Raw genomic sequence first — 72,089 nt, 5'->3', positions numbered from 1 at the left:
ACAGGCCAGTAGGGTCAGGGTCACAAGAAAACAGGCAGAGTCAAAATCCAAGCAGGGGGTCATACACAAGAAATTCAACAGAGTATCCACAGGACAGGGACAAGGAAAGGAGCAAGTCAGCAAGACTGGAACAGCAAAGCTATAAATGGCAGTGAGGCTCAGTCCTCTGTTATGAGCGTTTTGTCGCTATCCAATAACGATTGTCGAATCTCGATTTGTGTTTCCTACGCACAAAGATTTATTCTATTAAAGTAGCAGTATATATATGTAAGCGAAATAATAGTATGTACAGCCGTTACTTATCGCAGGCGCTCTGGATCCAGTGAACAGTCATTCAGTCCTGAAGTCTGTGGTCTAGGTGACTGAACTCTGGATGAGGAGCTGCTGCTTATATGCAAACAGAGATACAGTAAAACAATGCAAAGGTGTGGCTTGCTTCTATTTGTCCAGGCATCAGGATGGTCCAGGGGGTTGCAGATCATAGGCTAGTTTAAGCTCAGGAATCCAAAGGAGGGGGTCACCTCTCCAGGGGATGAGCTCTGATCTTCTCGCCAAGATTACTCATCATAATAGTCCATAATTCCTTAACATTAATAACTTGCGTATGCACTCTGCAATTCCTTCGCAGAGTGAACCGGTCAGTTGCAAATGCGAAGAGGATTAGTATGATACCACACATGACTAGATTCCTTCAACGTGTACCATATGTTTTACTGATATGCATATAACTCATGATATTACACATAAATACTACTATATTTCGACATAAATGAATATATATTGCAACTACCATTAATGTGTACTATTTTACAAGTGTGCGTGTTTGTGCGAATGTATGTAAAAGACTAAATACTGTTGTTGCCACGTGTTGCAGCTGCGTACGCCCTTCCACGACGTAGCGTGCCCTTTCACGCTGTAGCAACCCGTACGCATCTTTTCAAAGACTACCAAGTTTGCTTGATTTTATTTGAAATGACTTTATCCAATTTGCTGACTTCGACAGCTCTACCCTTTGATAGTATAATAAACTATCACCTAATCACCGTTTCAAGTTCAGGGTTATACAACACTTCTTCACACACCATGATCTCGGTGTCTTGCACCACCCTTTCTGTCTCGCTCTCAGTGTTTCTCCTAGAAGATTGTTTCCCACACTTCAACACAGTAGGAACACATTTGACAAATAAACCAATTGCTAAGATGACACGCAGTATAAAGAGAAGGAGCTTACCTACACTAGCAACCATTTCCTGTACCCACTCCCCCAGACCAGAGAACCATTTCACAGGGTTCAACCATGAGAACCAACCTGCCACCTTTTCCCCGACCTCATATAACGAAGAATTATGGTTCGAAATTCCCATTTCAGTTGCAGAATTTCATCCATCTTCCGGTCTATAACCTCCTTAGGGTCATCTGTATTATTGGTGATGTACGTGCAACATTTGACACCGAACTGGGTGGCCAGTGTTACACAGTACCCACCAGTTATAGAGGTGAGATAATTTAGTACCAGTCTATGTTGCACCAACTCCTTCTTGTACGCTTGTAGCTCCCTTCCAGTATACCTGAAAGTGTCATCATACATCTCGGTGATATTATCCATTAATTTAGCTAGGTCTTGGATATATTTAAAGTTTAATGTTCCCCGAGCGGTCCTGGTGAGATCTAGAGCAACCATAACTTGAAACCCAGCGGTTTCACTAATCAATTTTGTAGCTATGGGCTCCTCACCAGGAATCATAATTTTCTTGCCACGGTATTCATACTGTGTGTGTATGTATGGTGGTGATGTAGTCTTGTGAATACCAACCATTTCTTCATGAGTAATAGTCATGATTTCAGGAACCAGTTTAGCTAACAAACACAAGCCCTTGGAACTCGGAGTCACCCAGGAATAAGTTTTTCTCCCACAAACAAAGTACACATCATCGGGGAGAACATAAGGAACAGTATGTCCATTAATTATATCACACAGAGTTTCGATAAAAATATCCATGCCTAGTGTCTCCATTTGTTCAAGACACGTGTCAGCATGGATGACATTTTTACAATTATCTATAGAGACTCTTCCAATGGATACTTTCTTATGTTTGGTTACACTCCCTAATTTGTGACTTCCAACAACATTCCTGCTTATTGGTGGCCTTAGTCTCCCTCCAAAATGAGCGTGGCGAGCCATTGTCTGTTCTGATAGGTCAGCTTCCCAATTCTCCAGACGCTTTGCATGAGAGATATTTAGACACAGCAAAGATCTGTCTACAGAGTATTGTCGAAGCGTTAGACTAGGGGACCTAGTGTTATTGTACCTCCCCTCTATGGGCCTCCCACCCCTCAATTCAAGTACTTCGGAGATGTTTAATGGGAACGGCACTAGTCCTATGTTATGCTGCCCTTTCGGCACGTGAGAGCAGACCCAGCACTCGGTTTGGTTTAGCACTTTACCCACCAGGGAGTGATAATCCTCCAAAGGATGCCCGCCCACATTCAGATTACCGGTGGACTGACATCGCTGGATGCATCTCTCTTCAACTAGGGAGTCACAGAACTTGCAGATACAATACTCATCAGACAATAGCCCCTCACACTGTCTCCGAGTTCCCGAGCGAGCAGACCTTTTCATAACCCCTGGACCAAGCTTAATAATGGACTGCTCTGGGTATTCTAAAAACTTTTCCTCGATTTCCATTTCATCCGTATCACCGCCAGAACCTTCCTCTGTCCTCCATCCTCCTTCACAAAAATAGAATGTCCTAGAAAAAGTAAAAACAAGGAAAATCCTGGAACAAAAGAAAAACAAAATCCGCCACTCCGTAACTGGAAAGATAGTTCTGATGCAACGTCTCTGGCTCAGGTGTCTTGACTGTGGGCCTTAGGGCTCCCGGAACAGATTTACGAGTGACAGATCTGTGTCGTCAGTCTCCGTTTTATCTCGCACTTTCTCCGGGTTATTGACTCTCCTGCAGTGGGTGGAATGGACCCAAGTGTCTCTCTCTGCAACCTTCAGTGATGTGGTACTGGTCAGCAGCACTTGGTATGGGCCTTCCCAACGGTCTGTTAAACAACCTGAACGTAAGAAATTGCGGATCATAACATAGTCCCCAGGTTCAACATCGTGACAATTCGTTTCTGGCATACCAGGTGACAGCATTTTGAGTTTTTGTTGTTGTTGTTTCAGCTGTCTGCTCATTTTTATAAGATATTGGACAGTCACTTCATTATTACACTTTAAGTCGTCTTGCGGACTCACGATCAAATGAGGTTGTCGTCCGAACAGTATCTCAAAGGGGGACAGATTAAGAGGAAGTCTAGGAGTGGTTCGGATGCTATGGAGGACTAGTGGCAAAGCTTCAGGCCATGCCAACCCAGTTTCAGCCATTATTTTACCAAGCTTGTTCTTTATAGTACCATTTACTCTTTCCACCTTACCACTGGCTTGTGGTCGGTAAGGGGTGTGAAGTCTGCTACTGATTCCCATGAGCTTACACATATTCTGGAAGATATCACCAGTAAAGTGGGTACCCCTATCACTTTCAATGATTCTAGGGATACCGAACCTACATACAAAATCTTGTACAATTTTCTTTGCAGTGAACACAGCAGTATTAGTGGCTGCCGGATATGCTTCTACCCAACCGAAAAACACATCAATACACACTAACACATACTATAGATTCCTGCACGGTGGTAATTGGATATAGTCAATTTGTATTACCTGAAAAGGTCCGTCTGTAGGAGGGATGTGGGATGGCTCAGTTGGAATAGTTTTCCCGACATTTTTCCTCAAACAAGTAAGACATGACATTGCTTTCTTACCAGCCTGAGAGGAAAATCCAGGAGCACACCAGTATGCTCTCACCAGTTTGCACATACCTTCTTTACCCAGGTGAGTCAGACCGTGTGCTGCTTCAGCCAGGCTTGGATAGTATGTTCGGGGAGCTACAGGCTTACCTTGTCCATCCCTCCAGAGTCCTGAGGACTCTTGACCACATCCCTTCGCCTTCCAGACCGCCTTTTCCTGCAGGGAACACAAATCTTGCATTTCAATTAGTTTCTGCATGTCTAATGTCTGAAAAACCATCATAGTCTCGGTCGATACAGTCATAGGTTGCCCTGCTGCCCATTTAGCAGCTTCGTCTGCCCTGTTGTTGCCCAATGACACTGGGTCTTCTTCAAAGGTATGGGCTTTGCACTTTATAACGGCTACAGTTCTGGGTTATTGTATCGCTGTCAGAAGTCCTTTCATGTGTTGTGAGTGTGCCACTGGCGTACCTGCTGCTGTCGTAAAGTTTTTAAGACGCCAAAGGGCCCCAAAATCGTGCACTACCTCGAAGGCGTACCTACAGTCAGTATATATATTGGCTGATTTACCCTCTGCCAACTCACACGCTCTCCTTAATGCTACTAGTTCCGCCACTTGGGCTGAGTGAGGTGGGCCAAGGGGTTCAGCTTCTACCACATCTTGATCGTCTACCACAGCGTAACCAGTACATAGCTCTCCCGTCTCTGTCTGTCTATGACAACTCCCGTCTGTATAAAATGTAAAATCTACATTTTCTAAGGGGGTGTCATGTATGTTGGGCCTTGCAGTAAAGGTCTGGTTCAGGTGTTCCATACAATCATGCGTGTCAGTACTCTTGTCTAACTCATCATCAACCAGGGTCTCCTCACCTCCCACCCTTTGTGTCTCTAGAGACACATATGGAAGGTATGTAGCTGGATTTAAGGTGCTACATCGTTTGATGGTGATGTTTGAGGGTGCCATCAGGGCTAGTTCCCACTTTGTGAATCTAGCTGAAGAAACATGTCTAGTTCTGGCTGAATTTAACAGAGCTGATACAGGATGGGGTGTATAGACAGTTGAATTGTGTCCTAATACTATGTCCTTGCTCTTACTTACCAGAAGAGCAGTTGCTGCTATGCTTCTGAGACATGTTGGCAGTGATCTTGCCACAGTGTCAAATTGTGCACTGTAGTATGCTACCGGTCTGCTAGCGTCACCATGTTTCTGTGTGAGGACACCTGCTGCACAACCATCAGCTTCCGTACAGTATAGCTCAAAAGGCTTTTCATAATCAGGTATTCCCAATGCAGGTGCTCTAGTCAGACTATCTTTAAGATTAAAGAACGCTTGCTCTGACTCTTCTGTGTGTACAACACGTTCTGGTTTTGAGGAAGAGACTAGCTCCTGCAATGGGAATGCCAGAATAGAAAAACCTGGGATCCAGGATCTACAGTATCCACACATCCCCAGGAAAGAAAGAATTTGTTTCTGGCTCTGCGGCAGAGTCATGTGTTGTATGGCCTCAATCCTGTCTGTTGTCAGGTGTCTTAGCCCCTTGGTGAGGCAGTGTCCTAAGTATTTGACCTTAGTCTGACATGGCTGTAATTTATCCTTTGCCACCTTGTGCCCTGTTTGTGAGAGATGAAGCAACAACAATTTAGTATCATGTAAACATGACATAAAAGAATCAGAGCACAGCAACAAATTGTCCACATATTGAATTAGAACAGACCCATTGCGGGGTTGAAAGGATTGCAAACAGTCATGTAAGGCTTGGGAGAAAATACTGGGGCTGTCAATGAACCCCTGGGGAAGTCTGGTCCATGTATATTGCAATCCCCTGTTGGAGAATGCAAATAGGTATTGACAGTCAGGGTGAAGAGGGACTGAAAAGAAAGCAGAACATAGGTCAATGACAGTAAAATGACTAGCAGACGGTGGAATCTGAATGAGGATGACAGCTGGATTCGGCACTACGGGGAATTGGCTCTCAACAACTTTATTAATTCCCCTTAAGTCCTGGACTAATCTATAGCCCCTCCCCCCACTCTTCTTCAAAGGGAAAATGGGACTATTTGCTGTGCTTGATGTATGAATTAAAATCCCCTGTTGTAACTGCCTTTCAATAACAGGATATACCCCTAGTTCCACCTCTGGTTTTAATGGATACTGTGGGATTTTTGGAGCTATCCTACCACTTTTTAGATTTACCATGACAGGGGCTACGTTTGCCATCAGTCCAGTGTCCTGTCCATCTCTGGTCCATAGTGAACCTGGTATTTCCAGCAACATCCCCTTTACGTGAGATGGACTTTGTTCTATAACAGTAGAGTGTAACATTAACCTTTGAGGGGTGTCCAATATGTCCTGTACCTCATGAGCGAACTTCTCGGGTATATCTACGAACACACCATCTGAATTACAGTATATGACACATCCCATTTTACATAACAAGTCTCTCCCTAGCAAGTTAGTAGGAGCCGCTGCAGCCAAGAGAAACGAATGCTTAGTATGCAGGGGCACGATAGTAACTTCAGCGGGTTTAGTTAGAGGATAATGTAACACTCTTCCCGTTACCCCCATAGCTTGAATAGTTTTACTGGTCACCTGTAGATTAAAAGGAGAGGTTATCACAGATCTGGCCGCCCCTGTATCTACAAGAAAAGTTTGTTTCCTACCAGCTATGTCAACTATCATTGTTGGTTCTTCTCTCAGACTCTCAGTTAACCTCACTGGCTGTAGACTACAGGTATGACCTGACCCCTAGCGCTAACTATTGCTTTCCCGCGCAGCATTTGCTGCTGTAATATGCGCAGGCATGTGTGAGTGTTCTAGTCTATGTGAATCCCTCCTTGGAGGATATCTATGTGACCCTTCATTAGGATTATACCTTCCCTTAGTACAATCTTTTCTCATATGTCCTTCTTCTTTGCAATTATAACATCTCAACATTCTGCGTTTCCTGTTATGTGGGTTATAGGCTGGTGGTAGTGTATGCATTCCCTCTAATGCTTGTATACTCACCGTCATCAACTTGTCACTCTTTTCTTCCTTTTTCCTAAAGATATTTTTATCATGCTCCACAGCAGACTCCCTAAGGGAATCTACCATGATGCCTCTCCAATTAGATAATGAGGTTTGTACTCTGGTTTTTAAATTTTCCCTAAGACCATCCATTAGTACTCCTACAGCTACTTCCCTGTGATGTGGGTCCTCACCTATGTTTGATATCCCAGTGAACCGTGTTATTGATGCAAGAGCTCTACCAAAATAGTCCGCTGCAGTTTAACTATCTTTTTGTGTTATGGTGAAAATCTTACTCCAGTTTACCACTACTGGAAAATAGATGGCTAAATGTTGGATAATTTGTTCTATATTCTCTTGATTCACCTCATCTGTCAAGGTATCATCTTCCTCCAACGAACAATCTTTAATAAACTTTTGTACGTTAGTATTGGGAGGAAGACATGCCCTCAACACTACACGCCAATCCTTATTGGTTGGTTCGTGTGCATTTCCTAAGTCTTTAACAAATTTCTGACACTTTGCCAACTCTTTTCTAGGATCTGGGAATTCAGTCATAATGGAATGTAATTCTGATCTAGTCCAGGGACAATGCATTGTAACATTCTTTAAAGGTACTACACCATCCTTGACCACCTTCCCATTGGGAACTGATATTGTGCGGACTGGATATGCACCCACTGGTTCACTGTCTTCAGAAGACACTACAGGGTTTGCTGTTTCAGTATTTTGAATGCTATCACTTCTAGTGGTCACACTACTCTCACCTATCTCAGCCATTGCTCCTTTCTCATACTTACGCTGAACCTCTAGCATATTAACAGCATGAGCCATGGCTGAAATTACAGTGGGTTCATCTTCATCTTCTGATACTCTTGTTTTAAACTGACCTAAAACAGGATATAACTTAGCAATTTCTCTTTTTTCAGTTTTAATAAGGGCTGTACTTACCCCTCCCGCCACATAAGGTGGCGGGGGCGCGCTTGCGCTGAGTTCGCCACGCTTCTCAATGGCCACTTTCGCCGCACGTGCGCTTTTTGCCACGCCTACTTCCGCTGTGCATTCGCTACTCTGCCACGTGTTACCTTCCATTTGCCACAATTTCAAACAATCATTATTTTTATTCCTCACTTTCGTTGACTTAATCAACCATACTTTATCTTTTACAGTACTTAGTACCTCTGCATTAAAACTCCCTATTGTTGGGAAAGGCCTATCACAATCTTTGGTCATCTTGACCCACGTGTCGCAATACGCAGTTGATATTACACACAAATACTACTATATTTCGACATAAATGACTATGTGTTGCAACTACCATTAATGTGTACTATTTTACAAGTGTGCGTGTTTGTGCGAATGTATGTAAAAGACTAAATACTGTTGTTGCCACGTGTTGCAGCTGCGTACGCCCTTCCACGACGTAGCGTGCCCTTTCACGCCGTAGCGTACCGTACGCATCTTTTCAAACAAAGACAACCAAGTTTGCTCGATTTTAATTGAAATGACTTTATCCAATTTGCTGACTTCGACACCTCACTGCCTTAAATACTACAGTCAGCCAATCAGAGCCTAGCTCTGAAATCACTCACAGCCCCGGGACGCCAGGAGGAGACACAGTGAGTCGCGGTGGTGTCCATGGCCGCGGTGATTGTCTAACAGTATCCCATCCTCTTGAGGAGGGGTTAAGGAACCCCAAAACCAAGGTTTCCTAGGGAATATTTAGAAAAATTTCTTCATATGTTTTAAAGCATGATGTTGTCTTCACGGGACCCAGGACCGCTCTTCCAAACCACGATTCCTCCACTGCACTAGGAAGTGCACCTGACCATGTACTCTCTTAGAGTCGAGAATCTTCGGAATTATGTATTTTTGAGGTTTGTTCCAATTCTGTACATGCGAACTTGAAGGCTAGGATTGATCTGGGTATAGCACAGGCTTAAGCAGAGAGCAATGGAATGTGTTGGGGATCCTCAATGAACCAGGAATTTTCAATCTGAAAGCTACAGAATTAATCGGCTTGAAAATGAGGAAGGGACCGATGAATTTAGGCCCCAGCTTCCTGCAAGGCTGTCTGAGCCTAATATTGCATGTAGAAAGCCACACTTTCTGGCCCACTTTGAGGGAGCAGGTGGTACGGTGGCGATCCGAAAAAAGTTGGCAAAAAATGAGGCTCGTCTTAACAAGGACTATACTTTCTTCCAAATGGCTTTAAGATCAATGGCTGTGGAATGAATATCCGGAATACCAGCGGATTTGAGAGAATACAAGGAATTGGACCTAGAGCTAGATGTGCTCACCGGTACTCAGATGGCCCCAGGATTTAACTCCAGATGTAGTGTGGGTTGGTAATGCAGGACCACAGCAGCAGGCCAGGAGACTGGTAGAAAGCAACGGGTAGTCAAACGATAGCCAAGGTCAAGGGTCACAAGCAAGCAGAGTAGTCGGTTAACACGCCTGAGGTCGAGGTCATGGGCAAGGTTGCAGAATCCGAGGCACAGGCCAGCAGGGTCAGGGTCACAAGAAAACAGGCAGAGTCAAAATCCAAACAGGGGTCATACACAAGAAATCCAACAGAGTATCCACAGGACAGGGACAAGGAAACAGGAGCAGGTCAGCAAGACTGGAACAGCAAAGCTATAATCGGCAGTGAGGCTCAGTCCTCACTGCCTTAAATACTACAGTCAGCCAATCAGATCCTAGCTCTGAAATCACTCACAGCTCCTGCCTAATATACCAAATATATTAATTAGCCTGCAGGCTAGTACATATAATAGGCTACTTATTCAGCCCACAGGTTTTGACATTTGCTGTGCATGCACCCAGCTATTCAGCCTGCCGGAGCACCTAGAGACAGTTTTCGGCGTCCGGCCCTTGCCATGGCAACGGTCGGGCCGAATTTCCCGAAGTGACGTCCTGGTTGTCATAGTGACGGCCGGGACGCCAGGAGGAGACACAGTGATTCGCGGCGGTGCTCGCGGCCGCTACGACTGTCTAACAGTATATGGGCGGAAACACAAGAATATGTAGCTAATCAGATCGATTTAGTGTTACGAGCAGCAGGGTGCCATGGCTCGCTTCTTCTCATCCCGATCATCACCATGGCAATGGCCGGGACGCTCTGTCAGTCATCACCATGGCATGAAAGACAGCCAGCCACGTACGCAGATGTTATTAATTAATTACCTTCTGAGGTATAGGAGGCACCCAAAAATTAATTATTAGCCTCCTGGAAGTATAGGAGGAGTATCACTCTCACCTGCTTATTGGCTATCATTAGTATAGCACTCAATGTATGACAGGAATTGCTGACCAGCTACCCTGTACCTTTGGATACTTAGCTATCTTACCTGATTTTCCTGTTGTGACCTCAGCTTGTTTCCTGGACCCTGCTTGTATTCTTGTGCTCTTTTGACCTTTGCCTGTTTCTTGATGTCTGCCCTGATGTCTTCCTGTACCTTTTCTTTCCTGCTTGCTATAGACCGACGACCTAGGCCTGTTCCCAGTTTCTGCCTCCAGTATTCCGGTTTCTCTACCCTGTGCTGTGATTATTCTGATAAGCTTCTATTACCATAAAATTAGATAGTAATGCACAATTGCAGATTAGCATGAATGAATGGATATATATATATATATATATATATATATATATATATATATATTAGGGATGAGCGCACTCGGATTTATGAAATCCGAGCCCACCCGAACGTTGCGGATCCGAGTCGGATCCGAGACAGATCCGGGTATTGGTGCCAAATTCAAAAGTGAAACTGAGGCTCTGACTCATAATCCCGTTGTCGGATCTCGCGATACTCGGATCCTATAAATTCCCCGCTAGTCGCCGCCATCTTCACTCGGGCATTGATCAGGGTAGAGGGAGGGTGTGTTAGGTGGTCCTCTGTGCTGTTTAGTTCTGTGCTGTTTAGTTCTGTGCTGTTTAGTTCTGTGCTGTTTAGTTCTGTGCTGTTTAGTTCTGTGCTGTGCTGTGCTGTGCTGTGCTGTGCTGTGTTCTGCAGTATCAGTCCAGTGGTGCTGTGTGCTGTGCTCTGTCCTTCTGAGGTCAGTGGTGCTGCTGGGTCCTGTGCTGTGTCCTGTTCAGTCCAGTGGTGCTGTGTCCTGTGCTCTGTGCTTCTAAGGGCATAGTTATTTCCCCATTATTCCCAAGTTTTTAAAAAATAAAAAAAAAGTAAAAAAAAATAAAAAATTAGAAATTAAAAAAAAAATATATAATTATAACCAAATGTGCAAAACCAATCCAGCAGTATAAGTCCATTGGTACTGCAATATTACCAAGTTCACACATTCTGCAGTATCAGTCCAGTGGTGCTGTGTCCTGTGCTCTGTCCTGCTGAGTTCCGTAGTGCTGCTGGGTCCTGTGCCGTGTCCTGTTCAGTCCAGTGGTGCTGTGTCCTGTGCTCTGTGCTTCTAAGGGCATAGTTTTTTCCCCACTATTCCCAAGTTTTTAAAAAATAAAAAAAAGTAAAAAAAAATAAAAAAGTAAAAAAAAAATAAATAAATATAATAATTATAACCAAATTTGCAAAACCAATCCAGCAGTATAAGTCCATTGGTACTGCAATATTACCAAGTTCACACATTCTGCAGTATCAGTCCAGTGGTGCTGTGTCCTGTGCTCTGTCCTGCTGAGTTCCGTAGTGCTGCTGGGTCCTGTGCCGTGTCCTGTTCAGTCCAGTGGTGCTGTGTCCTGTGCTCTGTGCTTCTAAGGGCATAGTTATTTCCCCATTATTCCCAAGTTTTTAAAAAAAAAAAAAATAAAAAAAAATAAAAAATTAAAAAAAAAATAAAATATATAATAATTATAACCAAATTTGCAAAACCAATCCAGCAGTATAAGTCCATTGGTACTGCAATATTACCAAGTTCACACATTCTGCAGTATCAGTCCAGTGGTGCTGTGTCCTGTGCTCTGTCCTGCTGAGTTCCGTAGTGCTGCTGGGTCCTGTGCCGTGTCCTGTTCAGTCCAGTGGTGCTGTGTCCTGTGCTCTGTGCTTCTAAGGGCATAGTTTTTTCCCCACTATTCCCAAGTTTTTTAAAAATTAAAAAAAAGTAAAAAAAAATAAAAAATTTAAAAAAAAAAAAAATATATAATAATTATAACCAAATTTGCAAAACCAATCCAGCAGTATAAGTCCATTGGTACTGCAATATTACAAAGTTCACACATTCTGCAGTATCAGTCCAGTGGTGCTGTGTCCTGTGCTCTGTCCTGCTGAGTTCCGTAGTGCTGCTGGGTCCTGTGCCGTGTCCTGTTCAGTCCAGTGGTGCTGTGTCCTGTGCTCTGTGCTTCTAAGGGCATAGTTATTTCCCCACTATTCCCAAGTTTTTTAAAAATAAAAAAAAAGTAAAAAAAAATAAAAAATTTAAAAAAATAAATAAATATAATAATTATAACCAAATTTGCAAAACCAATCCAGCAGTATAAGTCCATTGGTACTGCAATATTACCAAGTTCACACATTCTGCAGTATCTTGTGCTACATATAATGGAGACCAAAAATTTGGAGGATAAAGTAGGGAAAGATCAAGACCCACTTCCTCCTAATGCTGAAGCTGCTGCCACTAGTCATGACATAGACGATGAAATGCCATCAACGTCGTCTTCCAAGCCCGATGCCCAATCTCGTAGTACCGGGCATGTAAAATCCAAAAAGCCCAAGTTAAGAAAATGTAGCAAAAAGAGAAACTTTAAATCATCTGAGGAGAAACATAAAGTTGCCAATATGCCATTTACGACACGGAGTGGCAAGGAACGGCTTAGGCCCTGGCCCGTGTTCATGACTAGTGGTTCAGCTTCACCCACGGATCTTAGCCCTCCTCCTCCTCCCCCCCCCTACAAAAAATTGAAGAGAGTTATGCTGTCAGCAACAAAACAGCAAACAACTCTGCCTTCTAAAGAGAAATTATCACAAATCCCCAAGGCGAGTCCAAGGGTGTTGGTGGTTGTCAAGCCTGACCTTCCCATCACTGTTCGGGAAGAGGTGGCTCGGGAGGAGGCTATTGATGATGTAGCTGGCGCTGTGGAGGAACTTGATGATGAGGATGGTGATGTGGTTATTGTAAATGAGGCACCAGGGGGGGAAACAGCTGATGTCCATGGGATGAAAAAGCCCATCGTCATGCCTGGTCAGAAGACCAAAAAATGCACCTCTTCGGTCTGGAGTTATTTTTATCCAAATCCAGACAACCAATGTATGGCCATATGTAGCTTATGTAAAGCTCAAATAAGCAGGGGTAAGGATCTTGCCCACCTAGGAACATCCTCCCTTATACGTCACCTGAATAACCTTCATAGTTCAGTGGTTAGTTCAGGAACTGGGGCTAGGACCCTCATCGGTACAGGGACACCTAAATCCCGTGGTCCAGTTGGATACACACCAGCAACACCCTCCTCGTCAACTTCCTCCACAATCTCCATCAGATTCAGTCCTGCAGCCCAAGTCAGCAGCCAGACTGAGTCCTCCTCAATACGGGATTCATCCGAGGAATCCTGCAGCGGTACGCCTACTACTGCCACTGCTGCTGTTGCTGCTGTTAGTCGGTCATCTTCCCAGAGGGGAAGTCGTAAGACCGCTAAGTCTTTCACAAAACAATTGACCGTCCAACAGTCGTTTGCCATGACCACAAAATACGATAGTAGTCACCCTATTGCAAAGCGTATAACTGCGGCTGTAACTGCAATGTTGGTGTTAGACGTGCGCCCGGTGTCCGCCATCAGTGGAGTGGGATTTAGAGGGTTGATGGAGGTATTGTGTCCCCGGTACCAAATCCCCTCGAGATTCCACTTCACTAGGCAGGCGATACCAAAAATGTACAGAGAAGTACGATCAAGTGTCCTCAGTGCTCTTAAAAATGCGGTTGTACCCACTGTCCACTTAACCACGGACATGTGGACAAGTGGTTCTGGGCAAACGAAGGACTATATGACTGTGACAGCCCACTGGGTAGATGCATCCCCTTCCGCAGCAACAGCAACAGCTGCATCAGTAGCAGCATCTACAAAATGGCTGCTCATGCAAAGGCAGGCAACATTGTGCATTACAGGCTTTAATAAGAGGCACAACGCTGACAACATATTAGAGAAAATGAGGGAAATTATCTCCCAGTGGCTTACCCCACTTAGACTCTCATGGGGATTTGTGGTGTCAGACAATGCCAGTAACATTGTGCGGGCATTAAATATGGGCAATTTCCAGCACGTCCCATGTTTTGCCCACACCATTAATTTGGTGGTGCAGCATTACCTCAAGAGTGACAGGGGTGTGCAGGAGATGCTTGCGGTGGCGCGCAAAATTGCTGGACACTTTCGGCATTCAGCCAGTGCCTACCGCAGACTAGAGGCACATCAAAAAAGCATGAACCTGCCCTGCCATCACCTCAAACAAGAGGTTGTGACGCGCTGGAACTCCACCCTCTATATGCTGCAGAGGATGGAGGAGCAGCAAAAGGCCATTCAGGCCTACACAGCCACCTACGACATAGGCAAAGGAGTGGGGATGCGCCTCAGTCAAGCGCAGTGGAGACTGATTTCCGTGTTGTGCAAGGTTCTGCAGCCATTTGAATTTGCCACACGAGAAGTCAGTTCCGACACTGCCAGCTTGAGTCAGGTCATTCCCCTGATCAGGCTGTTGCAGAAGCAGCTGGAGAAAGTGAGGGAGGAGCTGGTAAGCCATTGCGATTACACCAAGCATGTAGCTCTTGTGGATGTAGCCCTTCGTACGCTTTGCCAGGATCCGAGGGTGGTCACTCTTTTAAAGTCAGAGGAATACATTCTGGCCACCGTGCTCGATCCTCGGTTTAAAGCGTATGTTGTGTCTCTGTTTCCGGCGGACACAAGTCTACAGCGGTGCAAAGACCTGCTGGTCAGGAGATTGTCCTCTGAAGAGGACCGTGACATGCCAACAGCTCCACCCTCATTTTCTTCCACATCTATGGCTGCGAGGAAAAAGCTCAGTTTTCCCAAAAGAGGCACTGGCGGGGATGCTGATAACATCTGGTCCGGACTGAAGGACCTGCCAACCATTGCAGACATGTCTACTCTCGCTGCATTGGATGCTGTCACAATAGAAAAAATTGTGGATGATTACTTTGCTGACACCATCCAAGTAGACATGTCAGACAGTCCATATTGTTACTGGCAGGAAAAAAAGGCAGTTTGGAAGCCCCTGTACAAACTGGCTCTATTTTACCTGAGTTGTCCCCCCTCCAGTGTGTACTCGGAAAGAGTTTTTAGTGCAGCGGGGAACCTGGTCAGTGAGCGGCGAAGGAGGTTGCTTCCTCACAACGTTGAAAAAATGATGTTTCTAAAAATGAATAATCAATTCCTCAATGAAGTACAGCACTGCCCTCCAGATACTACAGAGGGACCTGTGGTTGTGGAGTCCAGCGGGGACGAATTGATAATGTGTGAGGAGGAAGTACACACTGTAGGGGGAGAGGAATCAGAGGTTGAGGATGAGGACGACATCTTGCCTCAGTAGAGCCTGTTTAGTCTGTACAGGGAGAGATGAATAGCTTTTTTGGTGTGGGGGCCCAAACAAACCAATCATTTCAGCCAAAGTTGTTTGGTAGGCCCTGTCGCTGAAATGATTGGTTTGTTAAAGTGTGCATGTCCTATTTTTAACAACATAAGGGTGGGTGTGAGGGCCCAAGGACAATTCCATCTTGGACCTTTTTTTTTGGCATTATATGACCAATCAACAGTCGTTTGCCATGTTCAAAAAGTAAAACCAAATTTAAAAAAATACAAGAAATTAAACCAAAAGTAAAATGCCGTGTCATAATTTAAAACAAGAGGTATTGACGTGCTCTAAAACTACTGTATTGTTGTTTATATTTTATAAACACTACACTTTTAAGCTTGAGTCTTTCAATAAAAAAGTAACTGTCCATTGCACGAATATTTGCAACAGGGACAATTTTAGGGTTAAGAAAGTCAACTAATAACACTTCGACGCTGTCTGTCTTTATAAACACTACACTTGGAAGTTGGAGGAGGTATTGTGGCCCCGGCACCAAATTTACTACCGGGGCCACTCCACTGTGCAGTCCATATTTAGGTGTATCAGATATTAAACAACGGTGACAGTTGATGCCCAATTTTTTAATTACATTGTGGCCTCGGTACCAAATTGTGTACCGGGGCCACCACACTACGCAGTCCAGATACTTGTTTGGTGGAATTCAGACCAGTTGAGGGTTTTATTATTATATTGTGTGGACCACTCTATCTATACCACACTACAACTCTATACCACTCTATTTCATACTTTAATTCTATTTCATACTTTAATTCTATTTCATACTTTAATTCTATTTCATACTTTAATTCTATTACTAATTACCATAAAGAGGAACAAAATAAACCAATTTTACCAAAAGTATAATATGACTTAGACTTACAAACACTACACTTGAAAGATCGTGCCTTTAAATGAAAAAGTCAGTCTTCATTGCACGACTATGTGCAACAGGGACAGTTTTTTGGGTTTACAAAGTCAAACAATAACACTTTGACCCTGTCTGTCTGGGATCTCAATGACGAATTGTCTGTACCATGTTTGGAGGAGGTATTGTGGCCCCGGTATCAAATTGGGTACCGGGGCCACCCCACTATGCAGTCCAGATACTTGTTTGGTGGAATTCAGACACGTGGAGGGTTTTATTATTATTATATTGTGTGGACCACTCTATCTATACCACACTACAACTCTATACCACTCTATTTCATACTTTAATTCTATTTCATACTTTAATTCTATTTCAAACTTTAATTCTATTTCATACTTTAATTCTATTTCATACTTTAATTCTATTTCATACTTTAATTCTATTACTAATTAATTACCATAAAGAGGAACAAAATAAACCAATTTTACCAAAAGTATAATATGACTTAGACTTACAAACACTACACTTGAAAGATCGTGCCTTTAAATGAAAAAGTCAGTCTTCATTGCACGACTATGTGGAACAGGGACAGTTTTTTGGGTTTACAAAGTCAAACAATAACACTTTGACCCTGTCTGTCTGGGATCTCAATGACGAATTGTCTGTACCATGTTTGGAGGAGGTATTGTGGCCCCGGTATCAAATTGGGTACCGGGGCCACCCCACTATGCAGTCCAGATACTTGTTTGGTGGAATTCAGACACGTGGAGGGTTTTTTAATTATATTGTGGCCTCGGTACCAAATTGTGTACCGGGGCCACCACACTACGCAGTCAAGATAGATAGATGCGTATTGCGTATCATAGATAAAGTACATTCAGTGGTGTGGGGCAAATTGAAAAATATTCAAAATGCACTGACATTATCAAAAACAAGAGGTTGTCACACGCTAAAACTCCAACATGTATATGATGGAGAGGATGGAGGAGCAGCCGTATGTGTAGTGTAATGCAGATCTGTTGAAGGTTTTTTATATATTTTATTGTGGTGCCCAGTGCCCACTCCTCTACGCAGTCCAGGTACAATTATTGGTGCGAATCATAAAAGTTCAGGGTTTTTAATATATTGTGGTGACCCACTCCTCTACGCAGTCCAGGTACAATTATTGGTGCGAATCATAAAAGTTCAGGGTTTTTAAGATATTGTGGTGACCCACTCCTCTACGCAGTCCAGGTACAATTATTGGTGCGAATCATAAAAGTTCAGGGTTTTTAAGATATTGTGGTGACCCACTCCTCTACGCAGTCCAGGTACAATTATTGGTGCGAATCATAAAAGTTCAGGGTTTTTAAGATATTGTGGTGACCCACTCCTCTACGCAGTCCAGGTACAATTATTGGTGCGAATCATAAAAGTTCAGGGATTTTAAGATATTGTGGTGACCCACTCCTCTACGCAGTCCAAGTACAATTATTGGTGCGAATCATAAAAGTTCAGGGTTTTTAATATATTGTGGTGACCCACTCCTCTACGCAGTCCAGGTACAATTATTGGTGCGATTCATAAAAGTTCAGGGTTTTTAATTTATATTGTGGTGACCCACTCCTCTACGCAGTCCAGGTACAATTATTGGTGCGAATCATAAAAGTTCAGGGTTTTTAATATATTGTGGTGACCCCCTCCTCTACGCAGTCCAGGTACATTTATTGGTGCGATTCATAAAAGTTCGGGGTTTTTAAGATATTGTGGTGACCCACTCCTCTACGCAGTCCAGGTACATTTATTGGTGCGAATCATAAAAGTTCAGGGTTTTTAATATATATTGTGGTGACCCACTCCTCTACGCAGTCCAGGTACATTTATTGGTGCGAATCATAAAAGTTCAGGGTTTTTAATATATATTGTGGTGACCCACTCCTCTACGCAGTCCAGAAAGATACCTTGTTGCAACGTTTTGGACTAATAACTATATTGTGAGGTGTTCAGAATACACTGTAAATTAGTGGAAATGCTTGTTATTGAATGTTATTGAGGTTAATAATAGCCTAGGAGTGAAAATAAGCCCAAAAACTTGATTTTTAAACTTTTTATGTTTTTTTCAAAAAAAATCCGAATCCAATACCTTAAATCCGAACCGAGACCTTTCGTCAAGTGTTTTGCGAGACAAATCCGAACCTCAAAAATAACGAAAATCCGGATCCAAAACACAAAACACGAGACCTCAAAAGTCGCCGGTGCACATCCCTAATATATATATATATATATATATATATATATCTGTAGCTCAGTGTTTATCTTTAGCATTATGATCACTGCTTGAAACAAGACAGTTATTCCCCAAGTTTGGTGGCAGCTGTTGTCAATGAGGAGGCAGAAGAGATTACCCAAGGAGGGACATTGCTTTTAGCACTTTCACTTTCAAACAAAGACTACAGATTTAGAAGACCAAGTCTGCCAGACCTATTATTTGTATTTCAGCAATGACAATTAGCAATGGCGCAATGGAGCTCTCCTGAATGTCACTGGAGGCTTTGAAGAACACTGCTACCCCTCCTCTTTCTTTTCTACCCGTGACGCTGCCCAACTGCACGAGAGACTGCCAAGAACTGTACTACACCTTCTGTGTCCCTCTGTGAAATGGCACTGGATCGCGGTGGAGGGCAGTACTTATAGAATCCAAAGCTCGTGAGATCCAATATCCGACGATGCAACAATGACGTTTTGCCTCGTTTTCAATTCTGAGGACGCGCGGAAGTACCGAGCCGGCTTGGCTTGGTACTTGGATCTGCTAAGTTCAGGTGTGTTCGGTTCTCGGGGAACCGAGCCTGAGTATCCCTAATATAAAAAGGTGCATTACTAAATCAGGCATTGTAATTAGTAACAAAAAGTACATAGCACATAAATATGAACATAATATTGTAGAGTCCAGTCCAAGATGGGGCAAGGAGTCTTTAAGGATCCCCAGCATACACAAGAGGTTTAGCATAGAGGCCATATGATGTCGACTTGGTATAGGAGATCCTGGAATGTCTCATTAATTCAATTTTGGAAGACTGATGGGGCATTGCAAAGCCCTAATGGTATTACAAGCAACGTGGAGTATCCATTTTGAGTATTAAAAGCACTTTTTCATTTGTTCCACTGCCACAAGCAACTTAAATTATGGGCTCCATAAAGCTCAAGCTTGGTGAATATGAATACTTCTAAGGTCTGATTAAAGACAGGTACAGGCACTACATAAACACTTGAAACCATAACACCAAAGTGTCCAAAAAAGAGGCCTGAAGAGCATCCATGCGGTTAGAGAGACATTGCAGAGAATGGATTAACTTGTCCTGCTTATTTTCCTGTGTCTCTGCACGCTCAGATAGATCCTGCAAAGTTGAAGCTGTAAGCAGAGTTTCATGGCCTAAGTAAATTCTACCATCCAAATGTGGGCCTGCTATGTTATTAGCAATTTGCACTGGTTAACTAGAATAATGGAGAACCAAGCTTTGATATGGGTATTAAATGCATTATTGTTGCTAATTTTATTTTTAAACTCTTTTTTGCACGAGGAAACTGGAAAATGCAAATACAAAAGACATATGAAACAACACAAAACGATTGCCACTAATTTTGATAATTTGTGTCTTTACAATCTTTAGGAAAAAGTTTTTGATATAAACATTATCAGTTAAAAAGTCTGTTATGGGAAAATTGTGACAATAGAAAGATCAATCAGCAAAAACAAAACAGAAAAACTTAAATAAATTAAATAATAACAATGTTGATAATAATAGGAAGAGGAAGAAGAAACAGAAGAAGGAAAAGGAAAAGGAGAAGGAGAAGGAGACGGAGAAGAATAAAAGAAATACAAGTCATTTCTCTATTGCCCAGATCTGTGTTCTCCTAGGCCTATGCCTCCCACAACTGTACTTTTCATATGCCTGTTCCTATAAATATGTACACTTCGGATAAACATTCTGTCAATGAAAATTAATTATGTATGTCCTTTATTTTTATTTATGAAGTCAGAACATTCTGAAACAACTGATATATACTAATTATAATATAATTTTACTTAATTGGTGAGATAAATTACACAGTTCCATGAAGCTCTCGTCGAAAAAATATGCATTGAATAACAAAGTTAGTATTAACTTTAAAGCATGTCACTTAATGCTAATTTATTTTTTAAATGACAGATAATTTTTGTAATCAGTCTGTGATTAATTACATATCAAGCATGCAAATGTGACATGTTCCTGAAATCAAAGCGCATACTAACATAAGAAATTGTCCCCAGACCAGCAAAGCCCTACAAATCACAGGTGCAGAAGCATGGAAGATTTATGCCAACAGACTGCATGCTTTAGTTATATTCCAATATCAGAATTTATTTTCTTTCACATCATTAATAATTTTTTGGGATTATTTACCCATGAATAAATTGCCAGAGCAGGGAGAGAGAAATGCAATCTTTTCTTGACAAATCATACTTTCCTATAAATCAGATGATATACTACCCACACTTGTGTATTCTTTGCAAGTCTGCAACTTTGCAAAAATAAGAATGTTCTGTACAGAACTGCAATTAATTCCTAATTGATAAAGGAATTAAATAAATAATAAAAAAAGGAACAATTGTAGTTTTTTACTAAAGTGTTTACACAGGCAAGCCCTGGGGGTGCCTCAGAAGTCGCGCTACCCGTTGGGCATTGAGACTGCACCCCCACTACTTCTTATCTCTGACATCATAGCCAAATGCTACACTACACTACCACACTCTCACTCTCCCATCGTAACACTGGCATAGAGGATCAACAATCGGCATCTTCACATGTAAGATGTTGCTGGCTGCTTCTTCTTCTAAATGATAATAATAACAACTATATGGTCTTTCTCTGAGTAATTAGCTAATGATACCTATAGGAAAATAAAATAATAAATAAAAATAAATAAATAAAATGTAAATAAAAATAATTAAAATAAATAAAAAATTAAAATAGATTAACAAAGTATAATGATTATATTCACTTTAATAAACAGATGTATGTAATAATAACTATCACTAAATAATATCTATACACAATCTAACACTTATAAAATAAAAATATATATTTATAATTACCTCGATAGTCACCTTTAATATCATTATTTCTATTATTTTTTATCACGTATTTATCACACCCTATATTATTACTTTTGCACATATAATTTATTTAGAGATAGCCACTATACAGAATTAATTAATATTAAAAGGATAGGACCAATAATAAACCTCATCAGTTAAATAATAAAAGACTGAAGTAAAAATATCACCTAGAATCATAAAGAAGATTTATCTATAATAAACGCCGGAATCACATAGATATAAGGTGTTAAGTATTCTGAGCTTGAGAACCTAATTCATTAGAAACACTAACTGAGAAAATAGGAAACCTATCAAAATTAACAACAAATAAATGAATTAAACATGTTTACTATCCAAATGAGATAGAGATGCACTTACATAACATAATCCAAAGGACAGACCTATATAAATAGAGGACCAATAACACGCCACAAATATGGTACACCTTTGAAATGATATAGCCAGATTGGGTGTAGCTCTGATTAGATGACCGGGAAGAAATGATCCGGAAAATATACAAAGGTCGCTAAACTGATGAGAACTGCGAGACTCTCCCCTTTTTCTCTATAAACGAGTATCCTAATATACATTTATGATTTCCTCACAAGAGATTGAGATTGATTCCAATAAGATAACGTAAAAGGCGAGTCTAAATAATTGAAACATAAGACAGCGTATACGCAGATCACACACCTCCAAAATAACATAGTCGGATTGGGTAAAGTTCCGATCACGTGACCATGAAGGAGTATTCCTCAGTGTATTTAAGAGATGTCAAATCATTGCCTCAGCTTGCCTTGGAAAAAGCAGACCTTAGCGAAACGAGCGTCAGCGTCCTCGCTGTCTGTTTACTTGATATCTCTCACTTTGGCAGCTGCTATAATACCCCGATATACCCAGAGTCAGTTCGGTGGTATTCTTTAGGTAGATAGCAATTCACTCCCCGTATTACTTAGTTATTTCACTACTTTTCAGGCTAATAGGCTATACCTTCTTAACCACGTACCTCGGTACTGATTAGTAATACTATAGCCTAATTTAACACTAGGGGAGATGTTAGCTTGATGTGGTTACCAACAATAGGAATATCTGATATAATAATTACCACAGTGCTACTATAATTCCTTACCAGCATAAGTCCTAATATTAAAAGAGATTACATATACAGATAGCGAGTATTTTTATCTATTTTAACCTATATTTCGCTTAATTTTAACCAATACTTAATAAAAGTTATATCTTACATTTACAATTTAATACGATCATCAGAAAGTGTCAGAGCACCTACAATATAACTTCTTTCTCTTTCTGCTTCTTCTTCATGCCAGCAACTGGCACTGCATATTGGAGTGATGTGGAGGAATTAAAAACACTGGGTGAGTTACATTATGTCACTCCTTCAATGTTTTAGGTGCTCCCTAACCATAGGTGCCCTTGCAACACCTGAGGTTATTGCCTTTCTTCATACCAATTATCATTGTGTGCATGGGACAAGAAATAGATCGACATAGAGGAAAAAAGGGCTGTCAAACTTGTAGTAAACAAAGGTAATTCATACCTCCCAACATTTCAGTCCCATGAGGCCATGATTTCAATGTTTTCTCACCCCAGGTTCAGCCTTTACTAAGCTACACCCCCCTCCAGAAACAACTGCTGATCATTTAGTGTTGCTGGAAGGCTTGTCAGCAAGTGCTCCGCTGACTCTCCCGGATCTTGCTGTGGCACAGGTTGCATTTTCGCCTCTGCTACTTGGTGGTTCCTCTTGTGACAGCAACTGTTTTGATGGAAGAAGCTATTTTACATCACTCCCCTTTTTAGGTCTTCCACTTTAAACTCATCATACTTGCTTACAGTCCTATGTAACATTAATTATTCCATTATAAGCTGATCTCTATTACTATAACAATTGTCCTTACCGGGCAATAATAAAAAATTTCCAGTCTTGCTTTGACAATCCATGCCAACCATTCCCAGTATTATGTAACATAATAAAAATAAAGACTATGACACAGAAGTACAAATTTATGAATTTACTTATCATAATCAGTCTTCCCCACTTTTGTCTTCTCCTGCTAGTCTACTACTCCTGCTGTTGGTAACTCAGTTCCCCCACGGGGGGCAATTTCCAGTCAACAAGGGACCAGATTGGGTTGTTTGGTGCCTTCACACCACCCCTTCATTCCTTCACTCTGGTACCCACGTCCATTTATTGGGGGGGATGCAGACAACTAACCCTCCCAGCATGATTTTATCAGCTGCACCTCCTTTGCCCCAATTCCCCCCACCCCCTTACAGGCAGTTTTCACCATTCCTCTGCCCATCCTCCAGCTACCTCTGCCTGACGCAGGGTGTCATGCAACTCAGGGGCACCTTTGTCCAACACCCTCCCTGCAGTTCCCCGCCCTAATGCCATTCCCCACAGGCCACTCCCTCTATCCACTCCCCACTCTCTCACCCCCCTTCCCAGCCCTTACCCCCCCCCCCTCCGCTTCCCGCCATCTTCCTCCAGGTTGCCCATCCTCTCCTATTGGGCACCTACAGATTACAGGATTACACTTTGATGGTGTGACCGGATGGTCCATCTATGCCACCCTGTCTGTTGCTCCTGTGAACCAGCTGGGCTTACTTTGTCACCATTCCCTTTCTTTATCCCATTTGCGCCCTCTAGTCGCAGTACAAGGGGCTTAAGCTGCTGACACCACTGGACTCCTTAACGGCATCCAGAACTATGTTCCTTCTGGGTAACTGTCCCTGCTAGCATACCCCCATGCTGGTGCACCTGGGCTGGTACCCCTGACCTCTTACTATAGATCAGGGTTGCTGTGGATTGATCCCCCCTGGCCTATCACACTGGCTAGAGCTGCTGAGTAGCGGGCAGACCGGTGGTACTGGAAATCTGGGTCCAAACCTCAAAACAACCAGAGAACGGATTAGATTTGGGTCTAATCTGTAGGTCAAGGATTTACAGCAGGGTAAGTAGTCGTCAAAGTAGGTTTTTGAAGCAAAATGCTGTTATTAGCTCCAGTTGTTCTAACAAGGACAGTTCACAGTCACTAGTTGAAGGTACTAGTGACATCCAGAGGGGTACAGATGGTACAATAATGATACATTTCAGCACAAACCAGTGCTGCTTTATACAGTTTTGGACACAGCCTAACAGGGGGTAAGCTAGCCCCCTGAACTCTATGCTGGCTCCAGTAAGTCTGAGTTATTTTTAGTATCAGGAAGAAATATATTTCCCTAAACATGAATTTAAATACAATTTATACTTAAGAAAATTTACACTTATCTGCTATATCCCAAAACCTTCTGTGTGCATTATTCGGACAGGATCTGCGATGCATGATACAAGCGACACAGACAGAGAGGCAACGTCCCCCCTGCTGTGTATACAGGCTGAACAAACGTGTTGGCCACTGAGATCAACAGGTTTAATTAACATGAGGGACTTTCTTTAGAAAAGTTATACAAATCCAATCATGACATCCTGTATCAGAAGTTACAATCAATACCTCAGAAATTAAGGCATTTTCTATACAAAGTGCCACACGATATAATAAAATAAGTACATTTCCAATACACAGTATCAAGAATCAGTACATTTGCAACAATATAAATTGGCATACTGTGCTAATAATTTAAATACATTGGTACAGTAAGTTATTCATAGGTGATCCAGCCACAGTTGGGTCCTAACATGTTTCCCAGTTGAGTACCGCAGAGTGGAGGTAGAATTTCAAGTGACGTGCCAGTGCTTCACAGCAGACCGTGCAGAGCTGTAGCAGTTGAATATCGCCATTCAGCGTAACATGCAGAGAGGACCACCAACGTGTCTCCCGTGAGAATGACTCACACACTGAATTTGATACACAGCACGCGACAGGTTATGACAGTACAGTTACAGCTTATTTTCAGCTGCCAAGGGGCAAAAATATGAGAAGGCTATTACATACTCATCTAGATAACAGCCACTTTGAAATCGCACACAGCCACACAGTTTGTGACGGAATTTGTATGGTGTCCATAGGATGAACATTTTCTAGTTAATCTCAGTGACCTACCCAGTTTACCACATTTTACCGGATGTGGAACTCTGGTTGGCCTTGCCTTAACCGGAAAAAGTTGCCATGCTTAACAGCATTAGGACGTTTTCCGAAACAGGGGAGCTTGGTGTGCCTCTCCAGGCTGAATGTATGTTTTCCCTTTAATACCTCCAACTAAAACTCTGTACCTTCGTGCAATGAACACTTAAAGGGTCGATTTTGTAATTGATTATCTTGTTAGCAGGCACTTTATTTTTCATTAGTTAATTTATGGCCGATTAATGTGCAATTTCCTATACATATTTCATGCATGACACCTACCTTATATGGCTATATCCAGACAAGGTTGGATGTGCATATACCAACATTTGATAATAGGAAGGGAAGCTATAGGTAAAAGTTCATACAATATAGAACCTCACGGATATTCCACAATTTTGTGATTGCAGAGCGTAAATAGATCTTTAATCAATGTTTGCCAAGGAGCTTATCTCTGTTATTTAACTTACATTGACATGCATATTCAGGTTTTGCTTACCCTACACCGATTTCCATGTTGAGGATATATTGTGACATACATTCTGGACCAATATTATAACAATGGGACCGTTCTGAGGTCCAATTTTGACCCACTGCACATTTTAATAACTTTGTGGGAATGCTATTTTCAGTGGGTTGCTATAGGTTTGTGTTACTGGAGTTGAATGTCTAGGGTGCATGCACATGACGGCATTCAGCTTTTTAGCATTTTTGCACCACATTGTCACCTTTGTCTGCTCTCCTACCTTTCTGAAGCTATTCTGTTCTCGGTAGCACCTCCACGTGACTATATATGCAGTTAGAATTAACTGAGGGAATACTTTTACTACTATATATATTTTAAATTTGGGCAGCAGACTACACCTATCAGTTTCATAGATTGATCTAGTGTGGAGATACCTGCCGTCTGACTGCATGTCTGAGGTGTCAGTAAAACCCTTCAGATAATGGGTGGTGGGTTTCCATTGACTCCGAAATAAACCTGACAATGTCTGGTTGACTTAGATAAGCAGTATGTAGCTTTTAGTCCACAGGGTGATGTCACATATTTTGTTATTAGGCATTTTCTCCCTTGACTTTATTATAGTGCAGCTAATAAAGTGTTGAGTATTGACAATATAAAGGGCAAATATTAAATATCAGAAAATAAGGGTAATCAGTGTATTGTTGTTCACTTAATGTGACTAATACGTAGTGTAAAATTACTTATAAAGTATGAATATACCAGTATAAGTGAAGTGAGTGGTTGAAAATTATTGTACTCTTAATTGTTATAGTGCAACTAATAAGGTGTTGAGTAATGACAATATAAAAGGCAAATATTTAATATCAGGAAATAAGGCTAAACAGTGTATTGTTATTAACTTAATGTGACTAATACATAGTGTAAAATTACTTGTAAAGTATGAATATACCAGTACAAGTGAAATTATATGAGAAATGAGTGGTTGAGGCAATTATATGCACAAAATATGTGAAAAAGAAACAACTATGAATTTAAGATTGGCATGGAACTAGGCAAATTATTAATAAAAGTTATAACGTGATGACGTTAAATACATAGAACAGTGTAATTAGAGGTATGATTCCATTATATTGTAATCTTTATATAGATATTCATTCAGACATCTTCTTTTTATTAGCTTAATTGTTTAGATGGATGATGGTAATATTACCCTCTACAAAAAAACGGTATAATTATTATTATCATTAAGTCCCGACGGGGTAATACTACCCATCAGGAATATTTTCTTGGTTTCTTTTTTTAGAAGTTCATTGTATATGTCTCCACCCCTTATTCCCAATTTTATTTGTTCCATCGCAAATGCGGTTAGATCTTTAGGATTATTCTGATGATATTTCAAGAAATGTCTTGCTACAGTAGTGATTTGTTTGAAATTTGCTACATCAGTGGGAGCTCTTCTGATATTTCCTGCATGTTCCAAGACACGTCATTTTAATGGTCTGGTTGTCATGACCACATATTTTAATCCGCACGGGCACGAAAGACAGTAGATAACATTCATGGAATTGCAATTTAGGAACTGTTGGATTTTCCAGGTTTTTTGGAATTTATCTTGATATGTTTTTACCTGTATCAAATACTGGCAAGCCTTGCATGTTCCGCATCTATAAAAACCTTCAGGTGTATTTGATAATCTTTTTTCAGATGCTAAAAAGCTATGTACAAGTTGATCATGCAAATTTTGTGACCGTCGGCAAGAGAATGAGATCTTATCTTCTAGACATTGTTTAAGATCCATATCTAGCATTAACACATGTTGATGTTTTTGAAAACATTTTGCAATTGTACGCCATTCTGAGCAAAATGTACCCACTACTCTTAATTTCGAATCCAGATTTTTATTTTTATTTTTAGTGTATAAGAATGTATAAGTGTCTCTCTATTAAGATTGTTAACTACTTTTTCTGCTTTGATAATATTATGATTACTATAACCCCTTCTTTGTAGTCTTTCTTTTAGTTCTTTAGATCTTAATGAATACGTCGTTGTGTCTGAACAGTTTCTTTTTGTCCTTAGGAATTCAGCTTTGGGGATACCCCTTATAACCGGGAGGTAGTGGGAGCTTGAGGAGAGCAGTAGACTATTAGTGGCAGTTTTTTTACGATACATATCCGTATGAATTTTGCCATCAACAGATTTGGAGATTGTAAGATCTAAAAAATGAATTTCAGAATCGCTAATTTCTGGTGTTAGTTTTAAGTTTATACCATTGTCATTTAGGACCACTGTTAATTCATCAAATAATGAGGTCTCTCCATCCCATAAAATGATGATATCATCAATATATCGGAGCCATAGTAATATATGGTTCGTATATTTCTCATTGTTTTGATTAAATACAATCTCTTTTTCCCACCAGCCTAAAAATAGGTTGGCGTATGTGGGAGCACATACTGTCCCCATTGCTGTCCCCCTTAACTGTAGAATTTTTTTTCTTCAAAGACGAAATAGTTGGAAGTCAGTACAAAATTTAACAATGTGAGTATGAGTTCATCAAGATTTTTTTTTTTTCCCATTTCAAGGAAGTATTTCACTGCTGTTAAGCCGTCTTTATGCGAAATGTTAGTATAAAGCGACTCCACATCATATGTGGCTAACTTGGTTGTGGCATTGATTGTTATATTATCTAGTTTCGTCAAAACATCCAACGTGTCCCTAATGTAGGAATCTAAGCTTAATACATGTTTTCGTAATTGAGAGTCAACAAACCTACTAGCTTTTTCAGTCAGGTTATTTATGCCTGACACTATAGGCCTGCCAGGGGGGTTTAGTTCATTTTTATGAATCTAAGGTAGCATATATAAAGTTGGAACAGTTGGATTCGTAATACTTAAAGATTTATGAATGGTTTTTGTAATAATTCCTGTATACAGTGCTTGATCAATTATGTTGTTATATTTTAGCAGGTAATTTGCAGTGGGATTAAAAATAATTCGCTTGTAGCAATGTGTATTGCTCAATTGGCGGTAGACTTCTTTAAAATAGAGATGGCGAGGCCATAGGACAATATCGCCCCCTTTATCAGAGGGCTTGATAATAATATTGTCCCAGGAGGTGATTTATTTTAGTGCTGATCTTTCCTCTCTATTTATATTGTCAGTATGAAATTTGCTCTGTTTCATTGTTGAGGAGAGTTTGTCCAGATCTTTCGAGACAAGGTCTTTATAGATTTTAACTTGGGGACAGATGGAGAAATCAGGAAAAAAATTTGATTTGTGTTTAATCTGTAATGAGTCTTCATATGGTCAGTCATCACACAGGTCTAACGGTTGATTTTGTTATTGTAATTCCTCAAGTATGTTCAACGCCCGAATTTCTTCCTCTGTATTGAAAATACTTTCTTTTACCTCTGTGTTTACATCACCATGATAAGCTGAGCATATGTTTTCTCTTTGTTTGAAAAAAATTTTTTAATAGCAATTTTCTTGAGAACAACATTAAATCTTTCTCTCACTCAAATCTATCAACATGTTTGGTAGGGGAGAATGATAAACCTTTACTGAGCAATGTTAATTGTGTGTTCGTAAGTGCTCTATCAGAAAGATTTATTATTCTTAAGGTGTCTTCTAATAATGAGCTCATCTGTAATTCCTCCGTATTCGTTGTGGATTCCCTTGTTCTTCTGTGTATTTTCTTTTCTTGTCTCTTGAATTTTCTCCCCCCCTGCGTATTTTCCTGCTGCTCCTGCTCCTCCACCTTCCTTGTTCCTGATATTTATCCCTAAAAAAATCTTTGGTATTATTTGAATTGTTTCTGGGATAATCAGATAATTCTCCTTCTTAAGAATCAACTTCTGAAGTACTGTAGATGGGTACAGATTTTTTTGTTGTTTTTCTTGTGTCCCATTTAAATACTCTATTCGTTAAATAGTCATTTTTATCACGAATAAATTTATTTCGTTTTTTCTCTACAATAAATTTTCTCAAAGTTATCCAGTTCATTTTAAAATTTTTCATATGATTTCTGAAAGGAATCTAATCCTTCAAATTTTTTGAGTTTTTCACTTAATATTGTTAATTCTTGTGTATATCCTTCCAACAAAAGATTATCATGCTTAATCAATATACTTATAAGTTCAGTGGAACATTTTGTTAATGTGAGTTCCCATTCTTTCCTAAGTTCATCATTTGCAAGTTCGAAGGCCGGAAAGATTTTTGGTCTAAGTCCCCTAGGGACAATGTGATGCAATTTGTCAGAGGTCAGTGGAGTTTACCTGATTTGACTAGACCACAATGACACCCAGTCATTTAGGAATGGGGCAGCTAGTTCTGCGGCTTTAGATGAGTCTTCCACAGCAGCATTACAGCATTTAGGGAGATGGAAGTCCAATGCCTCCTATCTAGTCTATTGACATTGTGTACACAATTTTGCTAGGTTAGACCCCATGGAGGTGAACTCTGTTTGGTTCCTGCTGACTGGTCCCCCTCACTAAATTTATTGTCTATGCGCTATTCAATAGTTTCTTTGTCATTCGTGATTCTAGACCCAGCCCCCTATGGCACTCTTTCCTTCTGGATTGGGGCAACTACTGTTGCAGCCGAAGCGGGCTCCATCTCAGCAATTAAGTCCTTTGGGTGATGAAACTCAGAAGCCTGTAGAATTGACATCAGGCCCAGGAGTTGGGGGTGATGCCTGACTCTTTCCCTCCCCATCACTTGGTAACTCAGGGCTTTGCTGCTTTTCACTTTTAATGAGGGCATGAAGGGATTTTTTCCCATTTTACCACAGATTGAGGCCTAATCAACTATTAGACTTTTATGAGTTTTTTACCTTTGTATAGGTTACCAATCTCCCCCTCAATGCTCCACTGCTCTGACAGGGGCTATTTCTTCAGTGTGCATCCCACTGCTCTGGCAGGGGACTGATTTTTCAGTGTACATCCCACTGCTTTGGCCAGGGTCTGCTTCTTGTGTGGACGGCCCACTGCTCTGGCAGCGGCCACTTCTAGCATATATGGCCATGGTTATTTTATTTGTCCTAGATACCCCTGCCGGAGAATTCGAATTTGGGTACTGGGGCATTCCTATGTGTAATGGACATCCAGGCACCGTTTACCCCATGACTAGTCCTCTTTTTCCTGCCCCGTGGACATCAGATGGGTGGGGAGGAGGGGTTAGGATGGTCGTCCTTTATCCCCTTTTTGTCTGCAGATGTGGTTTGATGAGTTCCCCCCCCCCCGATCCCGAACTACTGGTCTTGCACCTCAGGGGTACCAGCTGAGGTAGAGGCAACTCATTGGATCTACTGATCTCCGTTAGGGAGGATTTGCATGCCATTCACGCACAGTGGCCAGCTGTAAAGTTGTGTTGCTCCAACCTTATTGTCTGACTCTCCTGGAGGGTCGCCCTCCCCTCCCTCATTACACATTCTCTCCTTACAAAGGTCAACAGGTCACTAGAGGGAATTGTCATTGACCATCCATTGATAATGGTAGAGCTGGAATGCCTGTTTAGGCCGGATGGCGTGCACCTGGCAGATGAAGGGTTATGGATCTTTATAGAGCAAGTTTATTGGCAATTGTGGACGTTAGTTAGGTCACTTGATGGCGGGCTGTGAGTCCTTTAAAGGGTCACTGCTTTTGGCAGGAGAGCATTTATTGGTCTCTTTATTTACTGCACTGAATACCTCCCTCCCACCCTGCTGATGTCATGACGGTCTTGCATAGATGTATTGGTAACCAATTTACTTTCCCTATCACAGAGGAGGTACAGCGGGTGGGAGGTCATTGCAGTCAGCAAGTAAATCATACGGAGCTACTGCTGATTGGCCGCAATTGCCCCTTTCGAAGCAACTTGACTCTTGGTCCTTTTCTGTGGAGGATCTCTTGACCTGCGTTGTGTGGGCACATTGTTGAGTCCAGAAGGGTTTTAGTCACTCTGATACCAAATTTAGCACTGGCCAATCATTAAAGATTATATCCTCGGACAATTGATGCAATAGCAATCTGACCTTCCACTGTTTGGGTTTGCAATTAGTAGTTAGCTGACTGCATTGCTCCTGTCGCCACCATATATATTTTTTTCTGTCTTAATAAAACTGTGACTTTTTGCTATATTTAAAATTGTGTCCATGTGGTTATTATGCTCAACACAGTTATAAAAAGGAGGTTTGAGTCCATACTCTTTCTGCTTCCATTTCCAGTGCAGCTCTGATGTAAAAAATTTCTGCTACTGTACAATGTAACTTTAAATTACATTTTTTCATAAACAGACCCCTGTTGAAAATAAAAGATTTTAGCATTTTGAATTAGGGTCATGCTCTTTTGCTCTAATCGGAATATATCAAGTTATTCCTTTGGTTTAATAACCTTCCAAGGAATCAATATGGGGAAAAAAACAAAGCATGTTAATACAGCTTATACTCTCTAGAGACAACATAAACACTGCTGTGCATTGCTTAGATTGCAGAAAGAAACTCTGCCTATAACATCATATTCAGTAACATAATTTCACAGCAGAGTTAAAAATAGACACATGTAAATCACATTTTATTTCACTCTTCAGAATCAGGGGTCAATTCCCAAAATATTGCAGAATGTCAACAACATATGAGCCAATTATCTTGAAATGATAAATAAGTTGGTGAAGCATATTGAGAGTGTGTGTTTCTGTCCATGCAGCTACCAGCCTCAAGAGGATGGCTGGAAATGAATAGGTTTTTAAAGAACACAGGTGGGGACAAGATCTACAAATAAATTTCCCTGCATGGCTATTATACAGAAATGGAGATGTCATTTCTTACCATGGTTACAAGAGTTCTTACATTTGGTCATTACATCTATTTTATCTTGCACAGCTAATTTACTGTATGTGTAGGTTGTTGTCAGGTTTCTAGTTTCACAAGAAGGATTTAATGCTATTCTAGTTGTTTGGCCTATTTTCTTTGTTTTGCTAACAATTACACTGTTATTTTAGTCACCTTGCTACTTTGTTGTTTACATACTTTACACAAATTCCCGGATTACTCAAGTATTTTTAAATGTCTTGTTATTCCCACATAAAGCCATATTAGTGTATTTAAAATGACAAGTTTGAATAAGTCTAGTCGACTGTGTTAAATTGTCACCTGTACAGTGGAGAGTGCCATATTGTGGGGTTAAAGGGGTTCTCAAGTTAAAAAAAAATATTGTCCATCGACCACCCATTTATAATCACCACACTTATGCCACATAACAGCGTTTTTTTTTATTAAGGTCCCTTGCACACTGTCATTTAAATACTGCACCTAACTGAAGTATAAAGTATGCAATCACATATAAAAAACAGAACCTATTCTATTAAATATGTCCATACCCATTTACAATTATACTTGCATCTGTGTGTGTTTGTCTTGCACTGTAGTCCTTTAAGCTGGGTACACACTACACAGTTTTCGTCCAATAATCGGCTCAATCAGCCGACATACGACCGCTCGTTCAAAAGTCGGGTTAGTGTGTGTAGTGACACGATGGTCGAAAGTCTGCCCAAATGGACGATTGTCGCCTCATTTGGTTGGTCGTACCATTTAATATTTACGTTCCAATCTCGTTTCCGCTGTGTAGTGTGTATAAACTTCCGACCGATCCACAACAGTGAGTACAAAATTACAGTCATTGCTCACGACAACATGGCTGTAAAAAGTCGCTAAAGGGACGTCCGCTCTTCCCTTTATCGTCCTAAACAAGGCTAGTGTGTATGCAGTCCATGGACCGAGTGATCGGAACATTGATTGCATGTAAAATCACTTGGCATAAAAAGTTGGTGGAAAATTCTGTAGTGTGTACCCAGCTTTAGACATTGCTTGATCCATTACACTCAAAGAATGCCACCCCACTTTAAAAAATTAAATTGATCCCTATGGGAATTGATTGTGTAAATACCCACTAAGGGTAAAAAGAGGCAGTTACAGAAGTGTTTTGCTGCTTTTTTTCCTGTTTATGTCAATAGCCCATTTAATTCAATGGGGTCATACACTACATGTAGAAACCCAATTGAAACAAATAGGCCATTAACATAAATAAGCTACACAGCATTGTTAATTGTTTCCCACATGCATTGAGATTCATTTAGTCTCTAATGACGTGTGGTCAAAGCAGGAAGCCCAGGAACTCCCCTTACTGCTAACCAATCACATTGGGGCTTGTATGGAAAGTCCTTTAGGATTGGCTTATTGGCTAATAATACTCCAGGCCAAGTCATTCAGCAATTGTTGTTTCCATGTTACCAATGTGAACCAGTCCAGAATGTCTCCCTATTTTAGCTAAAGTTTGCCCAGGCTCTATAGACACTAGAAATGGCTGATGGATTGGGGCTGGCATGCTCTTTAATTATTTATTTATTTATTTATTACCAGAGATTTTCCATTTATTTCAATGGCCCATTTATTTTCAGTTCAGATTCTGGAAACACATGAAGCGCATAAGGGCCACATATACAAAAGATTATCAGACAAATGTATTTCATATAAAAGAAACATACTTTATCTGAAAACGCCAAGCCCATTCTTCATAAAAAGGTTCCACACCAGTATATATAAGAATGCTGTAAGTAGCTCTTTTATATAAAAAAAAATTGCATTTTAGGTTTAAGGATGTTTAAAGTTCCTACTTCAATTTTCATAATTTGTTCTTTAAATTGCATTGTATGCTCTATAAATTGTAAGATTTCCAGCAGGGCTCTCTTACCTCTTTTTCTGGAGGTAAATACCCAGTGTCATGATTATGGCCTAATCATTATTTTGACAAATAATAACACATAAAAATAGAATAAATAAAAATAAAAATGTACACGTAGACTGTACGTCTCACCCACAGGCTGTACAATAAGACTGATTGGCACAGCAAATGTTACTTCTGTTACTGTAAATACTAAGTCATAGTGAGACCACTGAATTCCTTATGGTTCATATAGGAAATGTATAAATCAAAGAAATATTATTCATAATTTATATTTTCATAGATCCTTATATATATGTATGGTCTGTACAAATAGGACCATGACATATGCTGAGCTTAGGGAGCAGCTACATACGAAGATATAGAAATTACGTATTGTCCCAAATAAATTGTATCTCATATTCAGGTTTGTTATGCATTTTTGTATAAAGTTATGCTCTGTTTATTGAATGTAATATTATGACACTGGTATGTTCCTGTGGAGAGATATAATAATTTATAGATTTCATCACTAGTAATGGTATTGCACACAAAAGAAGCACACCAGGTCGGAAAACCAATTAGCCACTCATAGGACTTCATTGAGTGACTTCACATGAAGGGGGACAGTAGGCAGACAGAAATGTATTTAAAAAACATGGAAAGCTAGTATTCATTGTTCTTTTCCCATGGATCAATCTTTTTTTAACTTGCCCCAGCAGCAGATATAAGAAATTACATGAAGAAATTCCATGAATTTTTCTGTTTCTGTATTTATCCTTTATATTTTATGAAACTTGTTTGCATAATTGTATTTTACTATTTGTTCTTGTATTATTATTATTATTAATTATTATTATTATTATTATTATCATTAGATCTTTTCTCACCTTAAGCATTGTGACAGTTTTTATATTTTTGTCTTAAAGTACTCACATGCTAGTTAGCTTGGCTATTATAAAACTACATAAATGAAATACAGGGGATTGTTTAGTATATGATAACTCTGGATAATTTAAGCTTTGATTGTAGGATATAATTCAGGGAGCAACCAAAGAACATCCTCAAAGTGCTTTGGAATCACTCTTGGTGATGGCTGTTTTGAGTGTAAGGTATAATTAAAGGGGGATGTTAATCATTATTACACAGACCATGTGGGTTTTTTGGTTAAGCCCTTGCCATACATGCCATGCAGGGTCAGGTCAGTGGTGAATGTGAGTTTTGTTTTATTACTGTGTTTGTAAAGTTTCCCAATTGAAAAGAACTCAGAGCCTGCTGGTGTTGTATAAATAAATTATTATTATTATTATTATTATTATTATTATTATGAAGAAGAAGAAGAAGAGGAAGAAGAAGAAGAAGAGGAAGAAGAGGAAGAAGAAGTAGAAGAGGAAGAGGAAGAGGAAGAAGAAGAAGAAGAAGAAGAAGAAGAAGAAGAAAATATCTTATAACCAAAATTGATGGAGACTAAACAAATGAGCTAGTATCCATTGCATCAAGAATATACTTTCTACTTGAGTTTCATTGTTTTAATTTTATGGTAATTGCACATTTCAGTGGAAAATTATTTTTACAAAATTTCCAACATATATAAAAAAAACATCTGCAGTTTTGTTTTGGTTTGGTTGTGTTCCATTGATTGTAAAATTTCCCCAATACACTTTACTGTTTCCAAGTTTAATTTAAACAACAATGTTATTGCATAATCTCCATGTTAAAGATGCCTTAAAATATTATTTAGATGCATCACGCCTATGCCACTAATGAGATCATTTGCACGTAGAGTTCATTATGACCATATTGGAATTTTTAACTACCAGTAAGAAACATATTGCGCTGCAAACTGTACATTTAAAACGGTTTGCTGCATTGGAATATAATTGTCTCACTCTGGAAAGCAGAGCCTGGTTTTGCAAAGTTAGCAAACAGCTGTATGTTTCTCTAAATGTTCCCACAGAGAAATTAGAATGACTGCTGTGCCAGTCCCAGCCATCTACTTCAAGCACATTCTATACACATGGATACCCACAGTGCTCTGGCTCATTGATACACAAAAGGAAAATGTCACCACTAAGACACAAAAGAATACTAATCCCCGCTCTATCGTTATACCTTTGCAAGCAAACGTTAAAAAAAAAATGTTTTTATCCAAAGTAGTGTGACTGTGTACAGTACACAATGTCTATTGATGTGCTCCTGTCTAATGGAAGCAATGAGTTTAAAGTCAATGCTCATTTGTACATCTCATGTTATTACATTTACACAATTATATTATGAAGCACACATTACGTTCCTGGCACAAATAGAGATTAAACTTAGAGAAGGCATATATTAAAGTCATTACAGTGAGGTTTCACTTTAGGGTTGATTGCTAATGTAAGCCTTAAAAATTTAAATGAAATTCCTGGTTACCACAAAGTACAATTTTACAGACTGTTTAACTTACAATTATACTATTAGCTGTTCTCGCTGATTCTAGTTAAAAAAATGGTTCAGCAGCACTATGTTACACTACATTGTATACAAAATCCACCCAGTTAAATCATTTTTTAAAGTAATGCAACCATTTAAAAGTCAGCATATTGTTAGGGCTCACGGTTACCAGGATAAACTGATGGTGTAGAGATCTTCACCTTTAGCAGTCGCCTTTTCCCGTAGAGCTTTATGCACTCGCAGGTACTCAGATGTCCCCAGGTTTTAAGCTCTAACGTAGTAAAAGTTCATCCTTGGCGGCCATAGCGCAGTTGGATATAGGAGGCAGTAAACAGGATGATAGTGGGTAGTCAGAAGTAAGCCAAAGTCAGGGGTCCATAGCAGATAACGTGGTCATAAACAGGCTAAAGGTCAGGGCTGTCAGCGAGCAGGAATATCCAAACAACAAGTCAGAGGTCAAGGTAATCGCATACAATCTGGGTCCAAAACAGGCCAAGGGTCATACACAGAATTCAATCATAAGTCAGAGGACTAAACAAAGCAGATCAGCAATCCACAGCACATAACGCTATAACCGGCAGGGAGGCCATGTCCTCCCTGCCTTAAATACAGGTATTGCCCAATCAAAAGTCAGAGCAGCAGGATTAATCACAGGAGGCTGCTTAATTAATGAATGAGGCTGGGTATTAAATAAATTAAACAAGAAGCTGTCTAAATCTACTAATGAGCACGCGGACGACAGTGCAAGGTGTGAGGACGTGGCATGGATTTTAGAAGTGTCCCGGCCTTGCCCTGGTGACAGTCGGGATGCAGCGAGTTGGGCCAGAGAGTGAGCCGCGGCTCTTAACACATAACTAGTACAATTTGGTATAGGTGGCTGACATCATGGATAGAGTTTAATAACTGCCATGATTGACAACAAACATAACTGCTATAACACAACACTGACTTCAAAGGAGGAATGAGACAGTAGTCTTCCTTGACATTTTGTAGATGACACACTGTAGATGACATTATTTTCACAGCTTCTTATGGAAGCATTGCTGAGGAATAGATGACCAACCACCATTTATTGTACATTGAAAGGCTAATTTATGAAGCAAAAAAAAATAACCCAAGCTGCTTTTTAGGTGCACAAGTGCACCTAAATGTCCACAATGAATAACATTTAGTCTCACCTACCGGCAGGGAATGCACTCAGAGTTTGCAGTCATTCCCACACAAAGTAATCTCTCTCTCTGATTATAATTTTGCTCACAGTTTATTAAAGTGGAAACAAGGTGCAGCAATAGTATGTCAGGTTAACCCCTCATTTCACCAATTAAACCAACATTTCTTTCACTGAAGACATCACCATAAAAGTGTGATACGTCTACATTTGCAAAACAGAGAATTTATTGTCTACATTTCCAAGTTTGCAGATTCTACAGAAAATGTGCATGGTTAAAACTGTAAAACATTTCTACAAAGTCTACTTCCACTTTAGGATCACTCCATTAATTGATTCAAACTTTTATATTTTTTTTAAAAACAATTCTGTTTAGGTTAGGTTCATTTATTATGTGTGTCACTTTTGAGTGTTTTGAATATTTTTATTATATTAGCAGAAGTGTACATAGAAATGTTACTGGTGAGTGTGAAAGGTTTAGGTCTAATTTACACCACCTCTAAAGAGACAAAAAAACAGACATTTGGCAGGGATAGTTTAATGCACCATAGCTGTGTTTGTACTGCTTCAAGCCACAGGCTGAAAATAGGGGCAGGCGCAATAATCTTTGTGTATGGGGAGTCTCGGAGGACATACCCCCCTATCATAGATGTCCTCACAAAAATTGTAATGTCTCTGAGCAAGAATGGAGATATCTAAAGCTGCTCACAAAAGAGTTGCTATAGCACAACATCAATAATGTTGGGGCTTCCCACTCAGCTTACAAGCCTCATGCAATGGCAAACAAGCCCTCATTATGGATCCTTCTGATTTTGATAAGTTGTGCTCCACTTTGGATCTTTCAAAGCCCACTCTTCTGGATTGGCAAGAAAGGTCTACACGTCTAATGCCTCCTCCTCTTTCGCAACGGGAGAGGTGGTGGAAGGTGTGGAATCCAAACAAAAGATCCAAGGATAACACCTGATTTGATTACTTGTCACCCTTGGACTCTCTAGGTTCTGGAGCTCCCATTTCCTATGCTCCAGTGTTCAGAGCACAATTTGAAACTAGTTTAGTTTATTACAACTGCTGTCCATTTTCATTATCTTTCTTGCCTATTTCTAATACATTCTAATGTCATTTTGTTATATTGCTTCTTTTAGCGTGTGTATAATGACTCTCAAAAATCTTAAGGACTACTGAGCTGTTTATTTAGTTTATTCAGTTTCTAACTTCAGGTGGTCAACAATAGCTATAATTTTCAATAGATTTTCTCACTACCTACACTGGTTAATGTTTAACAGTGAGGTTGGATCAGCGCTGTTTGATATGGATCATTAGTTTGTCCTGCATTTACGTTTTGTGCAACACATCATATCAATCACCCAGGGTAGAAGCCCAGAATTCTTGCCAAATATAGTAGACTCTCTCATGCCTTGTTCGATCAATGCAAAAGATCTTAACATCCCTGAAAAAGTATCTCAGGCCCTACATTCCTTCTACACTGATAAGTTAGATCAGGGTTGTCCAACCCGCGGCCCAGCATGACTGTAAATGTGGCCCAGCAGGAGTTTTGGTTGTGGCAAGGGGGCAGCGCTGTTGATGAAATAAAAAAATCCTGCAAAAAAAAGAAAAAGATAAGAAAATACTTACCTTGTGGTCACGCGGTCTCTCCCTGGTCTCCTCCTCCGTGCGGCGCTCGCAGTGAATGTCGGGCGTGACGTCATCACGTCCGACATCCATTGCGGAGCACAGCACATAGGAGTCACCCGTGCGAACTATCAGCAGCAGTGAAACGGAAAAAACAAGAGAAGAGAATCAGAGAACAAGCCGATTAAAAGGTAAGTTAAGGTTTTTTTTTTTTATTATTTCAAGGGACGCTGACCAGTGCATAAACTCACCTGGTCCTGGAGCATCACGGACCTTATCTTTCTGTCTTAATGACTGCTGTATTGAAGCCCTTCATAAAATGTTGTAACAATATCACTAGATTTTTGACAGCAGCCATTAGTATGTCATTGAAGCACAGAGCAACAACAAGGAGCATTAGCAATGTTTTCTATGTTTTTTTTGGATGATCAGCTATCATTAGTGTTAGTGTATTTTATGTGCGGCCCAAAACAACTTGTCGCCTTCCAATGTGGCCTAGGGAAGCTAAAAGGTTGGACACCCCTGAGTTAGATGTTGTTTTTATATAGGAAACACACGTTTAGCTAGGAGACACCCCGTTATTACGCAGTAGACACTATCCACATGCTTTTTCTGATAATAACCGTAATGCAAAAAGTAAGGTCTCTAAGCTCCTGCCAAAAAATGTAACACACATCTCCTTTGGGGGGAAGGGACCTTTTAGTAAAATGTACAGTTTACCATCATCTATCTTTATGCTCCTAAACAGGGCCAGACAGCTGTCCTGTCTGAGACCCTGGAGGAGTTCGAAACTTGTGTGGAGGATATTATGATCTTGGATGGTGACCTGAACTGGACAATGGAACCTCTTGTTAACACATCTGGTGGTGCCCGGAGACATCCCTAATGAATGCATTGACAGGAAAAACATCCAACTTCCAACTGGCTGACTGCTGGAGACTCCTGCATCATTCCAACTGAGACTATGCCATTTTTCCCTATCACCATTCTGCCTTCTCTAGAATAGATCATGTGTTCGTCAGCAACAAATATTTACATTTGGTAAAGAATGTGGTTATAAGTCAAATCACTTGGTCTGACCATGCACTCAGATATCTCACATTGTTCTTTAACCACAGCCGCTCTAAGCAATGGACATGGAGATTGAATGAACTTCTTCACCAAGAGCTTTAAGGCAAATCTCAAATGGCCACCAGTGAGGAATACATTGCCAAAGTATTCGTTTAAGAAGCCCATAAGTGTGTCCTTAGAGGTAAACTTATCAAATTGGGTTATGTGATGATTATGTAGTATATCTAATGACTGATTGTTATTTTTTGTTGAATGACAATGTGAATATTTTATGTAATCTTGTAATGTAGTATCAACATGTGCTTTGCTAGATGACTTGAGTTTGAACTTATGCAAGTGTCACTGTTGAAAATAGCCAGAATAGCGCCTGGTCAATGACCTGCTAGAGGGCCAGGAGGGACATGCAGTTGCCTACGTGGATGACATTGTGGTGTTCAGCCAGACCTGGGAGGAGCACCTGATCCATCTGAATAGAGTGTTAGGCCGAATTATTGAGGCAGGTCTGACTATTAAGCCAGAGAAGTGCCAGCTTGGCATGCGAGAAGTGCAGTACTTGGGGCACCGTGTAGGGGAGGTACCCACCGCCCAGAGCCAGGCAACGTAGAGGCAATCACGGCATGGCCGACCCCTACCATGAAAAAACAGGTCATGTCTTCCTTAGGTACAGCTGGGTATTATCGAAAGTCCGTGCCCCATTATAGCACCCTAGCCAAACCTCTGATTGACTTAACAAAAAATAAATTACTACAGGTGGTTAATTGTAGAGAGGATTGTGAGATGCATTTACAGCTCTGAAATCTGCTCTGGCCCAGTCCCCTGTGCTATAGGCCCCAGATTTCAAACAGAGATTTATAGTACAGACTGATGCGCCTAACTATGGACTAGGAGCTTTCCTTAGCCAGGTGACAGCGCAGGGGGAGGAACACCCTATAATTTTCCTAAGTAGAAAGCTACTCCCCCAAAAGGTGGCTTATGCTACCATTGAACGAGAGTGCCTAGCCATCGTATGGGCACTTCAATAGCTACAGACCTACCTGTATGGATGGGATTTCGCCATTATCACAGACCATAATCCTCTAAGCTGGCTGAATATAGTTTCTGGAGATAATGGAAAGCTTTTAAGATGGAGTTTAATTTTGCAGCAGTATAACTTCACCATTCAGCACTGGAAGGGCGCAGAACATGGAAAAGCAGATGGCCTCTCACTCCAAGGAGCAGAAGTGGTGAATGGTCAGGAGAGGCAGTAACAGGTCACAGTACTCCATGCTCTAGGTTTAGGGGAGGTGTGACGATTATGTAGTATATCTAATGACTGATTGTTATTTGGTGTTGAGTTTATGTATGACAATGTGAATATTTTATGTAACCTTGTAATGTTTTCTCAATGTCTGCTTTGCTAGATGACATGAGTTTGAACTTAAGCAAGTGTCATTAGTCTGTTGAAAATAGCCAGACCAGGGAGAGATAGACATCTGAAGAGTTTGAAGCCCCAAAGTTGTAAACCATCTAGCCAAGTGGAATAAGCAAAGGTGGGAAATCAGATCCTGTGAACATTCCAGAGCTCAGGACATCCCTAGCTCACTTTGAAAGCGCTGTGACATAAGGGAGATCAATCTGTCCTTATTGACAGCTAAACGTCAAAGTTGGAGGGTGAGAGCTATGTGGAAAAAAGGTTTAAAATCTTCTGCCTCAGACAATAATGTGTGCATTTTTATGAGGGGTTCTATCAAGACTGAAATGTCCCATATTCCTCAAATGTGTTCCCTCACACACCAGGTCTTAACTAGTAAGTAGTATTTCCTATTTTATTTTCTGAAACTTATTTGTGCAAATATTTTGTATGTTTTGCTATTAATTTTTCTAACTAAGCCTTGGAACTATTTTTCAGATTAAATAAATTTAATCTAGTGTGTTCTCTGTGATTCTTTGTGAACTTACAGCGCCCAGGGAGGCTCATGCTACATGTGTATATGATTTAAGTGTGAAACATTAATAAGACATTCTGGTGAACGTAAGGACACCATAATAAGTCCTTTGTGGTGGCAGAAATGGTGTATTCATTGCTAAGTGACTAATGTGACACCAGTCACGGCCAGCTGTTCAGATTGCTGTACCTGGGACAGGCTGGACTTTCGTGACAGGTTCCTTCATTAAAAAGCAAAAGGAAGCCATTAAAGAGGAGAGTTTGTTAAAGACCAAAGATGTTGAGGCTACCCATAAATTCTCCCTAGCTAGGGAAACTCTCACGGTACTGATGGAAGTGCAATCCGCCCTTAATAAGCTCTTAAATATTAGGATGAAACTTGGCCTAGAGGAAATGTAAACACAAATTTTACCAGTGGGTGGAGTAACCTGGGATGTCTGCTGGCTAGAGCACTACAAGCCAAAGAGCAGCCTCTTTCATTCATTCCATAAAGGATCATGAAGGCAGGGATTGACATATATTCAACAATGCAGAGCGAAAGTCTTCCATTCATATTACACAAAAATTTACAATATCCTTAGGGCATCCTCACCTACTGTTATTTTACATAAAAAATTAGGAAACAGCTGAATATCTTTGAAATTGCAATTTACCCAAAATTTCTGTAGAAGCTCTAGATGCCCAGTTGAACCGTTCACCTTACCAGAGTTAGAAGCAACAATTTCATCCACCCCCTCAGGTAAAAGTGCAGAATCAGATTGTTTCTCCATGACATTATCTAAATCTTTTGGGTAAAAGTTGAACCCCCTACTCCTGAGGGCCCTGAATGAGGAATTGGCTGAAATAGGCTTCTAACAGCAGTCATTAGAGGCACATGTTGTTAATGGCAGAGTAGTGTGAAATCCTCAATTGCTCTTCATGAGATGTTCACCTTTGGCAGCCCCTATTTCCCCCTTTCTGAGAAACTAGTTATGTTCCACATTACTCGGTTGCCCCAGGGCTTAAGTTCAGGTAATAGCAATTGTTGATCCAGCACTTGGCCAGAGGAGTGGACGGAACACAGTAGGAGGTAGTGGGCAACCAGGAAATTGTTTGCAGAACTCAGAGTCAGACAGACAAAAGTTAATGCAGTGTAGTCTGGCACTTATCTGATGGAGTGGACAGCTCACTGTAACTGGTAGTGCTAATCCAGAATGTATTTGGCAGAACTCAGAGTGATACAGGCAGGGATTAGGAGTGGAGAAGAAAGCAGAATCCTTAGAACATTCTGGGTCAAATACAGAGAACAGAACAAGTCAGAATACAAGGCACACCAGGTCAAGCAGGAACTATCACCTGCATTGGTATGCTGCCAGGAACAGGTTTATAGAGACAGGAGCACCAATCAGAAACTGCAGGATAATTAGTGTGCATGGGTGTGGTGAGTAATAGCATAGCTGCCAGACTGGGTGCTGAAGAGAAGCTTGTTGCTATTTACTTAGAAACCAGCTAACTCAGAGAACTGCAGGATAGAGCCTACACATGGTTGCAGCAGTAATGCACAGCTGACAGATCAGACAAACAGGAGAGATTCTATTTCTTAACACATGTCATGATCATTCCAAAGGAGGGGAAGGCTCAGTGCTCCAGTTACAGACCCATTTCCCTACTGAATGTCGACATGAAATTGTTTACCAAAATGATCACAAACCGCCTTAAGCTCCATACCATCACTAATGCTGAGTGTCCCTTCTAGTATCTTTCCATAGCTCACTAGTCTTCCACGTATATGTCACATCTCATGATTGGTCCAACACTCCATTGCTGAGCGAAGCTAAGGAATGTAGAGAGCATCTCTTCTCGCCAGTTTGCCTTAATGCCACAGTCTTAAAACCCAGAATTCTCCCTGGGAATGCTCCCCGGAACATTTGCTCCCTAGTCGGAAATTTATGACTCCCATCCGCAATATACAAACTATGGGACTGAGATTGAGATAGGTCAATCTGTGAACACAAATGGCCCAAGATTCATTAATATACTCAACATGGACTCTTCAAGCCTCTCGGTACTGGAGACACAGTACAACGTTCTCCCTAGATGGTATAGATGTCCTTCTCAATTGTCTAAGATGCTTCGTGGGTGTTATGGCTCACGCCCCAGGTATCAGCTCCTAGAACCGCTTCAGAGGTCTTTACCTATAGGAACCGGTTTTCCCTTAGAGCTAGATGCGCTCACAGGAACTCTAATGCCCCCAGGTCTTGTACTCTAGTAGTAGGAGCTGATAGCCTGGGAACGCAGCGCTGGTGCACACGTAGAAGTTGAGTGAAGGTACCGGCAGAGGTAGTATAGGTCGCCAGTAAACTGTAGCGCCTAGGTCCAGGCCAGGGGGTCAAACAGGTCACAGCTAGTACGGCAGCATCAGTATCCGAGTAAAGGTTCAGGGTCACAGGCAATACGGCAGCGTCAGAATCAGGCAATAAGTCAAGGGGCACAGGCAATCAACAAGGTCAGAATCCAGGCAGAGGGTCAGCAACAGTTAGCAGATTCAAAAAGGCAAGCAGGTAGCACAGACAGCAGGGTAGTATGCACTGAAGCAGGGACTATAACCGGCAGGGAGGGGGCGATTTAGGCCCCCACCCCTTTCTAGCATCTTAGGCTGCCGACGGCTGCACACTATGTGCAGGTCCGTCCAGCTGTGACAGACAGGGACAGTGTGCTGCCCGGCTGTTCTGATTGTGTTTTAAACACAGTCAGAGCAGCCGGGCAGCACACTGTCCCTGCCTGTCACGGCTGGACGGACCTGCACATACTGTGCAGCCGTCGGCAGCAAGTGTCTGCTAGGGGGGGGCGATCGCCCCGATCGCCCCCCCCCCTGGATCCGCCACTGCCTGCACAGGAGGAACTTAGCCCAGCTGGGCTATAACTAAACTAATTGTGCGCACGCGCCCGGCTGCCTTAGATGCTGGGACACGGCACTAACAGCTGAGAGCGTCCCGACCATTGCCTAGGCAATGGCCGGGACCAGGGGGAAATGACGCCCCGGTCGTCATGACGACGGCCGGGACGCAGAGCCTGCAGGGGAAGTGAGTCGCGGCAGTGCCCGGAGCCACGGTGGCTCATAACAGTGGGGTCTTGGGTATGTGCTGGAGGTGTGACTCAGAGACCAGGACACTTTTAAATATTTGGTGGAACTATCCTAGACTTAACTCCTTATGGCTTAAGGTAAAGGAGCTCTCTGCAAAAATTTTAGCTTGACCTGTTCCCTTCGGCCCAAGTTTCTGAACCTTACAAATATATCAATCTCTTAGTATAAAAAAATCCCTACTTAAACATATAAATAATGCTGCTAAAGTAGTAATACCTGTTCATTGAAGGTCCCCCTTCCCTGAAGGAGTGATAGCAAGAATTGATTTTTACATGGCGATAGACGACCACCTTTATGTCCATCTCAGACCAATTCACAGATTTCACAGCAATTTGGTTTAGTTGGATAGAATTTGAAGAATCCTTTGAGTTCTGCTTATTATTAGCGGAGTTGGACATTTTGGGCATCTGGGTATGATTGTCATCTGGTTGATTATCAAGACTTGGACAGTCTATTACTACTTTACCATATGTTTTCACTTTTAGCTTACATATTGCTCTTTTGGGGCATATTTCTAAGGATCACCTTCCTCCTACCCTCACTCTTACTTCCCCCTACTTCCATTTTTTGTCTCTTCGTCTCCCTCTTTTTTATGTTCTGCTTCTCTCCCACTTTCTCATTGTTTGCTTATGAATATTATGGGACAGATTTAATTGAGAGACACATCCGTGTAAGGTGTCTCCGGAATGGCTAAAATAAACCTTGCAGAGATTTTTTTTCAGAAATCTCACTCATTTTTTCTGTACTACCGGTAAAAAATGCGCACCCGCGATGTTCTGAGAGACATCATGGTCAATGGAATTTGCCCCTATATGTGCAGATTGTATGTATACATGAAAAGGATACTATGTAAAGATTATATTCTTCTTCTATAATATTTGGCTTTGTATATGTCGTAATTTATGTAGAGTATAGTTTGTGTAACAGGTTATTCCTAGAATTGTGGGAAGTTGTCTAAGCTCAAAAATGTAAATGCAAAAATTGTTCTGTTAAATAATTAGATACACAATGTAATGGAATCAATTTAAATTTCCATCAGCTGATCAATAGTCCTTGTGCAGGGTGCTTCAGTACCCTAATAAAACATAGTCATTTCATGAGACCATAAAAAAGCAGTTCACAGAGCAATGCCTTTATACAATAAAAAGACAGTTTTATTATTGCAGAAGACTGCAAGGCTGTTACACTAAATCAAATAGAAAAAAATGAGTCACAACCAAAGAAAACAATGTTTTGACCCATATAAAAGGCACACAAGCACCAACCAGCTCAACCATTTGCAGTGTATAATGCAGGCTAACACAATGATTCAGTGATTATAATTCAAAGTTTTGCTCTATGGGGCGTATTCAATTGTCAGCGTTAACGCTGAAAAACGAGCGCTCAAAAAATATTACCGTTTATACGGTAATATTGCGCGCGAAAACCGTTAATACAGTAGTTTACTCGTTGAAATTCTGCAAGTAATTACCGTATTAACGGTAAGATTTTTTGAGCGCTCGTTTGTTAGCGTTAACGCTAACAATTGAATACCCCCCTATGAGTTAATTTGCGTTTCCAAAACTCAAATTTTATTATGACTTCTCCTAAATATTTATTTTGATACATCTTGTGCCTATTTGTATATATTTTTATCTCTTGATAAAAACCAAATCAAAGGAGCAAAAAATAGGATCATGGGGTAAATGTATCAAAGTGCGACTCTCGTCTATAATGAAGGACATATTTAAAATGGCAATTTGATCAAATGCAAGTTTTGCCTTTAATTAAATTGCAGTTTTAAATGTGGGTTGCGTCTATCTGCTTCTGCACAGGGACGGACATCTGCTTGTCTATTTATACTCGGCCCTGGCACCACTAGGATGCCAGAGTATAGGGTCTCCCTACTCCTGCACTTCCTTCTGCATATTGACTCCAGTGTTTTAACTCAGCTTCCCTGTGACCTCGCTTCTACTTATCCCCATTGGTGTGAAACTGATTCTTGTGTTTCACCTCAGCTTCCCTGTGGCCTCGCTTTTATTTATTGGCGTGATACAGACTTCTGGCTGGGCCGATGGCTGGATGGGCCGGCCCGACTCCTCCCGTCTTCTTGGTGGCTGGCAAGGAACCAGCCACCTCTGCTGTGCGCTCCTCAGGTCCCTCCCCCGTTATGCTGTGCACTGGTGCACTGTTATACTGGTGAGTTTCCTGTTTTTTTTTTACAGAAGATTTTCGCGGGGGTGCCGCAATTTTCGGGGGGGGGGGGGTGCCGCGATTTTCGGGGTGGGGTTTCCGCAATTTTCGCGGGGGTGCCGCGATTTTCGGGGGGGGGGGGGGGTGCCCATGATTTTTGCAGGTGTGCTGCGATTTTCGGGGGGGGGTGTCGCGGGGGTGCCGCGATTTTTGGGGGGGGTCGCGTGGATGCCCTCATTCTCGCGTGGGGGGGGTCAAGAGTGTGGAAGAGCCATGGGGTGCTGGGAAAGGGGGTGAGATAGCCAGGGGGTGCTGGGAGAGGGGGTGAGAGCCAGGGGGTGCTGGTAGAGGGGGTGAGAGCCATGGGGTGCTGGGAAAGGGGGTGAGAGAGCCAAAGGGGAAGAGGTGCTGTGAGACGGGTGAGATAGCCAGGGTGTGCTGGGAGAGCGGGTGAGAGCCAGGGGTGCTGGGAGAGGGGGTGAGAGCCATGGGGTGCTGGGAGAGGGGGTGAGAGCCAGGGGGTGCTAGGAGAGGGGGTGAGAGAGCCAAAGGGGAAGGGCGTGCTGGGAGAGGGGGTGAGAGAGCCAAAGGGGAAGCGGGCGCTGGGAGAGGGGGTGAGAGAGCCAAAGGGGAAGGGGGCGCTGGGAGAGGGGGTGAGAGAGCCAAAGGGGAAGGGGGCGCTAGGAGAGGGGGTGAGAGAGCCAGGGGGAAGGGTGTGGTGGGAGAGGGGGTGAGAGAGCCAGGGTGGTAGGGGGTGCAGGAAGAGGAGTGAGAGAGCCGGGGGTAGAGGGTGCAGGAAGACGTGTGAGAGAGCCAGGGGAGTAGGTGGTACAGGAAGATGTGTGAGAGCCAGCGGAGAAAGGAGAGAGGGACAAAGGTGAAGATGGTGCAGAGGCATAGGTAAAAGAAAGTGTAAAGGGAGAGACATCTTAAGAATTCGAATGTCAGGGATGCAGCTATCATAAAACACAAGTAATAATGAAGAATGGAAATGCACAGAGGGGACAAGTGTTAAAAAAAAAAAAAAATCAAACCTTCATACTCCATTCACTTATATTGCCTATACCCCCACTCCTAAATTTCTGCTTCGACCACTGCCCTCTATTCCTGCTCCCGACTGCCTGTGTTAGCTGACAGCTGCGGATCCCTCCTCGCTCAGCGCGCCCAGTAGGAGAACAGAACACAGGATGCCATAATCAGGTAAGTTCATATATTTTCTCGTGTGCAATATGTTTTTAACCATCCTTTCTTGAACTGGGGACACTACAGCGTATCCAATAATGTTTAACACTATGTATTGCTCATTATTGCGCTGTAATGTTTTTTGCATATTTATCTGTACAGAGATTTTTAATTAAGAGGAAAAAACATTGCTTGTCATAAATTTTATCTGTAATTGTGTCAATATATCTATTTTTGTTTGCATTGTAAATGATGTATTAAGCTGCTCTTGGGACTCACACTCAGTATCTGATATGCTGTACCAATTTTTGTTTGTGAATGAGTTTTTGTCTGAGCTTTACTAATGATTTGGGGGCACTACTATGGCATAATGTTATTTGGGGTCACTATTGTGGCATAATATGATTTGGAGGCACTGTTGTGACATAATCTGATTTGTGGGCACTACTGTATGGTATATGTTTTGGGGGCACTACTATGCCATAATATGATTTGTGGGCACTTCTGCATGACCAAATATGAATTGAGGGTAATACTATGTGGCATAATATGACCTTGGGGCACTACGATGTGGCATGATATGAACTGGGCACACTACGGTGTGGCATCATATGAACTTCTGCCAAAGGCAAGTCTTTCATTGTTGAATATGATGGGAGCCCAAAGAAGTTGCTGTATCGGGCCCAAAATTCCTCTTGTCAGCCCTGCCTGTGAGTCAAGGGGGTAGACGTCTCCAGGTAAATAATCTAAATGTTTCCTATCTAATCAAACTGATGGATCACATCCAATTATTTCTCACCCACCTCCGCTATCCCCTTTAATTTATATACTGTGTTATTTAAAATGAATAGTAAAGACGCATATCCAATTACTGAAGTAAAACAAAAATATTTTTCTCTGACATTTTGCTGTAGATGGAAATACTTTTAATGCGGCCGTGTGGGTTCAACTGATCATTCAATAGTTATGTTTTTTTTAGATATATGTTAGTTTTATTTCATGTGGAATGATTCATGAAAATTCTGCCATTACTATTTAATTGAGGGAAAAGGGTACCTGTTACCTATATGTGTGTGTAAGTACTCTGTTCGTTGTTGCTATTTTGTGGGAGATTTGAAAAAGCAAAACATTGTTTCCTACAGTGGCATCTGTATAATTGGTGGTATTGCTGTAGTATGGGGTGGCGTGCTGGTGGCAATGTTGTAGTGTGTTTGGTGCTTAGTATTGCTAATAAGTAGGAGAGGGTATTGCTATAATGTGGGGGGTGACGCTGGATGCTGTAATGTGGGGGGTGATGCTGGATGCTGAAATGTGGGGGGGGATGCTGGACGCTGTAATGTGGGGGGTGATGCTAGACGCTGTAATGTGGGGGGTGATGCTGGACGCTGTAATGTGGGGGGTGATGCTGGATGCTGTAATGTGGGAGGTGATGCCGGTTGCTGTAATGTGGGGGGTGATGCCGGTTGCTGTAATGTGGGGGTGATTGATGTAGTATGAGTGTGTGTAGGGGGTTATTTATTGCTGTAATTTGGGTACTAATAATGTATTGTCATGGTATTTATTGATGTAATTGGGGTGCTAATAATGTAATGTTGAGGGTCATTAGGAGAAATAAATACCCCCCCCACCACACACACTCATACTACATCATGTTGTACTGCGCCAGCATCAGTGTGCAACAATATACTGCATGGAGCCCACAACACGTGGGCCTGTGTGCTTTAAATGCCAGGGCTGATTTTTAGTCCCAGTCCGGCCCTGCCCCCAAGCAATGCTCGAAGTGGGGTATGGAGATGAAACAGTGTGATATGGAGGGGGCAGAGTGTGATGAATGAGGGCTCACTGTGATGGATGGGGCACAGTAAGATGAATAAAAGCACAGTGTGATGAATGAGGAGGCACAGTGTGATGGAGGGGGTACAGTGTAATGGAGGAGGCACAGTATGATGAATGAGGGCACAGTGTGATGACGGAGGAGGGTGCACATGGTGATGATGGAGGACAGTGCACAGTATGATGATGGAGGAGGGTGCACTGTATGTCATACTGGCATTTCTCCATCCCACTTCTTCAGAGCCAGGGCCAGCGATAAGCGGGGTAGGCAAGGCAGGGGAGTGCCATTCCTGACAGGCGCTTAGCTTGCCTTCCCTGCTTGTCCATCGGTGCTATATCCAGTAGCTCCCTGCTCCTCTTTGTCTCTGTTCCATTCTAACTGACTGTCAGCGACAATGGAGCAGGGAGCGAATGGGAACCAGAACACAGAAGAAAAGAAGAAGAGGAAGACAGAAGCAAGAAAGTCATAGAAAGGTAAATACAGAGCAGAGGGCGACAGCATGTTGAATGAGGACACAGTAATGATGGACGGGCTCAGTGTCAAATATGGAAAGGGCACAGTGTGATATGACGGGGACAGAGTGTAATACGCAGGGAACAGAGTGTGATATGGAGGGGGCACAGTGTGATATGTGGAAGGGACACAGCATGATATGAATAGGACAGAGTGTAACATGGAGGGGGCATAGTTAGAGAACTAGATGTGAGTAACAGTAGAAAAAACCCTCAGTTGATTTCAAATTAATTAAAATTATTCTACATTGCTTTATTAAAATCTAAAGCACACAAACCTTATTATTTTTTATTATTTCCCAAAACCGAGCCTTCCCAAACCTAGTTTATCCGAGTACCGAGCCGGTTCTCCCGCTTTCTCGATCTGACTGTCACGAACGCCCAGCCTGTCCTAGATACAGTAATCTGAACAGCTGGCCGTGACTGATGTTACCTAAGTTAATTAACAATGAATACACCTTTTCTGCCACCACAAAGGATTTATTATGATGTCCTTACGTTCACCAGAACCAATTATTAATGTTTCACACTTAAATCACATACACATGTACCATGAGCCTCCCTGGGCGTCGTAAATTCACAAAGAATTACGTAAAAATACGCTAGATTAAATACTTCCAAGGCTTATTTACAAAAAGGTAATAAACAGACATACAATTGGTTTTGCACAAAAGAGTTTCAGAAAATAAAATAGGAAATATTACTTACAAGTTCAGGATTTGGCGTGTGAGGAATACACTATGAGGAGAATGACACATTTTAGCCTTGACAGGCTCCCTCAAAGAAATGAACAATTTGATGTCTAAGAGCAGAAGATTTTAAACCTTTTTCCCTCATAAATCTCACCCCTACCTTTGGAGTTAAGCTGTCAATAAAGACAGATTGATCTCCCAAATGTCACAGGGCTTCAAAGTGAGCTAGGGATGTTTGGAGATGAAATGTTCACCAGACCTTGAGTTCTCACCTCTGCTCCTTCTTGCTGGGCTAGATGGTTTACAACTTTGGGTTCAAACTCGCCTAAGACCCTTATCTATCCCGGGCCTGGCCAGTTTCAAAAGATTATTGGTACTTGCATAAGTTCAAACTCATGTCATCTAGTAAAGCACACGTTGAGATTATATTACAAGGTTACATACAATATACACTATCATACATGAATTCAAGAGAAAATAGCAATCAGTCATTAGATATACTACATACCACACCGACAATAAGGCAAAATATCATCGTTGCTTCTTCGGATCTCGTGAGTTTTGGAAGTCCCTCCCTCCCCAGGAGATCCGGCACCATTGCTTACACAGACACAGGAAGGCTAACATTGTTTTGTCACTTTCCAGTCTCCAGCCACAAATCTCAATCTATCCTGCAACAGAAAACCTAAATCACTGCCTGACAGTGATTTCTCTACCCAGTTGTCATAACTCAGTAGTCATTTGATTCTAAAAAAAGCAATTTTTGGTTATTTAATTCAATTTGCAAACTGTAGTGTGTGTATACCATCTGGCAGCATTGTTGGTCACCAAAAACACTACCTGACAGTGAGTACTCTACTCATTTGTGTATTCATTTGTCATTTGCAGAAAAAGTTTAAAACACTTCCTTATTTTTGAACAAATTGGGCTAGATTTACTAAGCTGTGGGTTTGAAAAAGTGGGGATGTTGCCTATAGCAACCAATCAGATTCTAGCTTTCATTTATTTAGTACCTTCTACAAAAATGACAGCTAGAATCTGATTGGTTGCAATAGGCAACATCCCCACTTACTCAAACCCGCAGCTTAGTAAATCTAGCCCATTGTGTGTGTTCATCAATATGAACCATGATCAGTCAACAGAAAAGCAGGATTACCAACCAGCTGCTGATTTTTTATTTAGTAAAACTTGCAACAAAATACATATCTCAACAATAACGAAACCCCTCCCATATCCCAGTAAAAAAGTCCATGCTCATAATAAATAAAGTCCATAAAAATAGAAAGTCCATAGGCCTTCATGGCTAACGTAAACTGGTTATATGCACCATAATAAATCACAACTTTAATGTTAAAACAAACTTTAACTGTACCAAATCTAAAAACAAGCATAGTGGAACTAAATAAGATGACTAGACATATGCAAGCACTTACTAAAAAACAAAAAAAAAAGGAACCAACCAAAATCTACTGGGAGGTAAAGAAATAGAAAGCCAACAGATGGAGAGACCCCAGCTTTCCACCACCACCTAAGGGGGTTTCAAGCCACGCCAAAGCCTGGCCCAGCTCGCAGCTTCCATCCGTTGCCTCTCCATATCCCTTATCTTCCAAACCTCGTGAAGAATATCTCCCACCACCTCTTTGACTTTCTTGCAGATTGTCACTAAACACCGTGCATTCCACGTGTAATACCTAACCACTAATGTAACTAAAAACAGAGTGACCAAATCAAAAGCCCTAAACCTCTTAACTCAGGGTTACTAAGCCCCAAACGACTAGGGGTGCCCAAGACACACGAGACCCCTTTATAAACCTCTATGTTAAGAGGACACCTCAACAAGAAATGATCCATTGTCTCCTCCTCCCCTGGACGCTCCTCCCGTGGGCAGCCACGATGCTCGGCATTCCTTACCTTGAGGTTTCCTCTAACATAGAGTCTCCCATGGAAGGAGAGCCAGGCAATGTCCCTTAACTTCAGTGGTATCCTCTGATCAGTGATCAGAGCTATGCCATCTGAGCAGACACTGCCTGGGCAGTCCCTCAGTGACAGAGGCTCCCAGAAGTGAAACCGCAAGACTCTGCTCTCCAACTCCCTTATAGAGGAGCTGTTGACCTCTCCCACCTCCAGTTGCCATTTCCTTGTCACCTTCAAACCCAGTTTCACGTAGGCCGGGAGGTAACCATGTGGAACTCGAAAGCTCTTTACCGCTCCTCCCTCTACCCATGAATTGAGTAATGGATGCACCCAGGCACGAAAACCCTCTACCCATCGAGGGGGAGATGTAATTTAAGAAAGGTGAGCATAAAGAAGAGCACTGGGTTTACCATACCCAGGCCCCCCTCACCTCTTGATCTCTAGGTCACGCTACGCTTAACAAGGTTCACCCTGTTCCCCCAAAGCATCTGGAAGAACACTGCATTCACCCTGGCCCATAAAGATTCTGGCAAAAGGCATACATAGCTGACATTCAAAAAGACTGGAATCAGGTATGTCTTGTTCAAGTCCACCCTTTTCCTAAGAGACAAATGCCATCTTTTCCAACGGACCACTTTAGCGGAAGCTGCTCCCAGCCTAATCTCCCAATTTCGCTTGGCATAATCACCAGGGCCAAATCGGATACCAAGAATTTTAATCTCCTCGCTCGCCTGAGGAAGGCTGTCTGAAAGGTCAAAATGCAGACCCTCCTCCCCCATCCAGAAAGCTTCACACATATCCTGATTGATTCTGGACCCTGAGGCCTCAGAATATGTACAGATATCAACCGTCACGTCTTTCGCTTCATTCACAAATCACGATCGTGACATCATCTGCGTAAGCCACCACTTTCAACGGCTTCCCCGGGCTCAGTTGCACCCCTCTCACTGTGTCGCCTTCCACTCTCCTGATGAAGGGATCGATTGCAAACACGTACAAGAGTGGGCTCAGGGGACATCCCTGTCTGACTCCCGAACTCACTGAGAAAGTAGGACCTACCCAACCATTCACAAGAGAGAAGTTTTTCGGCTTGCCTGTAGATCACTCTAATCCAATTAACCACCCGCTCTGGATGCCCATACCTGCCAAGTAGACACCAGAGGTACTCATGATTGACCCGATCAAAAGCCTTCAACTGGTACAGTGTCAGCAAATACTTTCCCCACTTCTCAGCACGACACCACTCAACGGCCTCCCGGACACCAAGGACAGCACTAAAGGTGCTACGACCCTTCATGGTGCAATGCTGAGAAGGAGAAAGTACCAGGTCTGTAATCTGAATCAACCTGTTAAACAGCACTTTTGCCAGAATCTTGCGATCCACATTAAGAAGGGCGATGGGGCGCCAGTTCTCAATCTTCGATTGGTCCGATCCCTTGGACAATACTATAAGGGCAGATGTCCTCATGGAAGGAGGGAGTAAACCCTCGCCCAGGCACTCATTAAACACTTCCATAAGGCGAGGGGCCAAGATGTCGACAAAGGTCTTATAAAACTCGGATGTCAGGCCATCCGGTCCTGGGGACTTCTTCATAGACAGACTATCTATGGCAGCCTTGACCTCGTCTACCATTATATCACCATCCAGGGTGTCAAGTGCAGCATGCAAGTTATTCACACCGGGAGTTTCCTTCAGAAATTGCTCCATCTTCCCTCTGTCAAGTGATTTCTCAGAGTAGAAAGAGCCAATGATGCCAAGAATGCCCTCCCTAGACTTTTGAAAGACACCCCGCTTGTCACACAGCCCTCTCACCTCCTTAGCATTGATCGAGTTCCTACAGCTCTGGTAGGGGTCTGGCGAGTGGTATTGACCATAATCCCTCTCCAGAACTAAGGAAGCATACCGATCATACTGACACTCCTTCAACCGAGCCTTCATCCAGGAGATATCCCCACCATCTCCCTCTTCAGAGGTCAGGAAAGCAAGTTTCCGCCTCAAAGCTGAGTACGTATTAATTTTTACCAACTTTATGTGACTTACGAGGCGGTGGAAAAAGCTCCAAATTCGTTTTTTGCAAACCTCCCACCACTCTGACCTACTCCAACCTGCCTCCAAAAGTGATTCCTGTGTTCCAAAGAAGTCCCTAAAGGACTGTCTAATCTCATCCTACTTTAGGAGCTCAGGGCTCAGGCGCCACAGGCCCCTGCCTTTCTGAGGGGTTTCTGAGGCGTTCAAGCTGACACACAGACAAACGTGATGGGAGAACTCCACAGGCCTCAGCACAGGTGCCGAAGTCGCAGAGCTCTCCTTAACAAAAAACCTGTCTATCCTAGACCTACCCCTACCTCTAAAAAAGGTGAAACCCGTGAGGTCTGGGGAAAGGCGAACATGCACATCCACCAGACCTGCCTGTCTAACCATGCTAACTAGAAAAAGGGAATCGTAGCCCAGCGTAGAATTGGATCCTCCCCTGTCTTTGGGCTAAATAATGGTGTTGAAATCACCTCCAAAAACTACCTGCCGGGCTGTAAAAAGGTAAGGCTTTCTCTCTCTGAAAAGGCACTTCCAGTCCCACTTAGATTGCTGACTTGCATAGATGTTAATTAACCTGAGATCGCACGGGTTCAGAGTGACATCCAGAATCATACATCTACCTACTTCAAGTTCTATAACCCACTGAATGGTTACCATGCCGGTAAAAAGTACCGCCACCCCACAGTATGGCTGTACTTTGCTGTAATTGCCCGTAAAGACCTCTCTCGTGGAATTTGTTGTTCATTTTTATGAACATCATCGTTTCCACATTTTTAGGAAGTAGGCTCCTACGATGATTGCTGACAAGGCTCCCAGCTGTGCTGAATACTCTTTCTGAGTACACAGTGGAGAATGGGCTGCTTAGGTATTGCAAAGTAAGTTTGTACATGGGTCTTCAAATTGCCTTTTTCTCCTCCCAGTATGTAAAGGGGGGTGTCTACTTGTACGCTTTCATTAAAATAATCCTGCACCATTCTTTGGATGTTGATAGTAGAATCAGGTGGAGTTACGACAGAGGTGTCACCAATTTTGAGCAATTCTTTAAGACCAGACCAAATGTCAAAATGTTCTGCTAGCTCATCTGCATCACCAATGGGTTTCTTGGGAAAGTTACATTTTTTCCTAGCAGAAGTTGCCTGAGAAACGGAAGGAGGAGATGAAGTCTTGTCATGTACCGCTTGCTAACCAAGAGCTCATTGCATCCTTTGAGATCTGGGTGATTTGGAAAGAAAGAAAATCATAGCTCTTAAATCTAGGATCAAGCACAGTTGCCAAAATGTAGTGATCCTGGCAAAGAGAATAAAGTACTTGATCTACAAATCCGACATACTTAACAGAATTGCTTTGTTTCATCTCCTCCTTCAATTTCTCAAGCTCCTTTTTGCAAGGGCCCTCTTAAAAACATTTTGGGCCCCCGGGCAAAGCAGTGCACCAGGGCCCCTATATATACATATATATATATATATATATATATATATATATATATATATATATATAAAATTTTAAAAAAAGTGATTATATATATGGGCACTGCAGCCCAGGGGGGCCCGTTGGAGCACAAAAAAAAAAACCTGAAAAAAAAGAAGAAGAAAATACTTACCTTGATGTCAGCTGGTGATCCGGCTTCCTCCCTGGTCTAGTCCTCCGTCGCGCTCCGCAATTGTTGTTGGGCGGGCATGATGACATCACGCCCGACATGCACTGCGAGAGCAGAGATACACTTGTCAAGTGAAGTGATGTAACCATTTTACATCATCTGACTGAAACCCGGAATGTGCGTGTATCCACTACTCAAAAAAAAATAAAAGAAGCTGATTAATAGAGATGAGCACACATCCTTTAGTCAATTGATGTTGTCACACTATATCACTGACAAACACATGCGCATCCAGAACCCACAACCACCATTGAAACAAACAATGTATACTTACACCAGGCCCAGGTGCACACACAACCAACATTCACCATCTTCACTATACCACCAATGTCACCCCCTAATAGCCAATGATAACAAGAGAATTTGTAGCCAAAATTTGGGGGAAAGAGGGGACTATGGCCCATCCTTTAGTATTTGTATATCTGATAACTGCGGTGCATAAACATTTTTAATCTGATTGACATGCACCACAGAACGTGTATTGTGTTTCCATTTTCTATTGCAGGAGTGGCCAACCAGTGGCTCTTGAGCCGCATGTGGCTCTTTGACTTTAAAAATGAGGCTCCTGGCCGACTGGGTGATACGCTGTGGCTGTCAGCAGTGCTCCAGGGGCCGACAGTCATAGATCTGACTTTTTGGCTGGCTGACAGCAGACACGTTATGTGACCTTCTCTGCATAACGCAGGGAGGTTACGTTGTGACAGGCTATCCAATCAGGGAAGGAGGAGAGTGTGTAGTCTGCTCTCCCTCCTTCCATTGCGCGTAATCAAACATTTGTTGATGAATCAAAGCAGCAACCATTGTTCAGCAAACAATTCTGGAGTCGTTTTCCTATGGCATTTCAAATTGATTCATATAGGACTGCATTATGTAAAAAAGAATCACAGCATAGATCAAGTCAGGATATATATAAGAGAAATACACTTGCAAAATAAAATTATAACATACACTTGGAAACACTTATGGCTATTGCTTCCTATTCTGCAGAGATAACACTGCACCACCAGGTAATTAAGGGGCATGTGAGAGGCTGATGGCATTTGGAGATATCTGTTGGAATGTGTGGAGGTTTGATTGGTCAACTCAGTATGGGGAATGTGGTTAGGCTGATTGGCCTGTATGGGACATGTGCGGAGACTGATTGGCCTGAATGGGGCATGTGGGGAGGCTTATTGACCTGAATGGGGCATGTGGGGTGGCTGATTGGAATGTGGGTAGATCTCATGGTATGTGGAGAGGCTGATGTGTATGTAAGGGGCAAGTGGTGAGGTCTGGTGGGAATGTGAAGAGGTCTGAGGTGCATGTTGGCTATTTTTAACTTTTTTTATCCCCACTTCAACAGTTCCCTGCACAGCAATTGTGGATACAGTAGCACTGTGAGCTACTGTGGAGAGACTGTAAGCAGGGCCGGCGGAACACGGTAAGCGTGATAATCAAAGTGGAGGGGGGCAAAATGCTGCAGAGGCGCTTCCGCGCTTGCCTTCAATGCTGTCCACTGACACTGCTATTAAAAAAAAAACAGCTTGCAGCCACCCCCGGCACCATCCTCTGTGCTCCCAACTCACTGACAGTGTCAGGGGTGATGTCATCACACCCCGACACTGTAGTGAGGTAGGGGGGCAACAGAGTGTGAAAATGCAGGGGGGGGGGGGGGGACATTGTGAAAATGCATGGGGGGAAACAGTGTGAAAATGCAGGAGGGGCTAGTGTGAAAATGAAGGAGGGTACAGTGTAAAAATGCAGAGGGTGAAGAGTGTAAAAGTGCAGGGGTTCACAGTTGGATAATGAAGGAGGGGGCACAGTGTGATGAAGGAGGTCACAGTGTGATGAAGGGGCATTCTTTTCTCATCTATTCTTCTCACTAAATTGGTTTGCTAAAAATGTAAAATTGTATTGCAAATAATACATATTCTTCATTTAGATTATTCATATAACAATAAATGTACGCTGTTTAATGTACTTATTTGTATGACTCTCTTTATGAAGGTTTATAATATGATTTGTATTAAAAGAAGAAAAGCATTAGTGAATGAACAACTAATTTGTAAAAGAGACGGGCTCAAATTTTTTTTTGCAGGGGGGCGCCAGATATTATAGCACCGACCTTGAATGTAAGTAACTCTTTGAACCCTCCTCCACTAGACACATCAGCAAGGTAAGAGCTGAGCTGATTATTAGTCTGATTATTAGTCTGAACAATTTGGCACTGCTGGACATCTTCTTTTTCACTTAGCAAGATATTGTAAATTATGTTATATGTGTGTGCAGTATATATGCGCATGTTTATATTGTGTATATGTATATCCACACATATATAAAAGGTAAAGTTCGCTCTTTGCTGTATGTATGGATATTTTTTGGCTCTTAGACTCCGACTGGTTGGCCACCTTGTTAGGAACTCCTTCAGCCAGTACAGCAAAACCCGGAGTCTGCTCTGAAGTCTGGTGTTCACTGTTGCCCCTAGTGGTGGGGACAGACTTGGCTGCGGACACACAGAGGGTCGAGAGATTTTTACCGGCTAAGGAGAACCCAGGAATAGAGTGTTATGATAGACAGCAGCGTGGGGTCCAGGCCAGAATCGGTGCCAGCAGCAGACAACGTAGCCGGAGAACAAACCAAGGTCAGGGGTCACAGGCACAGGTTCAGAATCCAGAGACAGGCGTAAGATCAGGGTCACTAGCAAAGGTTCAGAATCCAGGTTCAGGCAATAGATCAGGGTCAGAAGCACAGGTTCAGAGTCCAGGAACAGGCAAGGGTCATACACAGGTAATCAATCTTAGGTTTAAACACCAAACACAGTAACAAGGTAGCAGGCAGCAGTACTGAAATAGGACGCTATAACCGGCAGTGAGGCTCAGTCCTCACTGCCCTAAATACTACTGCTAGCCAATCAGAGCCTAATACACCAACTAGATTAATTACCCTACAGGCTATAAATATCAAGAGGCTACTTAATCAGCCCACAGGCTGTGCTATTGTCTGCGCATGCGTCCAGCTTTTTGTTGCGTCCAGAGCGCTTAGCGACAGTTCTCGGTGTCTGGCTATTGCCCTGGCAACGGTCCGGCCGAATTTCCGGAAGTGACGACCTGGTCGTCATAGCGACAGCGGGCACTGCCGAGGCTCGTGACACACCTCTTGTCTATTGTTAAGACATTAGTAGGGTCTTAGCTGCATGTGTGAGGCAGCAACCTAGGAGCACCTTTACATTATTTCTGTTTTTGTTATTTCTAGTTTTACACTTTGTCTGGAAGCTTTTATTGCATTGCAACTACCTATAGTCATAATAATGAAAACCAATAAAATTAAGAGTGAGACTCAACTGCCTAACAATGAAATATATTTATTTATGTAGCTCTTATATACATGAAAGATATTCCTATTCATCCCCAACACCGAGTCAAATTAATTGTGCAATATCTGTATAATTTCTTAGTTTAAGTGATAAAAATAAATATTTCTATGTCAGTCCCATCTAGTGAAATAAAGCATTAATTGCGATTAAACATGTATATTGGTCTAGCCTTCTTAAAGTTGTTTACTGGATCAGAGTGCTCACATGCTCCTCAGTAAAACCCATGTAAAATAGTTAGACCACATATTACCAGCAAATTATAATACATTTTTTACTTAGCTTCATGTAAAACATCAATTTACAGGAATAATAGCCTACAATACCAAAGGCAGAGGAATTCCTATCTTGGATCAAGATTCCCTTCTGTTGTTTCACACAATCCATTGCACAAACACACAAGATATCCGCAGAACCAAGGAATTTACTGACTCTGTATGAATGTTACATATCTCACTGCGTCAAAATATGACCAATCACCACTAATGGCACAGCAAGAAATGTAGTACCTAATGTGACAAAGACACTAGAATTGTCACTCACCGAATCGCTGGTTCCTCTGGTTCAAGAGCTGTGCAGCCTGTGTTGCGCTGCGCCCATCCACCATCTTGACCAGGGGTCTGCGCATGTGCAGACCTAAGAACTGATAAAACCTTGTCCCTCTCCTCATTGGATGATTAATCACTTCTCACTATTTAAGACGTCTGCTGTCCTACTACCTTTGCCTGTTCTTGGTCCTCATTCCTCTGAGGTAACCAAGGAGTTCATTGCTCCTGTTCGTGGTTCCTGCCTGCCGTGGAAGCTCTCCTGCGCACCAGTGGCAATACCTGTCAGCCGCAGATCGTTCCACGCTACCTTGTATCTTACCTGCAATCTGGACAAGTCTCTACTCCACGCCAGTGTTAATACCTGTCAGCCGCAGATCGTTCCACGCTACCTTGTATCTTACCTGCAATCTGGACAAGTCTCTACTCCACGCCAGTGGTAATACGTGTCAGCTGCAGATTGTTCCACACTATCTTGTATTTTACCTGCAATCTGGACAAGTCTCTACTCCACGCCAGTGGTAATACCTGTCAGCCACAGATCGTTCCACGCTACCTTGTATCTTACCTGCAATCTGGACAAGTCTCTACTCCACGCCAGTGGTAATACCTGTCAGTCGCAGATCATTCCTCGCTACCCTGTATCTTAACTGCAATCTGGACTAAGTCTCTACTCCGCATCAGTGGTAATAACTGTCAGCCGCAGACTACTCCACTACCTTGTATTGCATTGGCAGCCTGAACAAGTCTTAATCCACGTTAGTGATGTATCTATCGGCCACAGTTCATCCACATACTATTTACCCTTGAACTACTTATTCTCCGCTACTATTGGTCATTACATTATATACTCGCTGTGACAGTACAGCTCCTACTACGCAGAGACTTTCTACCCAGCTCAAGGAGGTCCCTGCTCCCATCGTGTATAGCTGTATCCCTCAGTTTACCATACTCTCCAGAGGGCCGCGACCTGCACAGTGGAAGCCGCTAAAACCCATACTTCCTTGCATGAGTTCTTGGAGAAGACCAGCCGCTGTGTTAGACTCTGGTGAGTAGAAGTCTATTCTGGTAAATTCTGGGTCGAGACTCCTAGTGAACATGACAAGAATAGTGTCTGTGGGTATGTATATTAGACACAGGTTTGTAACCTTCATGTCGTAAAACACCAGGGAGAGTTTTACATTTGCAAGATGTTTCACAGAGAGATGGTCAGCTTTAGGGCAAAGCTGGTAACGGTCCCTGGAGTGTAGATGGAGAGAGAAGGGTGGGCTTCATTTACAAGGCTCAGTCTGTGTCTTCTGTTTTGCTGTCAAACTGATTAATGCTGGCACCTGTGAGCAGTGTTTAAAAGACTGCTGAGTCATGGTTTCAGTCTCTCACTAGCTGGGGAAAGTGCTCACAGAGCCTATGTCAGAGGAAGCATGATTTTTGGTGTGAGAAAACCTACTGGAACTGTTTAGGTTTTGTTTTAGTTTGTTAGTCAGGAGTGACTTGTATTTAGTTAGTGCTGGAAGGAAAGCTGTTTATATTGAAGTTTCTTTTATTTTATAGCTTTATAAAACTGTCAGAAGCCAGTTGTACACAAAATCTTGGACTTGTGTGATCTCTCAGCTCTTACACACTACCATCTATCCCAGGAGATTGCACCTGTTCCCCTAAACTGGTTACACTAGCCAATTATAATTATTATTGATTTATAATATTCTACTCTCAACAATATTATGCCTGTGTCTAATGGGAAATGGCATTTCAGACATGGAGTAGCCTCTCAGCATAAAATATGTGCAATTCGAAACACAAAAGGGCACACATATGGTAAGAATTACTGTGTCATTGTTTCACTCCTGTTACATTCGCACGGAGGTGACTTTATTATCCAGTTTGGTCAATTTAGACAAAATATTGTCTAAATCTCGCCATGTGTTGGGGGGATTGCAAAATCTACCGATTACTATTATTATTATTATTATGTGTGGCGGATCCAGGCAGCTGTTGAGCCTAGCCACCAAATAGTCAGATCTTAACATAGGGGACCACTTTGAAAGCTATTGGCAGTTTTAGTAGTCACACAATTGATTTGTGTATTGAGGGCTTCATGTAAAGTTCAGCCTCTCCAATCATAAGGAGTCTTACGTGTAAGATATGACAAAATCTGCATACAAACGTATTCATACAAATTTTTGCGCAGTACGAAAATGCATATTTTATTCAAAAAAAATGAATGCACAGCCAATGCTATATGAACCCCTAGATTTTAGGGGCAAAATTCAGCATGCCAGTCATTCTATGCCTTCATGCTCCTTGATGTAAATCTCTCTTGCTCAGTGCATAATAAGCATTGGCAGAAATATAAGATCAAAAAAGTTCATACATGTCTGTTAAAAAAAAAAACACTTTAGTATCATAAAGAGCTTTGATTGATTATTCACCCCACAAATTGCATATAGTTGGGGAGAGTCTCTCTATTGGAAGAATTTTTCAACACTTTCAAATTACATAAACTTATCCCACTATCATTTAAGGTAACAGTGAGATTCTTCATTTTCTACATCAAAATGTAAACCAGAATGTCAATTATGAGCTACTTCAGGTTTCATGGTGCATGATAAAAAAATTACCATATTGAGTACAATCAGATTGAGGAGCTATGGTTCAAAGTGCAATCTGTTATCTATGTGTGTGTATAATGAGACAGGACTGAGAGACAGCTATTATTTATACCTATAAAAGTTGTTCAGCCCAAGAGTAGAAGGGTGGGTTGAGCTGGCATATCAATATCCACTCAGAAATAGTTACTTTCATAATGTCATTCCCTCCTATATGATTCTCAACAATACATTAGGGCTCCAAATGTATAAAACTCTATTTGACTGAATGTGTGCAAATCTAGGAGATAATGTAGAAATATTATAAAAGAAAAGCATCAAGAATATGAACGTTATAAGGAATTGCATGGACATGGTTAGCTCTAAAATGGTCTTTACAGTGTGTCTATGGATTACGTAAATATTGGAAATGAACAAAACGATTTCTACAACTGATTTAGATTTTTGGTCCATTTGCAATTCCAACAAATTGTTTAAAAGGAGTTGTTACTCATCTGGGATTGTCCCAGCAATTTATCAGACACAAATGTATTTTTAAAGATGGTCAAGAGACTATAACATTATAGCAGAACTACCCAATGACATAATGAAACATCTAGAGAATCCATTTCAAATTTATCCAAGATTACTACCTTTTTATTACACAAACAATCAGTCAATTCTATTTATAATATGAACTATAAAGAATGTGCTCATCTTTTTATCTTCCTTAGCAATGCCTGCCATAGTCTGCTATTTTGTGAAATCCAGTGTCCTGGTATAATGAAAGTACTTACTACCTTGAAGGTGTACTTTGAACGTAGTGTCAAACCTTCAAATAATGTTACTTGAGGGGATTTCATATATATATATATATATATATATATATATATATATATATATATATATATATATCTGCAAGTTAACCCGTGCATGATACTCATGCATTCTAGTCAAATCAAGATACTTAAGGTCTTAAAAAGGTTCTTGTCATGCATTTGGGCCTAGCCCAGGCCTCCTCAGGGGAAGATCGTTACTTCCCGACGCAAGCGCCCTTTTTAATGTGTGTTCTTGAGGTAAAATTACCTCACGAAAATGAGTTTGACCCCTCAACTCGTAAATTTAGCCTTTACTACCCCTCCCACGGGGGGAAGGGGGGATGATGGAAGTTAACTGACTTGACTATTCTAATTTTTTTGTCAAATAATGTCAGTATACCAAATTTCAGGTCAATTGGATGAGCCCTTTTTGAGAAAATAGTTTTTTCCATACACACACACACACACACACACACACACACACACACACACACTAACGCACGCCTCTACACATGTGTGTTCATGAGGTAAAATTACCTCACGAAAATGAGTTTGAGCCCTACCAAATTTCAGCCCTTTTTGATTTTTTTTTCCCACACACACAATTTAGTAGGTCAGTGTATAACTCTGCCCAGCAGGTGGCGCTGCAACTTGTTTTTCTTTTTTTCACACACACACAGACGCCACTAAGCATTTATATATTAGATACATTTTTTTTTTTGTTAAATATATATAACATAACATGATGTAAATGGCAACTACACTTAACAACTGTACATTAATTATAAAAGGATGCTATGTTCTAAAATAATTAACAAATCACTATGCCAATTAATAGTAATTTAAAATTGGGTGGAAAGTATCAGCCATATTTGATTTCTATAGTCTTTACAGCTTGGGTGATTCCAGACACCTAAATACCTTAGTGCCCAAGGGTTGTAGACATACTGCAATGCTCTATGGACTAATTCTATATATTTGTAGGATGTGGATAGGAAGGTCTCACTGGGGATTAGAACCACAATCCAGGTCAGGACACAGAATTTGTGCCTTTCTTTCTAAATGAAGAGACTTGCTGACTGACTGCATCTTCTTGTACACATTAATGGATCCTGAACTGTATTCCAATTGCACAAAAGTTAAGAAATGAAAAGTCATAGAAAGGTAACATGAAACATGCCCAAGGGGACATCATTGCTGCCCCATAGCTCTTCTCATTGTGTTTATTATTATTTCTGTGCTCCATACAGCTCTTCTTTATTGAAACTCTTGTACAATGTTTTGTGTTAATGTTTGTTTTGTTTTTTCTTTTTGTACAAAAGGCACAAAGTGCAATTCATGTTTTTTTTTTACTAAGCACCTATTGTATTATCTTCAATTCTCAAAGTATTCCAGTATTTTGCTTTGCAGTTTTCATGCTGTTATTATGACATACATGTGTATGTTTATTCAAGCCTACTCATCATATCTTTTCCTATAACATATTTGCTAACCTTTGGAGGATGCTTTTTCTCTTTAGGACAATTTAAGTTTGTTTTAGAAAATCAGCCTGACTACAGAATATCATATAGGAATTCATTTCACTTGTTCATCAATCTATCTTCCCACAAGGTCAATTTAATTGCTTCCTTCAGAAAGTCAATCTGTTGTATCAATTGTTTCTTCAAAGCTTCCGTTTTGTTCTCTAATATGCTGTTAGTAGCACGTAGTAAATGACTAGAATGCAGTTTTTTCTTGCTGTATTATTCTGTTGTCCATCCTTACAGCCAAATAGATGCCATTAGAGACCTTGGGGTAAATGTATCAAAGTCCGGTTTTTCATCTCGCGGAAGATCGGCGACTTTGCAGCTAAAATTTAAAGCGGTGATGTCTTGTAAAGGCAAACTTGCCTTTACAAGCCATCGCCGCTTTAAATTTTAGCTGCAAAGTCGCCAATCTCCCGCGAGATGAAATAAACGGACTCTGATACATTTACCCCCTTATTTATTCCAAACACACATCTGTATGCCGAAAGGTTGTAATGGAATGATATAAACCTGATATCCGATACTCGACATTCAGGGCCTGATTCATTAAGGCACGCAAAATGAACGTATTATGCTTTTTTAAAAAAAAAAAAAAAAAAGAAGTCTGTATTCAACTAGAAGCAAATCTGAAGAAACGTCTTTTTTTGAATACTGGTGTAGGTACGTGCTGCATAAATATTCAATTATTGTCGCCTGTTAATAATATAGTCATTAATAATAAAACATTTTTCTTAAAGTTTTTCTTTTACATTTTTTTCAATGAAATACATTTATCAGGATTCATTAATGTCTACTGTACTTAAAATGCATCCTGATTTCAAACATAAGTTCTAGTATGCATACGTGACCATCATCACTATCACTCGGTAGGTACACCTGACCTTTTGCTGGTGAAAGTGATACAACTGAAAAACACGTACTGTACACTAACTGCGCGCATACGCCCCTTTCTTCCCTCATTCTTCTTATGAAATCATAAGCTGTTGGAAGTACACTTTGGGTTTGAAGATGAATTGGATATTTTTGCATTCATTGGCCAATAGTTCGTTTCTGGGCATGCACAATGCAATTTAATGCGAAATACGGCATTTTATTATTATTATTATTATTATTATTATTATTAATTTTTATTTATAAGGCGCCACAAGGTGTCCGTAGCGCCGTACAGGGACAAACGAGTTACAGTACAAGGTGAGACAGCACAGTACAGTAAACAGTAAGCACAGTAACTCAGTAAGCTCAATGCACAACTATAGAGGGCGGGGGAAGGGGGAGGGAGGATCCGCAAACAACGGAGCCCAAGAAGGAGGGCGTGGAAGACAGGGAGACCCCCAGAGGGGACAGGGGGTGGAGGGTCCTCGAGGAGGAGGGCTAAGTAGCTGGAGAGCCGAGTTAGGAGTGGTGGAAACAGGAGGAGAGATGGCCCTGCTCAGAGGAGCGTACAATCTAAGGGGAGGGGTGGACAGACAGAGAGACAGAGGGGAGAGAGGGAGAGAAGGGGGACGGAGGCATATATCAGTATTTACGTTCCTTAATGAACCAGGCCCACAATGTTTTGAAGCTATGAGCCAATTTTAAACATAACTCCAAAATAAGGGGACCTACCCATTGGAAACACATTTACAAAACAAAGCTTATTTGTACTGAAAAGTCTGTTGTGTAGAGGAGTTTCTTGAGTTTTCTGGTTTTTAGACTGTACTTACCAGTTAAAAAATTTAACTAAAAGCACTAGTTGTAGAAAATTACTTTGTTAATACAATATGCTTGACTGCATTTTTATTTTATTTTTTAAGACATTTATTTACATTTTCAAAAACACACTTGTGCAAGGACAAAAACGAGATTAAAGCAGGGTATAATAATAAGCATCTTACACAGTAACCAGGTGGAATGCAAGAAACGAATGTGAATCAATTATATAGTGTAAGGGAATATACAGGATTTACAGTCAGATAGCTGGCCAAGGCTAAAGCAAAATATATATAAGACTAATACACTATGAAATATGCAAACATGTGTTAATTTTTTTCTGGAGCTGGGGGTGAGGGGGAATTGGAATAAAAATAACTGAGACCAGAAGCAGGACTCTCGGCGGCCGGTGGACCCCTATAGGGGAACTAGAGTGTTTTTAGTAAGTAATTAAACCAATCATATGGCTAAGGTCTGATCCCATGTAGGAGTAATTGGAGGAATTAAGAGCAGGTGGAATACTGTAAAAAAAACACAAAAAAAAAACCAATCACACCAGATTTGGGAAAAATTATAGGACTTATTATTTAGGTAGGCAGAGATTCCAAATTTTGTTAAGAAATTGTTGCCTGCAGAGGGGATCTGGGTTTTTCCATTGTTTAGCAACTAAGCATCTGGTCGCATTATGGATCTGTACAGAAAGTTTCTTAGAATATTTATAAAGAGTCTCCAGCAGGGAGTCAAGGAGGAAAGATCAAGGGCATTTAGAGATCGGAACTTTAGTGATATCACTGATGAGAGTGGCCACATCATCCCAATACAGAGCAATGTTTGGGCACAACCACCAGATATGATGAATGAAGAAAGACCCCCATTCCCCACAACCATTTCAAAATAGCTCAGAGGTCGTACTGAAGATCCTTTTCAACCGTGTAAGGACCAGATAAAGTATATTTTATAGACATTTTCTTTAACAAGGGAAGAAATAGAGGATTTGGATACCATTTCTCTCACAGTTGTCCATGTGTCCTCCTCTGATGTTCTACCCAAATCAGCCTTCCATTTAAGTATGCAAATGGACTGCAAATTTCTCCTGCAACGTCGCTAGTGTCAAGGTTTGGTTAATTGGATTCTTTGATCTGTCCAACTTGACACTACTCCTAGTAAGGCGCAGAGTCTAACGAACGGACGGTTTTCACCAGGGATCACCGCAAGGTGGTTTGGACTTGGCTGCATCCGTCCGCAGGTCGCGGTCCTTACCAGGATTGTCAGGTGAGACCCTTTAGAGGAGTAAGTTAGATAAGAGGAACAAGATGCTGCAGAGGAGATAAAGCGCAAGGCCAGTAGCCAGCGGGACAGTGGAGTCAGATGGAGCGTAAGCTCTTGAGCCGGTGCCACAGTGGAGATAGATGGAATGTAAGCTCTTGAGCCAGTGGCACAGTGGAGACAGATGGAGCGTGAGCTCTTAGCCAGCGGCACAGCAGAGACAGGTGGAGCACAATCTCTTCAGCCAGTGGCACAGTGGAGACAGGTGGAGCTTAAGCTCTTTTAGCCAGCAATATAAAGAAAAAAAGCTAAATACATACACTTGCACCTCCCTTTTTTACACACTTGGAAAATCATGAAATAAGGTCCACCTCAATGGAGCAACTCTTGTACGTATTACGTGCATGGTGTTGCAACTCCATCATATATAAAAAATATAAAATGAAACAACATAGTATAGCATTGAATAAAAAATATAGAACAATCCACCACCATTAGACCAATGATGACATATAGTGACTGTGTAATGTCCAGGAAAAATGGATGTAGAATTCAGACACCCTGTGATGATGATAACTGCAAACCCTTTAGGGTATATGATTACCAGAAATGCTCAGGTCAAAAGCCTCTTCAAAATTCTTTACTTGTATGCATCTTTTTCTGAATTCAGATAAAACCAGATCCCCATCCAGAGTTCCAAAAGGAAACAGCATGTAAGTGAATATATCCCCCGATCTCACACTTCAGTAAGGATATATTACCAAACAAATGTAATAGCTATCAGTCGATGGAATCTCTGGTCTCGTGGAACATAAATGGCCATTTATGCTCCACGAGACCAGAGACTGCACCAGGATGACAGGACTGGTGGAGGACGGTAAGATATGGATATCTCTTTGTGTAGTGCTCCCACCTAAAGGATGATAGGCTTAGTACTGTCCTTGATTAGTCCGTTAGAGATAGGGGAACCATCGATAGCAGTAATAGAAACAGGATGCTTCAATGGATAAGCAGACAAAGAACCTTGAGACATGAGGGAAAGTGAAATAAAATTCCCAGCAGCTCCTGAATCCAACAAGGCGTAGGAATGCATAGGACCCAATGGACCATACAATATAATGGGAAAAGAACAAATCTTACGTAAGCTGGACTGAGGAGAGGATTTAATATTACCCAATCTGACCTCTCTGGAACAGATTAGGGGTTGGCGTTTCCCGAATTCTTGGGACAATTGCTTAATATGTGGCCCGGGTCGGCACAGTTAATACACAGTTTTTTCTTAACCCTTCGGTCGCGCTCCTCCAGAGTCAAGCGTGACCGTCCTAGTTGCATTGGTTCGTCCTGAGAAGTGGGAGAAAAGTAACGTGGTGTTGGCCTAGGCAAGGAACGTCGGGAATTATCCCTCTCAGCAGCCCGGAAGTGAAGATCCACACAATTACATAAGGAAATCAGGGCATTCAAGGTAGTTGGTAATTCCTGGGTGACCAGAGCATACTTGATTTTATCGGATAGTCCTTGCCAAGGCATCTTTATTCCAACGCAACTCAGATGATAAAGTGCGAAAACTGATGACGTATTGAGCCACGGACCGTGAACCCTGGCGGAGTCTGAGGATACTAGATGCAGCAGAGGTAACTCGACCAGGCTCATCGAAAATTCTTCGAAAGGACGCAATAAAGGCAGCGCTTTCAGAGAGGAGGGGATCATCACGCTCCCAGAGGGGAGAAGCCCAGGCCAGGGCTTGGCCAGAAAGCAACGAGATTAGATAAGCCACCTTGGCTTTTTGGGTAGGAAAATGTTGTGGTTGTAGTTCGAATTGAATCAAACACTGGTTGAGGAAGTTTCTTTAACTCTTGGGGTCCCCGTCAAACTTGGAAGGAGAAGGGATCCGAAGAGTAGAGGTGGAAGTAACTGGTACCTCGAGAGCAGGAGGTTCAGGAGCCGGAATGGCAGGAGGAGCTGTGGAGGCAGAAACCTGAATAGAATCCATTCTGGAAGCCATTGTTTTGAAACATTGAAGGAGTTGCTTCTGAACCCCGTCCTGTTGTTACACTCGATTAAGTAAATGCTGAAGCATATCTTTAGCGGAAGGTTCCCCAGTAGAATCCGCCATGTCCTGTTGATACTGTCACTGTTTGGTAAATTGGATTCTTTGATTTGCCCAACTTGACACTACTCCTAGTAAGGCACAGAGTCTAACGAACGGACGGTTTCCACCAGGGACCACTGCAAGGTGGTTTGAACTTAGCTGCGTCCATCCGCAGGTTACAGCCCTTACCAGGAGTGTCAGGCGAGACCCTTTAGGGGAGTAAGTTAGATAAAAGGAACAAGATGCTGCAGAGGAGATGAAGCACAAGGCCAGTAGCCAGCGAGACAGTGGAGTCAGATGGAG

The sequence above is a fragment of the Mixophyes fleayi genome, chromosome 4, assembly GCF_038048845.1.
Source record: "Mixophyes fleayi isolate aMixFle1 chromosome 4, aMixFle1.hap1, whole genome shotgun sequence".
Taxonomy (NCBI): domain Eukaryota; kingdom Metazoa; phylum Chordata; class Amphibia; order Anura; family Limnodynastidae; genus Mixophyes; species Mixophyes fleayi.
Note: the sequence above shows the minus strand (reverse complement) of the source record.